Source organism: Bufo bufo, chromosome 9 (genome assembly GCF_905171765.1).
Source record: "Bufo bufo chromosome 9, aBufBuf1.1, whole genome shotgun sequence".
In the NCBI taxonomy this organism is placed as follows: Eukaryota; Metazoa; Chordata; class Amphibia; order Anura; family Bufonidae; genus Bufo; species Bufo bufo.
Genome location: NC_053397.1, coordinates 195,786,759 through 195,847,706, shown reverse-complemented (window position 1 = coordinate 195,847,706; position 60,948 = coordinate 195,786,759). Strand labels below are relative to the sequence as shown.

At 44.6% G+C, this 60,948-nt stretch overlaps 2 protein-coding genes, 2 long non-coding RNA genes and 5 other non-coding genes across 13 annotated transcripts in view; 7 read left to right on the top strand and 2 right to left on the bottom strand.

The window, feature by feature from the left end:
* Positions 1–2,670: 2,670 nt before the first annotated feature.
* Positions 2,671–25,900, bottom strand: LOC120978534. The gene is made up of 3 exons (XR_005774112.1): positions 22,573–25,900; positions 21,397–21,398; positions 2,671–2,682 (listed from the first exon to the last, which is right to left on the bottom strand). It is a non-coding gene; the product is annotated as an uncharacterized LOC120978534 (long non-coding RNA).
* On the top strand, positions 12,586–22,209 carry SERPINC1 (serpin family C member 1). 4 transcript variants are annotated; one of them, XM_040406731.1, is made up of 7 exons: positions 12,586–12,606; positions 17,073–17,449; positions 19,336–19,551; positions 19,656–19,793; positions 20,265–20,661; positions 21,292–21,356; positions 21,904–22,209. In XM_040406731.1, exons 2-7 carry the CDS (start codon positions 17,075–17,077, stop codon positions 22,078–22,080), a joined length of 1,368 nt encoding a protein of 455 aa, XP_040262665.1. In that variant the 5' UTR covers positions 12,586–12,606; positions 17,073–17,074; the 3' UTR covers positions 22,081–22,209. The 4 variants fall into 4 exon arrangements, with proteins under 4 accessions (XP_040262665.1, XP_040262663.1, XP_040262664.1 ...); XM_040406729.1 differs by lacking the exon at positions 12,586–12,606 and adding an exon at positions 12,613–12,743 and having other exon boundaries at positions 17,071–17,449; XM_040406730.1 differs by lacking the exon at positions 12,586–12,606 and adding an exon at positions 12,613–12,754.
* An 11,488-nt stretch (positions 25,901–37,388) lies between the features above and the next one.
* ZBTB37 (zinc finger and BTB domain containing 37) lies at positions 37,389–51,210 on the bottom strand. The gene is made up of 4 exons (XM_040408256.1): positions 51,134–51,210; positions 42,393–43,348; positions 40,877–40,976; positions 37,389–39,654 (listed from the first exon to the last, which is right to left on the bottom strand). Exons 2-4 carry the CDS (start codon positions 43,319–43,321, stop codon positions 39,127–39,129), a joined length of 1,557 nt encoding a protein of 518 aa, XP_040264190.1. The 5' UTR covers positions 43,322–43,348; positions 51,134–51,210; the 3' UTR covers positions 37,389–39,126.
* A 304-nt stretch (positions 51,211–51,514) lies between these two features.
* Positions 51,515–60,948, top strand: part of LOC120979477 — a 12,023-nt gene continuing 2,589 nt past the window's right edge. For both annotated transcript variants that reach the window (XR_005774296.1, XR_005774295.1), the window contains exons 1-10: positions 51,515–51,603; positions 53,447–53,481; positions 54,744–54,766; positions 54,948–54,995; positions 56,051–56,085; positions 57,441–57,480; positions 57,875–57,956; positions 58,485–58,533; positions 59,727–59,755; positions 59,948–59,976. This is a non-coding gene — a long non-coding RNA (uncharacterized LOC120979477). The remainder of the gene's footprint in view (positions 51,604–53,446; positions 53,482–54,743; positions 54,767–54,947; positions 54,996–56,050; positions 56,086–57,440; positions 57,481–57,874; positions 57,957–58,484; positions 58,534–59,726; positions 59,756–59,947; positions 59,977–60,948) is intronic.
* Positions 51,834–51,915, top strand: LOC120979917. Its single transcript, XR_005774416.1, has one exon. It is a non-coding gene; the product is annotated as a small nucleolar RNA SNORD74 (small nucleolar RNA).
* Positions 54,804–54,883, top strand: LOC120979903. The gene has a single exon (XR_005774402.1). It is a non-coding gene; the product is annotated as a small nucleolar RNA SNORD79 (small nucleolar RNA).
* LOC120979921 lies at positions 55,904–55,984 on the top strand. The gene has a single exon (XR_005774421.1). It is a non-coding gene; the product is annotated as a small nucleolar RNA snR60/Z15/Z230/Z193/J17 (small nucleolar RNA).
* On the top strand, positions 57,515–57,590 carry LOC120979923. The gene has a single exon (XR_005774423.1). It is a non-coding gene; the product is annotated as a small nucleolar RNA snR60/Z15/Z230/Z193/J17 (small nucleolar RNA).
* LOC120979916 lies at positions 59,802–59,877 on the top strand. Its single transcript, XR_005774415.1, has one exon. It is a non-coding gene; the product is annotated as a small nucleolar RNA SNORD47 (small nucleolar RNA).

Below are 60,948 nucleotides of genomic sequence, written 5' to 3'. Positions count from 1 at the left end.
CAACAAATATACAAACTAATAAATTAAGATGTATACATCTATTAACTGCCCCATTGTGCTTACAGGCTACCACATAAATGTATTTCAGTCATTGACATACATAAAGATCGCTTTAAAGTACTTTTCGGACCAGCCCATCGCTAGGGAGGAGGAACAGCGTCACCCAGGGTCACATGATCGCTGTTCCGATCATGTGACCTATGATGCAGACTTGTTGCTAGGCGACGTGACTCTTCCAGGCCGGCGAGAGGAGAGGCTCGGCAATCGGAAAGGTCAGGCGTCACGCCGCCTCCATGGAGCAGTCTGCAGTGCTGTGGAAAGGTGCTTGAGATGCCATTCATCACTGGGAATGATCGGTCCACAGGGCATTGTATTATTTTAATTGAAAGAAAGGTGGGGGGGGGGGGAAACATATTCCCACATGTATCAGAAAGACTAAAAGATATATTGATAATGAAATAAATAAATATAAAAATAAATTAATAAAAAGTAAATGAATGGGTAATAAAATCCAGAATATATAATTATAAATATACATACACTGCTCAAAAAAATAAAGGGAACACAAAAATAACACATCCTAGATCTGAATTAATTAAATATTCTTCTGAAATACTTTGTTCTTTACATAGTTGAATGTGCTGACAACAAAATCACACAAAAATTTAAAAATGGAAATCAAATTTTTCAAGCCATGGAGGTCTGGATTTGGAGTCACACTCAAAATTAAAGTGGAAAAACACACTACAGGCTGATCCAACTTTGATGTAATGTCCTTAAAACAAGTCAAAATGAGGCTCAGTAGTGTGTGTGGCCTCCACGTGCCTGTATGACCTCCCTACAACGCCTGTGCATGCTCCTGATGAGGTGGCGGACGGTCTCCTGAGGGATCTCCTCCCAGACCTGGACTAAAGCATCTGCCAACTCCTGGACAGTCTGTGGTGCAACGTGACGTTGGTGGATAGAGCGAGACATGATATCCCAGGTGTGCTCAATTGGATTCAGGTCTGGGGAACGGGCGGGCCAGTCCATAGCATCAATGCCTTCGTCTTGCAGGAACTGCTGACACACTCCAGCCACATGAGGTCTAGCATTGTCTTGCATTAGGAGGAACCCAGGGCCAACCGCACCAGCATATGGTCTCACAAGGGGTCTGAGGATCTCATCTCTGTACCTAATGGCGAGCACATGGAGGGCTGTGCGGCCCTCCAAAGAAATGCCACCCCACACCATTACTGACCCAATGCCAAACCGGTCATGCTGGAGGATATTGCAGGCAGCAGAACGTTCTCCACGGCGTCTCAAGACTCTGTCACGTCTGTCACATGTGCTCAGTGTGAACCTGCTTTCATCTGTGAAGAGCACAGGGCGCCAGTGGCGAATTTGCCAATATTGGTGTTCTCTGGCAAATGCCAAACGTCCTGCACGGTGTTGGGCTGTAAGCACAACCCCCACCTGTGGACGTGGGGCCCTCATATCACCCTCATGGAGTCTGTTTCTGACCGTTTGAGCAGACACATGCACATTTGTGGCCTGCTGGAGGTCATTTTGCAGGGCTCTGGCAGTGCTCCTCCTGTTCCTCCTTGCACAAAGGCGGAGGTAGCGGTCCTGCTGCTGGGTTGTTGCCCTCCTACGGCCTCCTCCACGTCTCCTGATGTACTGGCCTGTCTCCTGGTAGCGCCTCCATGCTCTGGACACTACGCTGACAGACACTGCAAACCTTCTTGCCACAGCTCGCATTGATGTGCCATCCTGGATAAGCTGCACTACCTGAGACACTTGTGTGGGTTGTAGACTCCGTCTCATGCTACCACTAGAGTGAAAGCACCGCCAGCATTCAAAAGTGACCAAAACATCAGCCAGGAAGCATAGGAACTGAGAAGTGGTCTGTTGTCACCACCTGCAGAGCCACTCCTTTATTGGGGGTGTCTTGCTAATTGCCTATAATTTCCACCTGTTGTCTATCCCATTTGCACAACAGCATGTGAAATTGATTGTCACTCAGTGTTGCTTCCTAAGTGGACAGTTTGATTTCACAGAAGTGTGATTGACTTGGAGTTACATTGTGTTGTTTAAGTGTTCCCTTTATTTTTTTGAGCAGTGTATAATTAATTGCAAAAAAATGCACATTACAAGAAAAAGAAAAATCATGTTCTGTACAGCTGCTGCTGCCTCCATCATGCCACTGCTGCAGCCTGCCGACCATCATGTTCTGTAAAGCTTCTGCTGCCTCCATCATGCCACTGCTGCCGTCTGTCTACTATCATCTTCCGTAAGGCTGCTGCCTGCCAATATGTACTATATGGCTGCTGCCACCGGCTTAGCTGCTGCTCCTCGCTGCTAATCCTCTACTGCCACTGCTATTAACGCTATGGAACTACTACTAACATCACTACTACCATTACTGCTATTACTACTACTACTACCCATAGACAGCCAATCTACTGCCTTGTATGTTCCATGCTATGCTGCTTCTGCTGCCACTACTATTGTGGTCATGTGCCTCTTATTACCCTGCCACATCCACACTTTGCTGCTGCTCCCAATTAAAAGGGAGGATTTTTCTAGGATAGTTCACAACAAACCACTTTTTCTTCTGACAATGAACACTTCTGTGAGTCATACAGGCAGGCATTCTGACCGCCAGGGTATCATTAATAAATAAGGGACAGTTTTTGAAAGCTTTGGAATATGAAAAAGCATAACACATGCCACAGCACAGTGTTTTAACCTTTTTGCTACTAGTGCCGTACATGTATGTCGCTAGAGCGATGGGTAAACATGGCGCGCGCGTGCAGTGGGCGCCATGGCAGACGGGTGTCTGCTGTTTCAAATAGCAGAGACCCGCGGCTAAGAACCGCGACTAGCAACAATGTCGATTGCGGTCATTACAGCCTTTAAGTGCCATGATCAAGTGCGTTCTTCTGGGTTTCTTAACAGCATCGTCTGCACTCTATAAGGATGCCGGTAATTGAATTCAATACGCTGGGTCTCTCTGAGCAGACCCAGGGTATTGGAGCTGTGATTCTTATTTTGACCAGCAGGTGGCAGGCCAACATAAGAAATTAGCAATTCTGCTCTCATTAGGAATCTTTATGAAAAATGATGGTACAGAATAAAAAAAAGTCTTGTAGCCTCAAACACAAGCTACAAAACCATTTTAAAAAGTAAAAAAAATAGATAATTAAAAAAAATATTAACATTTTAATAGAATGAAAAAAGAAATAAAAAATATAAACATCATGGGCATCACTGCATCTGAAACCGCCCATACTATTAAAATATAAAAATATTTTTCTAATACGACGAATGGCAGAATGTGAAAACCGGGTCAAAATGGCCGATTCGCCATTTTTTTATTGCTTCTCTTACCTTAAAAAATGTAATAAAATGTAATAGAAAATGTCACAGCCAGCTCTCTGAGAAGGTCTGGCAGACGTTCTTCTGTACCTCTTGCTTAATGTTCTTTGTTTTGGTTTCACTTTGTCATCTCCTTTCCTTCTCCCAGCTGTCACCTACTTACTCTAATTGCCTCCCTTTATATTCCCTCCCATACTGCCTCACTTTGCGGTTTATACTACTTCCTGGATTTAAGTCTTCACTGCTGGAGACTTCTGTTACTGCTTGTTCAGATAAGTCCTTTCATGTATTGTGTTTCCTTGCTGGCTTGATTCTAGGTGACCCTGACTCCCTCCGTATTAAGTGCAGGGAGCCGGTGGTCGTGTCCCCTCACTATTATAGGGTTTTCAGGTGTCACACAGTCTAGGTACGAGGGCATGCAATCGTCTACCTCTGAGACCCTTGTATGTGCTTAGCAGTCAGGGTGAGCTCTTAGGGTTTTATAGGGGTCACCTTTATGCTCCTTAGTTTGGGATCAAGCCAGTCGGATGTTTATCCATAATTTCCAGCTATCTGCAACATCATCCGTGACATTATAAACCGCCATTACCGTCTTAAGCATGGATCCCGTTTCAGCCTTGATTGACCGCATGCAGGGTCTTTCACTGGAGGTAGCAGATCTCCGTAAATCTGTGTCTCAGTTTCAGGTGACCGGTTCTGCTTGCGTTCATGGAGTTTGTTCCGAGCCTAAGATCTCGCTTCTGGATACGTTCTCCGGGGGTAGTGAGAATTTTGTTCTCTTTAAAGAGGCTTGCAAACTCAATTTTCGCCTACTTCTCCATTCCTCTGGTGATAAGGAGCAGAGGGTGGGGATCATCATCTCGCTGCTCAGGGATAACGCTCAGTCTTGGGCCTTTTCAGTGCCGGTGGGGGCACGGCCCCTCCGATTGGATGGATGAATCTTTTGTAGCCCTGGGGCAGATATATGATGACCCGGATCGTATTGCTCTGGCTGAATCTAAACTGCGTCTTTTATGCCAGGGTAAACAGTCCGCAGAGATATACTGTTCTGAATTTCGGAGATGGGCAGCTGATACTGGTGGGAATGATGCTGCACTCCGAAGTCAATTTTGCCATGGTCTTTCGGAGGGATTGAAAGATGCATTTGCTTTTCATGAGTGACCTGTCTTGTTGGAGTCTGCCATGTCTCTAGCTGTTCGTATTGACAGGCGTCTTAGAGAGAGAGGAGACTACTCCTTCCTGTCATATTCAATCCAAGGACAGTGGGGCGGTCTCATTCAGTGCGCAGGGGCCTCAGTCTCTCTCAATCCCCTCTGAGCAGGAGGCCATGCAGCTGGGTTTGCTTGCCTCTGATAGTAGAGGATTCAGCTCTCAGAGGAGGGTTTGTTTCTGTTGTGGGGGTATAAATCATTTGTCTAATGTTTGCCCCTCTAGGAGATTCAGGGAGTTTTCTGAGGGTAATAAAGAAACAAAAAGAAAAAAAACCTCTAAAAACTTTCCATTTGCTACTATTGGCAAGGTTGATGCGGAAATTGAAGGTTTGCCGTTTGCTTGTACTTCCCGTTTTGTCCTACCTGCCAGGGTGGCGCTAGATAGCAAGAACATTGTGAGATTTTTGTAGATAGTGGAGCAGCTGTCAATCTCATTGATAATCAATTTGCTATAACACATGGTTTCCAGGTATGCACTTTGGAAAAGGATATACCTGTTTTTGCTATCGATTCTGCTCCACTTTCTAAAAAATCGTTAAAGGGCATAGTTCACAATATCCGTTTGACTGTGGGTGATACTCATGTTGAGGATATGTCATGTTTCGTCCTAAGCGGATTACCTACTCCTCTAGTGTTGGGGCTACCCTGGCTCACTAAACATAACCCCACCATTGATTGGCAAGCAAGGCAAATAAATGGTTGGAGTGACTTTTGCAGATAGAATTGCCTCACGGCATCTCTTTCAGAGGTTTCTACCAAGACTGTACCATCTTTTCTCTCTGAATTTTCGGATGTGTTTTCCGAGAGTGGTGTCCAGGAGCTGCCCCCTCACCGGGAGTATGATTGCCCTATTAATCTCATCCCAGACGCCAAGCTGCCAAAATCACGTTTATACAATCTCTCCCAACCTGAAAGAGTCGCTATGCGTACTGAGAAAGGGACACATCCGAACCTCGAAGTCACCTGTTGCCGCTGTTTTTTTTTTTTTGTTAAGAAAAAAGATGGTTCTTTAAGACCTTGTCTGGATTTCAGGGAGCTGAACAGTATCACGATTCGTGACCCATATCCGCTTCCTCTGATCCCGGACCTGTTTAACCAGATTGTTGGGGCTAAAGTTTTTTCTAAGTTGGATTTAAGAGGGGCATGCAACCTAGTCAGGGTCAGGGAAGGGGACGAATGGAAGACGGCCTTCAATACCCCGGAGGGTCATTTCGAGAATTTGGTTATGCCCTTTGGTTTGATGAATGCTCCGGCCGTCTTCCAACATTTTGTGAACAGCATTTTTTATCATTTAATGGGGAAATTTGTACTGGTGTATCTAGATGACATTTTGATTTTTTCTCCTGATTTCAAAACTCATAGGGACCACCTACGTCAGGTCTTGCTCATTCTGCGGGAGAATAAATTGTACGCTAAACTGGAAAAATGTGTGTTTGCGGTTCCGGAGATTCAATTTCTTGGTTTTCTTCTCTCCGCTTCTAGTTTTAGCATGGACCCTGAGAAGGTCCGCGCTGTGCTTGATTGGGAGCTTCCTGAGAATCAGAAGGCGCTGATGCGGTTTTTGGGTTTTGCCAATTATTACAGAAAGTTTATTTTGAATTATTCCTCTGTTGTTAAGCCACTCACTGATATGACTAAAAAGGGGATAGATTTTTCCTCGTGGTCGGTAGATGCGCTTAAGGCCTTTTCTAGTATTAAAGAGAGTTTTGCTTCCGCTCCCATTTTGGTACAACCTGATGTCTCTTTACCTTTTATTGTTGAGGTGGACGCTTCTGAGGTATGTGTGGGTGCGGTCTTATCTCAGGGTCCCTCTCCTGTCAAATGGCGACCATGTGCCTCTTTCTCAAGGAAACTCTCCTCCACAGAGAGAAATTACGATGTGGGAGATAGGGAGTTGTTGGCCATCAAATTAGCTTTTGAGGAATGGCACCATTGGCTAGAGGGAGCCAGACACCCTATTACCGTGTTTACCGACCATAAGAATCTGGCCTACTTGGAATCAGCCAAGCGTCTGAACCCGAGACAGGCCAGATGGTCTTTATTCTTTTCTAGGTTTAATTTTGTTGTCACGTTCCGCCCTTGGGTTAAAAATGTGAAGGCTGATGCCCTGTCACGTTGTTTTCCGGGAGGGGGGAAGGGGTGGTGCTGGTCTCTGCTCTTTATCCTGATTTGGAGGCAGAGGTTCAGGTAGCCCAGGCAGAGGCTCCTGATCTTTGTCCTCCTGGGAGGTTGTTTGTGCCTCTTTCTTTACGACACAAGGTTTTTAAGGAGCACCACGATACTGTCCTTGCTGGGCACCCGGGGAGTAGAGCCACAGTGGATCTCATTGCTCGGAGATTCTGGTGGAATTACGGACCTGCCTCGTTCCTCGGGGAAGACTGTGATTCTGGTAGTAGTGGACCGTTTTAGCAAAATGGCGCATTTCATTCCCTTTCCTGGGTTACCCAATGCTAAGGTGCTGGCGCAAGCATTTGTTGATCACATTGTCAAATTGCATGGCATTCCTTCAGACATCGTTTCTGATAGGGGCACGCAATTTGTTTCCAGATTTTGGAAGGCCTTCTGTTCTCGCTTGGGGGTTCGGTTGTCGTTCTCTTCTGCTTTTCACCCGCAGTCGAATGGTCAGATCGAACGCGTCAATCAGAATCTGGAGACGTATCTGCGCTGTTTTGTGGCAGAGAATTAGGAGGATTGGTGTTCTTTTTTGTCCCTTGCTGAGTTTGCTTTAAATAACCGTCGCCAGGAGTCCTCGGATAAGTCGCCATTTTTTGGTGCATATGGGTTTCATCCGCAGTTTGGGACATTCTCTGGAGAGGGGTCTTCTGGTTTACCTGATGAGGAGAGATTTTCCTCGTCTTTGTCATTTATTTGGCAAAAGATTCAGGGTAATCTGAAGAGGATGAGTGAGAGATATAAGCATGTGGCGGATAAGAGACATGTGCCTGGTCCGGACCTGAATGTGGGTGATCTGGTGTGGTTGTCTACAAAGAATATCAAACTGAAGGTTCCCTCCTGGAAGTTGGGTCCTAAGTTTATTGGGCCTTACAAGATCTTGTCCGTCATCAATCCCGTTGCCTTCCGTCTTGATCTTCCTCAGACTTGGAAGATCCATAATGTTTTTCACAGGTCCCTATTAAAACCTTATGTCCAACCCATTGTACCCTCCTCTTTGCCTCCTCCTCCGATTGTTGTTGATGGTAATCTTGAATTTCAGGTCTCTAGGATTGTGGATTCTCGCATTATCCGCAGTTCTCTCCAGTACCTCGTTCATTGGGAGGATTATGGTCCTGAGGAGAGGATGTGGGTCCCAGTGGCGGACATTAAGGCCACTCGTCTCATCAGGGCTTTCCATAGGTCCCATCCTGAGAAGGTGGGCTCTGAGAGTCCGGAGTCCACCCGTAGAGGGAGGGGTACTGTCACCGCCAGCTCTCTGAGAAGGTCTGGCAGACGTTCTTCTGTACCTCTTGCATGATGTTCTTTGTTTTGGTTTCACTTTGTCATCTCCTTTCCTTCTCCCAGCTGTCACCTATTTACTCTAATTGCCTCCCTTTATATTCCCTCCCATACTGCCTCACTTTGTGGTTTATACTACTTCCTGGATTTAAATCTTCACTGCTGGAGACTTCTGTTACTGCTTGTTCAGATAAGTCCTTTCATGTATTGTGTTTCCTTGCTGGCTTGATTCTAGGTGACCCTGACTCCTTCCGTATTAAGTGCAGGGAGCCGGTGGTCGTGTCCCCTCACTATTATAGGGTTTTCAGGTGTCACACAGTCTAGGTACGAGGGCATGCAATCGTCTACCTCTGAGACCCTTGTATGTGCTTAGCAGTCAGGGTGAGCTCTTAGGGTTTTATAGGGGTCACCTTTATGCTCCTTAGTTTGGAATCAAGCCAGTCGGATGTTTATCCATAATTTCCAGCTATCTGCAACATCATCCGTGACAGAAAATCACTTAGACTCCAAAATGCTATCAATAAAAACTACAGATCGTCCCGCAAAAAATGAGCCCTCACACACCTCAGTAGATATAACTATAAAAAAAATATGGGGGTCAGAATATGGTGATGTAAGAAAAAAATATTTTTCAAAGTTTTAATATATTTTTACACTATTTAGAGATTTAAAAAAACTATACACATGTAGTATCGTTGCAATTGTACTGACCCAGAGAATGAAGGGCATTTTTAGCCGTGAAGGGAACGCCATAGGGACAAAACCTGTAAGGAATTGCATATTTCTTTCCAATTCCACCCCATTTAGAATTTTTTTCCCACTTCCCACTACATATGGTGGCATTAAAAAGTACAACTTGTCCTGCAAAAAATAAGCCCTCATGGATATGTGAACAGAAAAATAAAAAAAGTTATGACTCAAGGAAGAAAACACTGTCAAAGGTGCGTTTACCCATAGCTATGTATGTCAATGTCACCCAGACATCATTCACTATTGCTGTCATTGCGTTCAAGAGCTTGGGGAGAGAAAAATTGTCAGAGACTAGAGGGTGTTAAATACCAATTTTCTGGGTAATTGGAGCCACTTTGGTTTGACCAGAATTAATTCGGGTCCGAATCGAACTTTGTGATAAGTTTGTCAAAACCTGACCCGAATCTCGTCAGGTTTGCTCATCCTTAGTTTGAATATATGAAAATACTTGAACATGTTGCCCTATGTTGAAAAAAAAAAAAAGCCCTTGAAATTTTTGCCCTGTTCACATTGTCTATGATGAGTGCAATCCATCTTGCCAAAAAGTGTTATCCCAATTCTGCAAAAAAAAACAAAAAAAAAACCTTTGCTCCAAATTATTGTCTTATCAGCTCTTGTTGATGCAGCATACGAGCTAGCAGCAAAGTCTATTGCAGAACCTGTAGGTCATTCATGCGGATTTGCCGCGGTTTCTCACTTTGCCACGCAAATATATAATCCTGCCTCTTCAACTAGACGAGGTTTACAACACAACCAGATATTGATTCACCAGAACCTTATCTGATCTTGATTCCGATAAGTGAACCTGGCCGTCCTAACTTCTTCCCTTTATATTCAGTAGATTATCAATTAGTTTTTTTTAAGCCCCCTCGATGCCATCTATTTTTACCAGTGTTTGCAATGAAAAACTGGGCGGTCTGTTTTCGAGCACAAACCTTTTACCCCTTTTGCAGTTCTGTTTGGCACCAGCTTTGTGTGACTTAATAGCGTCTTCTTCACCGCTTAGCATTTATTACATGAGAAGCATTGAAGAGCAGAGCCTATTGTGTGGCTGCTGTGCAACATGAAGTGGAGACGTACGGTTTGGACTATGTTCACACTAGAGTAAAGAGTGCTACTTATTACTATTGGTCCTGCTTCTTATAAGGCTGGATTCCCACGTGCATATGTTTTTTTGAGTGAAAGCCAGAAGTGAATCCAGCGGGAAGTAAGTCGCCCAGACAAAAACAATTGAATGCAATGCTTTTTGTCCCATTTTTGCAAGCGACCAGATCACCACTGAGCCCCATTGTAGTCAATGGGGCTCCGGTGGTGAACTGTAGACTCCGTCAATACCAGATCTGGCAGGCTGCTCTCCATTCTGAAACAGTCTGCCAGATCCACTGCTGCATATGCGACCATACCCTTAGGGCTGTTTCACATGAGCGAGTCCATTGCGGGAATCGCGCTCTGTGAGTGACGGTGATCCTGCTTTCTGTACTTGCAGGAGCGCAGGGCATTATACTGATTTATAATGCTGTTTGTCTCTGCTTGACCGGACTGCTACAGGATCATACAGACAGCTTTATGTCACTATGATCCTGTAACAGTAAGGTTAAGCAGAGGCACACAGCATTATAAATCAGTATAATGCCCGTGCGCTTCTGCAAGTGCAGAACGCACGATCACTCTCACATGGAGCATAATTTCCAGACTGCACATGCTCCTGTGAAACAGCCCTTAAAGGGGTTGTTCATTTCCAGGCTCCCTTTGGGCACTGCCCCCCTCCCACGTGGCTGGATCTGCAGTGGGAAGCATACTTGGATGTCCCTCGCCACTGGGTTTCGACTGCTTCACCCCCTATCTGCAAAAACAGTTGATAACACATTAAGAAAAGTTCTGTTGTGTGTCCTAAACCCTGTTGATCAGAGCAGAGTTGACTTTGTGTTTCTCTGTTTACTAGCTAACCTCTGTCACTGAGTAACCAGGCCTCACCATGGAGTTATTTACACTGTCAGTGTCCGATGGGACGTGGTAATTACTGTTAAGCAAGCTTGTGAGCACGTCTCTCACTCCTGCAAGTCATAACAGACAAGTCAATGTAAGAGCACGTTCACACACAGATTTCTATTGCATTGCAAAAAATATAAAAAATTGTATTTACCTGCTTTTTTTTTGCAATTGAAGTTTTTAATATGACTAGTTGGAGGTGCAGTGTAATTACAGCTTCCTCTCTGATTCAAGCAAAGCATCTTTTCATATAACTCTGTGTTGGGCAATTCCTCTATTAATACTTCTAGAAGAAATTGCCAGCACTAATAAAGGGCTGTCTGGGGGTTACCAGTTGGGGGTGTGTGTCCCTGCACAGTATGCTGCTGGCAGCACTGATTGGATAGTGTCAGACTGTGCAGGTACACACCCTCAACTGGTACCACCCATCTGAACCTTCATTGCAAACTGCTAGTTATTCATTCATAAACTTCTAGAAAGAATAATAGAGGAATGGCACAACATAGAGTTATATGAAAAGATGTTCTGGAATTATTATTACATGGGGAATGCAAGTAGTTATTAAACCGACATGTCAGGAGAAGGCAGCGGTCCCTCTTTAACCACTCTGTACAGGATGGTCAGTATAAGGTCTCATCCAGACATTGAATACAGATTTTGTCTTATTTTTATCTATATTACTTTATATATACAGTACAGACCAAAAGTTTGGACACACCTTCTCATTCAAAGAGTTTTCTTTATTTTCATGACTGAAAATTGTAGATTCACACTGAAGGCATCAAAACTATGAATTAACACATGTGGAATTATATACATAACAAACAGGTGTGAAACAACTGAAAATATGTCATATTCTAGGTTCTTCAAAGTAGCCACCTTTTGCTTTGATTACTGCTTTGCACACTCTTGGCATTCTCTTGATGAGCTTCAAGAGGTAGTCACCTGAAATGGTTTTCACGTCACAGGTGTGCCCTGTCAGGTTTAATCAGTGGGATTTCTTGCCTTATAAATGGGATTGGGTCCATCAGTGGTGTTGAGGAGAAGTCAGGTGGATACACAGCTGATAGTCCTACTGAATAGACTGTTAGAATTTGTATTATGGCAATAAAAAAGCAGCTAAGTAAAGAAAAACGAGTGGCCATCATTACTTTAAGAAATTAAGGTCAGTCAGTCAGCCGAAAAATTGGGAGAACTTTGAAAGTAAGGGCTATTTGACCATGAAGGAGAGTGATGGGGTGTTGCGCCACATGACCTGGCCTCCACAGTCACCGGACCTGAACCCAATCGAGATGGTTTGGGGTGAGCTGGACCGCAGAGTGAAGGCAAAAGGGCCAACAAGTGCTAAGCATCTCTGGGAACTCCTTCAAGACTGTTGGAAGACCATTTCAGGGGACTACCTCTTGAAGCTCATCAAGAGAATGCCAAGAGTGTGCAAAGCAGTAATCAAAGCAAAAGGTGGCTACTTTGAAGAACCTAGAATATGACATATTTTCAGTTGTTTCACACTTGTTTGTTATGTATATAATTCCACATGTGTTAATTCATAGTATTGATGCCTTCATAGTCATGAAAATAAAGAAAACTCTTTGAATGAGAAGGTGTGTCCAAACTTTTGGTCTGTACTGTATATATATATTAGTCATATAACCTCATGTGAACGAGGCCAACAAATGTATAAATAACAGCCATTATTTCCTGTGCACTTTAGAGACTGTCAATGGGAAGCAGCCCATTACTGTTTGTGGAGCAGTTCCCTGGGGTTTTAGAATATCCTATCCCTACATGATCCTGCAATAAAAGAGTTAAAAACTCCCACCCAAAGCAAAGAGTAAAACACAAGGTAAGATTTCAACAGGCTGGTCATGCACCTTTCACCTGGCGTCCCTGACCCTGGGGGAATTGGACATTCAGTACTTTGACTGCGGTGGCCATTGGGTGTTTTGCCTTCCACAGCACAAAGGAGATCACTGAAGGAGCAGAAGGAGCAGGTAAGGCTGTCCTTATTTATTTTACAGAGCTGTTAGGTTTTCCCTATTACATTTAAAGGACTCATGAGGTTAATCCCTAATTACATTCTATGATGAATATGACTGGTTGGGTTCCTCATTCTCAAAGACATTCAATGTTCTTTAGATCTTGTGTTTTCTGAAGTTCCAGGACTGTTTTAGTCCTAGTTGGATGTAAATCCAACACAAAAAGGCAAAAAATAACAATAGTAGAACATACATTTGCAAAATTTGCACAAATTTGTTTCAGAATGTTGCACATGGCATTGTAAATTTGGTACAATGTGCCAGAAATACACCACTTCCATCGGTTCCACTGACCTGAACATAGGTCGCTTAATTTCAGGAGAAACGGTGGGAGTTCAGGTTTTGTGCCAGTAATACCGACGCCAATATACAGTAGAGAAATCCCATGAATATACAGTTGTCATGATCTGTATACATAACTTGGTCGTATAGTTCTATCACTCAACAAGTATCTGAGGAGAAACCTGAGGAATAAGACCAAATACCCAGAATTGCTTCAGATATTTAGAAGATAAATGGGGCTGTACAATTGGCCAAGATGGAAAAATAAGAAAATGTCTAAGTATTTATGCCTAGAGGCTTTTTGTCTATGTTCCAAAAATGAAGCAGCTGTCCGAAATATGGTGAAATATTGGAAGTGGACAATTTATTCACCCATCAGGCCAGGAGACTTTTGTTTGAAACTTTTGGAACAATTTTCACCAAAAGAATACATATAGTCAATCATACCTTGCGTCACTTTGAAGAGCATCCTAAATCCATTCTCGTAGGAAGCCAACTGTATATTTTTTGGATATTAGCCCACATTTACTAATGTGGGTGCTCCTAAGTCTTGGCTTAAATTGCAGCAAAGGGTGGCAGAATTTGGCGCATCTAGGTTTAGAGAAAGTTTCTGCGCCTAGTTAAAAAGAAAGGGCTGTGGCTTAAAGGGGTTTTCCTAGACTTTTATACTGAAGATGAGATATCCCCTGGATTAGGTCATCAGTATCTGATCAGTGGGGGTCCGACACCCGGACCCCCTCTGATCAGCTGTTTGAGAAGGCATCAGTGCTCACAGTAGCGTCACAGTCTATTCGCAGCTCACCAAGCACAGTCTGTACATTGTATAGCGGTTGTGTTTGGTATCACAGCTCAGCCCCGTCCAATTCTATGGGGCTGGGTTGCGCTTTGGCCGTGTTATCGATAAACGTGATGTCACATGGTCTAGGAAAAGCTGGAGAAGGCAGCGGCGCTACTGTGAGCTCCGGTGCCTTCTCAAACAGCTGATCTTCAGGGATCTCGTATGTCAGTTTCCCACCGATCCAGAGGATAGATAGGTCATCGGTAACAAGATTTATGAAAACCCCTTTAATGGAAAAGTGGTGGGGCCTAAAATACACCAAATTGCCCCACAATTCTGCCATAAGATTCTCAAGCCACCCAGTAGTTGGTATAGAGTCAGAGAAAAGAGTCTGTCCTTGCACCAGTTTTCTCATTTAACATGAGTCCCTGTGATGAATCTGGTGCAGATCTAGGCAGCCTGTCCAAGCTTACACCATCTATAGGGTCAGAACATCTGCTCCACTGAGTGGACACTGGAGGCCTATAGAAACACAGACATGAGAAACGTTAGCTTATTTGTAGATGTGGAGTCAGGACTGTTTGTTCTTCGGTCGCTAGTACAAATAGAAAACATTTTATCTCTAGTGGACTTCAGACCTTTGGAGAAGACTTGTTTGAGCTCAATAAAGGAATGCATTTCCCATCTGTATCATTCTACTGGTCACTTCTGGTATCACAGCGTAGAAAGTGTTGGAAGAAACAGAACTGTCCACTTAAGGGTCCTTTACACAGGCCGAGAATCCGCCAGATAATTGCTAACTAGCGTTTACAGGAACACTGGTTAGTGATTATCTGGCGGTGTAAAGGTGCCACCGATTACCCGATAAACGAGCAAAATGCTAGTTTGTGGGATAACATGCTGGTTTGTGTTGACACCTAAATCGTCGTTTTTGACGGCAGTAGATCATGTTTTGTAAACAGCCTCTGCTGCTGGCAAACAACGAGTCTGTAAGTGGATGAGTGTTGGCATTATCGATCGCTCCTCATCATACTGTGGAGGAGATCGCTGCATGTAAATGTAGCTGTCTCCACTCGTAAGCAGGAGCTTGTCAGGATGGAATGTTTCCTTCCCGACAATCGCCTGCAAAATTGGCCACTTTAGATAGTGAATTACTTTGTGTTAAGTGGTTGCAGATAACTAACTCATCAGTCATTCATATCAGATGTTATTGGTAAATGCTGGATTTACACTCTCCAACTAGACACCAATTATCGGGAAGGAACTGTTCCTTCCTGAGAATTGGCTGCTCATTAGTGGAGGTGAGAGTGGCATTTACATGCAGCAATCACCTCCATAGTATAATGACTAGTGGCTACTGCTTATCCTCATACAGCTGCATGGTTTCTGGGCAGCAGAATGCTGTTTAGACAGTATGATCTGCCACCCACCAACAATAATTCACTTGTCTGCATCAACAACCGTTTTTTTCGTTCATCGGGTGATCTCCATTACCTATAGACAGGCAGATTATCGAGAACAAGTGTTCCTAGGAATATTTGTCCCCAATAATCTGCCATACAATCGGGCTGCGTAAACCCGTCTTTATAGTTCCAGCATTTAATTTACACATGGGATAATGTACTGTAGATATTTGTGTGTGTTTTGGGTAGGTTCACATCTGCCCTAAAAGTAATCCGGTAGTCTGTTCCAGCGGCAGTATTTGCCTGACAGCCGTCTGATGACATCATAGTGAATGGGAATCCAGCTATACCGTATATGGTAACTCCGTTAGTCTGTTCCGGCAGTGGTATTTGTCCGGCCGGTGTACTGCGGTATCTACATAGGCTGGATATAGTAATCTGTTCCTTTGCCAGAACAGACTCCTGGATAACTTTTAGCGAAGATGTGAAGGTAGTCTTATCCGTCCTGATGAGTATTCAGATTTAAAAATTACAGTTTGAGCGTTGTTCATTTTGTGTCCACTAAAGGGGTTGTCCCAAGTAACACATGCATCCCCTATCCATAATATAGGGGGAGATAAGGGTTTAATCAGGGGGACCCGACCGCTGGGACCTCTGCCGATCATGAGAACGGGGGTTTGTGTTCCCCTGTTGGAAAGGCGTGCCAGTTGCCCATGTCCGCTGCCGCTCAACTTTTTGGGACTTCCACGTATAGCTGAACAGTGGCCTGCCACCCCATTCATATGGGAGAAAATGGGATCCCTGATAGGGGATAAGTGTTTGTAATGGGACACCCTCTTTGCTAGCCTATGACAATGCATATAGGTGCAGTAAACACCGTTACTTTAGACTAGAGCTCTGCATTCAATGGATTGATCCTTTCTTCATGATCAGGCATAACATTTAAAATTCCTTTAGCTGCCCATACATATAAAAATTGGCTGAAATGACAGATTTTTGCAACCATACTTTGGGAAGATCTCAAACATGGTTGGATGAAACTACATGTATTCAGCAACTGGTTGATCGTTTGCTACTTTGTGCAAACCCACTCTGTATTATTTTTTTTACTTGGTTCGTGATCGACCAGCTTTGTTTGTCATGTTGTTGGTAAGATTGCTCTCATTAACGATCCCCATGGACGATACCACCAGATTTAGTCTAGAGAAACATGTTCAATGTGTGTGGGCCGGATAAAATGGAAGATGTTCAGAGGTGAAACACATTCTGCTATCTAAAGTTATGTGTACGAGGAAAAGCAGACGCCAGTGAATTAAAAGTGTGTTCTTGACTCCTGGTATTTCTGACATCCTCAGGATAGGTCATTAATATCTGATCGGTGAGGATTGAACACTCCACCCCCCCCCCCCCCATGACCTTGTTACCCTGTCAGGGTAACAATTAGTCTTCGGTGGGTGGTGCCCTAGGCACGTGCCCTCTAGTGCCTAATTGCAAGTACGGCCCTGAGTGAAGCACAAAATACTGCCGCTCGTGCCACAGTATGAAACTGTATCCTAGTCCTGAGGACAGCAATACATTTGAATTCAGGAGGGCATCTGTGGCTGCTGGCCAGGTGCATACGTGCTTGATGCTCCTACATTAAGTAATGCTGAGAGCATCAGATCTTTATGTACCTGCCTGGAAAATTCACCGTAGGGTCTATGGCCAATCCACCCATGTACAGATGACTGCTGGGGTCCCATTTAAAAAAAGAAATTATATAAAGTGGTTGATCATGTTTTCATGCCCCATCTTCTTACATCTGTTGTAGGTATGCATCTCCTTCCAGTACTACTCTTAAGCCTTGTAGGCTTGGTTTCATCCCACACCCAATATCCTGACATTTGCATTGCTAAACCCAAAGACATTCCTCTGAACCCCATGTGCATCTATCGAAAAGAAGTGGTAGAAGTGGAGGAACAAGAGGCGCAGGAGGCTGCTCCTCCAGAGAAGATCCCAGAGAACACCAATCCAAGGGTCTGGGAACTCTCAAAGGCCAATTCCATGTTTGCTATGGACTTGTTCAAAATTGTAGCTGACTCTAAGACCGAATCGGAGAACCTCTTTATGTCACCACTTAGCATCTCCCAGGCCTTCACCATGGCAAAGCTTGGGGCGTGTGATAACACTTTAAAACAGCTTATGGAGGTGAGTAAAAAAATGGTAATGTAAGTGTAGATCTGGAGATTTGTAGGTCCTATCAGTATCTTGCAGGCATTCGTGTTTTTTTCTTTAAGTGTCATGTGTATTTCATGTCTTTATGAAAGTGAAAGTCTATGCTTATTTTTTCAATGTTACTATTTTTGTTTCTTTTCAAAAAGTTCCCTAGGGGCGGCCATATTAGAGGCAAACACATGCTTCCTGTATTATCTGAATAGCGAGAGAAGCAAGGTGCTTTATAGCTGCTGCAATGATTGGGAATTAATGGTCAGAAAATTGTCAATAAAATAAACTAACAGAAACTCTAGGAAGAAAAGGAATACAGCCTCCTCCTGCCAATACTAGGGAGTTGCATATAAAGCCTTATCTGTAGATTATCCTGTGTTATCTAGGCCTGCAACAGTATTATAAAGTTATCATCTGGCCTCTAATAATAATAATAATAATGAGTGATCCCATTCTCTACTGATATTATGATGACTCTGCTGACTGTGTCCCCGTCTACACAGGACAGGTGAAAAGAAAACAGGATACCAGCATATTGTATGTTTTACATTAGTGAAAAACTTAAATACTTTCAGATAGTCATAAAAAATAAAAATAAGGGAATTTGAGTCTGTTTTCTCTAACCCTTGGATTTTAGTGGATTAAAAAAAAGCTTGAAGTTTTATGCCGGAGTGATGGATCTTTTTATTTACGGTAGTTATCTGTGGAACTTAGAGTGTGTATCATCAGGGGAATTTTTGATGCCATTCTTGCATGTATTTTTCACTCTCTGATGCAAAATGTGCCAAATGCATTACACATTTTGCAAAAATGTAATAATCTTGGTGCACTTTGCCATGACAAGGGAAAAGTATACATGCCAAAAAAATGGAACAAAAATTGGTTCTTATGCAGGGGCGGACTGGGAACTTGCAGTGGCCCCAAGTTGTAGGCAAATCCAAATTGACAGAAGGTGGGGCAACACAGGTAGGCAGGGCCAACACAATCCACAATTAGGCAGGGACAACAGAGGTTTTATGCCAGCAATACTGCAGTACAGCACAAAATATCAACCAAGCAAAACAAAAATACAACACTGTAGCATAATATACTGCCTTATCACCATGCAGAGGACGATAATACAGTTGAATTTAGGAGGGTGGCTGCTGACCAGCTGCATAAGGACCTGATGCGTCTAGCATTAATTAATGCTGAGAGCATCAGATCATTATGTAGCTGGCCAGTGGCTGTGAGGAGGGCTGGGCGGCCCCCTGAGCATTGGCCCACCTGAAAATTTCCCTGTAGGTTATATGGCCATTCCGCCTCACTCTTATGATATGCCTGCCATTTATGTTTATACCAAACACCAGATTTAATTAAAGCATGCATTCCCTTTAATGATTTCATTTCTCCAGGTAACTTCTACCTCTCCAGTTGAATTAAAAAAACATAGCTAAATTAAAATCAATCTGTTTCATATATACAATGTAGACCAGATGTTCTCAAACTTTTCCCGTTTTCTCACTTGCGGACACTCAGGCTTCACCATTATGAAAACACTCCAAATTACATCACTTCCAAGCAGTGTTGAGTTGGGTGTCCATGGGCCCACCAGAGGAAATGAGATCTAATATGTAATAAATAGACTCTAGTGGCAAGTAATTGACTCCAAACTCACGTCCAAATGGGGTTGTCTTCTGGTGGACCTTTAGGCCTATTGTGATGTCAGAAAGTATGCCAACTGGAGGATTTTCAAGGTATTCCTGCTGGGCAGTCTAAGCCTGCTTCTGATGGACCACTTATAGATGTCTAAGTAGCAGGGATGTTGTATATTACTATCAGTGGAACGCTGCTGCCAATAATTTCTATACCATTACTCCCTATAATAGGTTTTCCACTTTGACCAAGTTTCTGAAAAGGCTTCTGACCAAATCCATTTCTTCTTTGCCAAACTGAACTGTCGACTATACCGAAAAGCCAACAAGTCATCAGAACTGGTTTCAACCAACCGTCTTTTTGGAGAAAAATCTTTGACCTTCAATCAGACATATCAAGACATCAGCGAAGCAGTTTACGGAGCTAAATTATGGCCTCTCAACTTCAAGGTGCGTGGAGTTAATACGCAAAATCAAAACGTATTTCTCTAAGTTTCAATATAATTGTCTTTGTGATTTTATAATATCCTTTTATTCAATGATTACCTTTTTAGGAGAAAGCTGAACTTTCTCGTGAAATCATCAATAATTGGGTGGCCAATAAAACAGAAAAGAAAATCACTGATGTGATCCCAGAAGGTGCCATCACAGAAGATACCATCCTGATCTTGGTTAATGTCATCTACTTCAAGGTGTGAAAATTTATCTCCACTCTTCAAGTATTCGCACTGCCTGTGACATGCAGGCTGCTGCACAGGACACGGTCTGAAACCTCTCCTGTGCCTTAGACCTGCATTTGTGGTTCGCCATCATGTTGCTCACAGTATGGAGTGATCTACACAATATGATGACTCTCCTAACCGTGGTGGAAGGATATCTTAGATATAATCTGGATTTACTTACTTTTTGTGCAATAATCTCCACCTTTGTGTTGTAACTTGTAGCTTCCAAGCCCAGTACAAAATAAGTAACAGGTCCCCACCAACCATGTTGCATTTATAATACTGGTGTCTGGCAGAGGGACCTTTGAGCATCCCTAAGGCACTGCTACACCCCTGCCATACAGCATCCCAACTACTATTGCACATTTGTTTTCTTCTTTGTCATGCTACATTACAAGTAAAATTGATGCCATTTCATTTAACTCTTCTCATCATGTTTAGGGCTTGTGGAAGTCAAAGTTTGAATCTATCAATACAGATCATGCAGAATTTCATGTCCCAGGCAGACGTGAGCCCTGTGAAGTCCCAACCATGTACCAGGAGAGCAAATTCCTCTACGGTGCCTACAAGGATGATTCAGTCCAGGTTCTTCAATTGCCTTACAAAGGTGATGATATCTCAATGGTGTTGGTTTTGCCATCGGAAGGTACACCACTCGAAAAAGTGGAGCAGATGCTGTCCTTGGAGAAGTTCTCAGACTGGTTGAACAAAGCTCAAGAAGTCCAGTTATCTGTCCATCTTCCCCGCTTCAGGATTGAAGACAGTTTCAGTGTTAAAGAGAAATTAGAGAAGTTGGGTCTGGTGGACCTGTTTGACCCACATACGGCACGGCTGCCAGGTAACTTGTGTGCTGGTGCTCATGTGACCTCTAATGTACCCCTTAGGCTACCAATACGTAAAATATCTGCTATATATTGGGCTTGACTAGCAATTGTCTTTATTATATGAATTTTTAGGAGTAGTTTACGTTCATGTCTCTCTTGCTGAATGGATAATATACCTCCCAGCATTTGAACCCCAACTCTGAATGCCCACAAAACCTCCCAGAGATGCCCATTTTGAGGCTCATTTGCCTAAGATTTGTTTCATAGGACAATCTGCCAAAATAGGCTGATTGGGAGGTACCTGTAGCTGGCAGGACAAGTGATTTTGCACGGCTGCGTTTTGAAGCGAGCGCTGGCTCGGCAATTTCCAGCAGTCTCATAGCAGTGAATGGAGAGCGCTCTTTATTCACTGCTACGCGTCTGCTTGGCTATTTTCAGAACTTGCATAGCAGTGAATGGAGAGCATCTGTGCATGCGCTGTGCGCTCTCCTTCACTTCTTGGACCTCATGAGGTGGGACCAGCCCCTATCTGACTTTGATGGCATTTACACTACTGATTAGAGTCTGAGATGCGCCATCCCCTTTAATATTTTTTCTTGTAAATTACAGTACCATTTTTAAGTTATCTTTTTTTTTTTTTATAGGAATAGTTTCTGGTGGAAGATCAGACTTGTACGTGTCAGAAGCATTTCACAAAGCATTTTTAGAGGTAAGATAATAGGTGAAGAAAAAAAGAATGACACTTGAACAACTCTATTATGGCTTCAGCAGATAAATATTTACCCAATGAAAATGTGTAGTATTTTCCAATATATAGCTATCTAGCAAAGGTGAAAAGTGTTCTTCAGACAGGACGGGTCAACATACAGTGACTTTCCTCATTGTCCTCAGGCAGCACAGAGCGGTATGTATGTGCTGCCTTCGGACTCGAGGAAAGCAAAAGTACAGGTAAGACAAATTTTCTTTTGGCAAGTGAAAAAAACCATGGAGTATTTCGAGCTTTTATTTTAATGTGGATAGTCATGTGAAAATACACCCCAAAACATGTTCATAATAAAAGAGAACCTGATTTAAACATAATTTTCTGATAATGCATTCCTTCTAAATTCTCTGAGTAGAAGGTAGTGTTTGGAAGCAATAAACAGGATTCCCTATACTGTAAATTAATAGTAGGTCAAAAGAGTCCCACAAGACGTTCACAAGCTGCGTGCTCCAAAGGAATTAGTAAAGCAATAATAAAATGTCTTATTTTTCAGGTCAATGAAGAGGGCAGTGAGGCTGCAGCAGCCAGTGCCGTTTTGGTGGCTGGGCGCTCGTTTAGCCCAAGGAGGATCACATTTAGAGCCAACAGACCCTTCCTGGTCGTCATTCGAGAAGTACAAATCAATTCTATTATATTCATGGGCCGTGTTTCCAATCCTGGATGTAATTAAGATTGTATGAGGACCATTGTGCAAATAACTTCCACAATTCTGCCTTCTTATAGGGACGCTATCCCTTGTTTTCACTTGTTAACCTAACGGAAATAATATTTCACATTATAATAAAAGTCATCATAGGCCGGTCTGTGGTTTCTTTATGCATTTTGAAGGGGAAAGGATCTACTAAAAAGGGAGAAATGCAATACCATAAGTTTTGTTACTGCTCTGGATAGGTCATCAAAAGGGTTGAGCGAATCTGATTAGGATTGTTTTATCTGAACCAGATTCTTTTAAAAACTACCTTAATAATATGGGCTCCGTCTTACTGTAAAATGTATGTCCTTCACAGAAGTCTTTCTGAAGGTTCTGCAAATGTCGTGAGACTTACTTCGTCTCACTTCTATCACGTCAGTTGGATTATTGGCATAAATTATTGTCTCAAAATACGAAGTACGACGCCGAGTTCAGCTTAGTGTTTTGATACAGCAATTTATGCCAATAAACGAACTAACGTGATAGAGGCGAGACGAAGTAAGTCTCGCAATATTTGCAGAAACTTCAGAAAGACCCCAATACATTTTACACTAAGACGGAGCCCATATCATTAATGAAGTTTTAAACTAATCAGGTTCGGATACAGCCATCCGAACCCGATTCGTTTAACCCTAGTCATCAATGTCACAATCGGATATTAAAGGCCCAGCTACAGGATAGGTTACGGATATGTAAAGAATGGATAACTGCTTTAAGAAACCTGAGGATATAGTATAAAATAAAGTAGCCACTTCTGCCTCGTGTTCCCTGGTACATAAGGTACATTATTAATTTCGTTGCTGCAGTTAACGACTGGCCTCTGTGGTCAACTAAGTTGTTATTGACCTGAGGAAGGGACTGGTGCAGTCCCAAAACGCATTGTTTTGCGCAGGTAAAAACTTCATTACTATCTCCAGTTTGGGGCCCATGACTACAATGACGCCGCTACAAAGTCTTTTTTCAGCATACTCCTTTGATCACATTCCGGCCCTAATTCAGGAGGATGCCGAGGAGCATGCAGCAGTCTGTTGACCCCTCTCTTAGCCGTCGTTCACATTTTTGCGTCTGTTTGACATCCATGAAAAAAATTAATCTGTCTGTTTCAACCGGAATCTGTGTTTGGTCCTCTTTTTTGCGCACCGCGTGTCATCCGTGTTACACGGACACTGCTCAGCTAAAATCTGAAGAAGTCTTCGGGTCCGTAAAAATCATGGATACAACACAGATACATCGGTGTTTGATTTGTGTAAGATTTTCACTGATAAGAGATGCTTATCAGTGAAAATCTAACCTGGATCAGACACCAATGTATCTGTGTTGCATCCGTAATTTCTGGAAGAAAGCAGCCATGTTTTAGCAGTCATTCGGTAGAAATGAAGTCTGTGTAATTCAATAAAATCAAACAAGACAAGAAAAGTTGCACTCACATATCTTTTATTCCATTTTTCTTTTGTGCCAATATTAAAACCCCTTGTGAGACGCCTGGATACAGAGCTCCAAAATAAATGTTAGGGGCAATGACGGTACAGTCTTATCCCCCCCATTCCAAAGACATCGCCCCCTCCGACAAGTCCAGTATCCTAATGTGTGGAGTTATTTTTATTTATTTATTTTTTTTACAAGAAAAGCATACATTTTCACAGTCGTAGAAGAGTTTGAGTCCAATAAAAACCGTGTTCATTATAAATAAGTGATAAATGGATGTCAGGTTCTTACAAAACATACTCTGTACTCGAACACAAAAGCATCAGTCAGGTAAATAAAAAATAAAATAAAAAAAGAAGAGGATTTCACTTTTTCGTATGCGGCAATATATAACGTCCTGAATAAATTATTCTTGCTTCTCAGACTTTAGCATGCAAATGTCAATAAAAATAATAAAAAGGTTATTCACTAAAATGACAGTACCGGTTATATGGGACCAGAAGAAATATACTAGAGCTAAAGGAAGAAGAGTTAGAGAATGGATGACCTGATTCTAACAAATACATGACTATATTCCAGCTTACTGTAGTGGATATGCAAATAAAAGTGAAAATAGACCATCCCCCTTATTGACCCAGCCCATGAGGTTCTCTTCTGTGATTCCCCCCCCCCCTCTGTGTCATGGATCATATATATATATATATTCCATCAAATTACAACTGCCCTGACTGCTATGTGTCAGCACTCAAGTCCACTTTCATAACCATGGGCCTACCAATCTAACATCTAAAGCAGTTTTCACACAACCCTGATATAGCCGTCATGGTTCTAAACAACCGATTCCTGGATCAGTATAAGATTCGACTGTGATCGGTCTACTTTGGTAGAACCCGTGGTAGTTCTGCTGCAGCCCATAAAAAGGTTGCCAAATTGCAGCTGTATTATGGATGTGCTAAATTGGCCTCATGCCTATGACCAGGAAACCTCCATACTGTTTAGTATCCGCCTTAGGCCCCATTCACAGTTACGTTTGAAATCCAGATACGACAGTGTACCACTGGATTCCCATGGATTATAATGGGATCTGCCGGTCACCATGCTGCTTTTCCGGCATAAATGCCAGTTTTTGGCCCAACAGATAACCCTGCATGCAGCGGTTTTCGTCTGACCAACAGATCAGCCCATCTGATCACGCTACGGGATTCACAACACTACTGTGAACGTGGCCTTATCTTCCCCCCTGCTCCAGATTATTCCCCTCTAGTATTAAGAACCCCACTTGTGTAAACTAAGGAGCACTGGTGCAGCAGTAGAGCGATATTGACCATTTAGGTACACAGCCATACCAGAATGCTATATTAATTTACCTAATGAATTACTCCATCCACCATTAAACTGTAAGTTCCAAAAACATCAAATCCCAGACTGAAAAGTCAAGAAGTTTCCTCAACTTGCAAACGACTTGCAGACTTGTCTTACATGCTAGATCCACCAAAAATAAGAGATTTCAAAAAACAGACTTACAATTCCTTTCCAATGGGTAACATTACAGAGGATTGAGGGGCATCAAGTTCAGTCTGCTCACTGACTCCAAAATATATTATGTTCTGGACCAGTTAAGTTACATTATGGTGCCATACATACACAAGTGTCCCAAAAAGTATTCACAGACACGAATTAAGAAAAATCCACTTTTTGGAACCAGCTGTTTACCAAGCCTATTAAGTATATGGCCACCTCTAAGGGGTTCTGATTAAAGAGACCCAACTGGTATGACGTGTTACAGGCAACGCTTCCTGGGAAAAATTATGCAAATGATCTCTCCACCAGAGGGAAGTGAACAGTCTTTCTAGTGTCTTTTCCTTTTGGAGGAGACTTTGGCTTGGCTAAATCCCTAGTCATGTTCCACGGCTCTTCTATGGTCAGACATTGACTTAGGCAGTAGTTACCTCCAGTGTCAGTTCATAGAAATACAGACCGTTTTCTTCCTTACCGAGGAGAGCTGCTTTGCATAACATACATGGCCAAAAAAAAAAATCCATAACCCAATGTTCATTATATTATCCAGCAATTGTCAGACAAAGCTTACCTGTGTAAAAATCTGTCTGAATTGTTAGAAGTAGGAATGTCACACATAGGGTTAAAACAATCTAGAAACATAAAAAAGTACAGTAATACCAGATTATGTAATGTTTTCTCGATTAAAAGCCCCTGTGTGTGGCCTGTGCAGTAAAATCCCATCCTCAGTGATTTCGACCGGAATGAGGATGCTTGTAATGTGAATATTGATTTGTATACTATTAGCATTCGGATAATTTACAGATTTACAAAAAATTTAATAAAAATAAAATACCCTAAAGCAGGGATGCTCAACCTGCGGGCCTCCGGCTGTTGCAAAACTACAGCTCCCAGCATACCTGGACAGCCTACAGCTATTAGGGCATGGTGGGAGTTGTAGTTTTGCAACAGTTGGAGGGCCGCAGGTTGAGCGTCCCTGCCCTAACGCATCAATACAGGCAGTGTGAGGTCCAGATTACCAGTATGTGTCAATCCCTCATTCAAACGCGCTGAATTTCCTCTAAATCTAGGTTCACATGGGTCTAGTCTGGTCCTTGGAAGGTTGAGGGTCACACAGTGATTGGTGAACTACCAACTGTGTGTCAATGATAGCGCCATTTTCGTGACCTTACTGCACCCATAAGACGCTATGGAAATCCTAACTGCTCTGGCCAAATGCCAGTCTAGCAACACTTCCACTACCATCTACAGAACTGCACTCTTCACACAATCCAAGCCGCAAAACACGACAATTCGTCTCCGTAGCCAAAGTGATCGGCAACTCCACTCGTTCATTTTCCTGATCTTGTTTCCTTGACACTATCCACTAAAACCAATATATTAATGGGATTTTCCAAGATTAGGAAATTAGGTCAGTTTATGGGATGTGTCTGTTATTGCAGTTGAATAAGGCTGAACTGCAATACCAGATATAACCCATGGACAAGGGTGGCGTTGTCTCCGGAGAAAATACCAAAAATAAAATAAAAGACCACTTTTTCCAATCTCCGACAAGTCCTAATCTATACACGGCAGTGAACACCCATCAATGGCTCTCTAGGTGCCGAAAAAGTACAGATCCCAGCATTTGTCTACCAGGTCGTGCTGTGAGACAAATTAAGACTAGCGTTATAGGTGTCAGTTCTCCTTTTTCCAGAAAATATCTCCTTTCGTTGCAGCCCATTCTCATAACTGGTGGGAAAAAAAGTAGAGGGGAATGGTTCCCTATGACTAGCGTATCATCCCAAAAATATTTTGGACTGGCAATGAACCCCTCTGTCAGACCCTTGCACAGAAAATAGTCTCCTAGCTTATTCCTCCTGCCAAGACCATAAGACTCGGTGATCAGAAATAAAACTGTACAAACGTGAGAGGTGAAATGGGAACTGGATCCAGTGTATTCTGGCAGGAGCGGCGTTCCCTTCCACTCCCGTACTAAAATATATCTGGATTACTAAATGTCACAGTGGCTAAATTCACAGATGAGGCATGCTACAAGATTTGCAAATAAACTAGGACACAGCAAAAATTCATACTGTTTCCCATATGACACCTTCTCCTTAATTCTAGCTTTCATGCACAATCCTATACAATCCTAGAAATGATGTGCTAGAGGGCAGCTCCCCGTGTACATGGTATGGCATCACCTGGCCATCTAACCATAGCTTCTCTTTCATTATAGTGTGAAATATGCACCATTCCAAGAGGAGTCTGTAGCTGCAAAGTTACTATACCTGGTGAACAGTGCCGGCCGGTATGGTACTGCTGTAAAGCTGGAGTGAAACTAGGAGTCTCAGTTTGGCAGCAGACAGTTTGACAGCAGTAGACGGGCTGAAGACTAAACTTCAGTGCTGAAATCCCATCAAAAGGGCAGGTTTTAAAGGGGTTGTAGGCTCAATCTTTTCCTGTTAAAAGTTTGCCTTCATAATAGGCTGATTGCAAAGTGTCCCCCATGCTGGGAGACTCTAAGAGATCAGAAGTAATCCGCAATGAAATCTGGGAGTAAGTGTATGGCTAACACGGCTTGCAACGTGCAGAAAAGTCACGCAATACAAAAATATTCTAGATTTTAGAACTGTGATTTGGCTGTGAAAACATAGTTAAGTTACAGATGAATCACACTTCCATTAAAGCAAGTGCTAGAAAACTTGTGCGAGACCTGCAACACAAAATCCAACATGTCCGGATTTTTTGCATAGCCACAGCATGTCGCACTGCAATGCCATTAACAAACGTTACATGAAACGTTGTGCAACATGTCGTGGCTGTACCCTTAGGGCTGTTTCACACGGGAATCATGCTCCGTGTGTGAGTGTTAATCCTCCGCTCTGGACTTGCAGGAGCGCACGGCCTTATCAGGATTTATAATGCTATGTGTCTCTGCATGGCCTTTTTTCCACAGAATCATAGTGACATAAAGCGGTCAGTATGATTCTGTAGAAATAAGGTCAACAGATCTCAGTAGAAAAAGGCAAAGGTTTAAGAATGATTTTTCCTTGTTCCCTATTCTAGGACCCATTCCTATTTTTGGTTATAAAGCACAGAAAAGTGGTGTATATCTTAATGTTAGTACCTCCAGTGATCCACATGTTAGATTATGCAGTGTGTTAATTGAGTACTCTATACTGTGTATTATCTTCATTCACTTGCAGGCTGCAAACTCCTTTATTTTCAATATGAGGAGACTTGAATTACTGTAGTCCTTTACTTCCTCCCTGCTGATGTCAGCTAGAGGAGAACACCAATAGACAGATGGAAGTGTAGATAAAATAACTTTAATATCTTATCTAAGTTGCTTGTGGTGTCTATAGCAGGTACTAGGTAACAAGGTTCTGTAATTACTGCAGCATGGGCAGTAAATCAGCAAGCAGTCTCCTTCTTTGCTCTGCGAAAGCAGTGTGAATACAGGAGTGTACAAATGGGGAGAGAAATGGCAAGTGTAATGTGAGCTTAGGTGTTTTTGTACACAAACTGACTGGCCTGCAGGTCCACTAAAGAGGTAAAATAGAGCAAGCAGTCTCTTTCTTTGCTCCGTCAAAGCAATGTGACTACAGGAGTGTATAAACAGGGAAGAGTAGTGGCGGCAAGTGAATTGTGAGCTTCAGAGTTTTTGTAGGAACAGTGATCGATGCCTGTGCTGCAGCTCTACTGTAGCTGTAATATAGCAAACAATAACTTTCTGCTTAGTGAATTAGGATGAAGTGAGAAGTCTTCAGCACACAGAGATAAGCTTTGAAATGTTGTATGCCACGTATCTTTCACTGGAGGTACTCATTAAGCTGGTTTGGTTAAAACAGGCACAAAACAGAGTCCTATAATAAAAATGCTTGTGCCATCTTATTTTTGGGTGTCTTAATCTTTACTCAGCCCTTACTTTGAAAATTCTGCAGAGATATAAATCTCTCCCTTTGGCCTATTGAAATGATAAAAAAAAACTACTAATGGAAAACATGATGACTTAATACTTTATATCAGGCATGCTCAACCTGTGGCCCTCCAACTGTTGCAAAACTACAACTCCCAGCATTCCCAGACAGTCTACAGCAGGGCATGGTTGGAGTTGTAGTTTTACAACAGCTGGAGGGCCACAGGTTGAGCATCCCTACTTTATATAGTCAATGTCAAATGTGTCCATGATGAGATTCATAGCAACATCTCTATGCTATGATCAGGGGGGCACCTAGCCTTTCTGCTGCCTGAGGCAAAAACTGAAACGGCGCCCCAACCCACCAATGCCAATTTCTTAACCTAACCCCTTCCCTCTAGCCTTACTGGTAAAGACATACTTGGAAAACATTACATACAGAGCTACAAAACATACAGGGTAATACAGCACCACATACTGTGCCCACTGTGCTCCCCAATACTATACTGCCGAAACAGATAATCCCCCTTCTGTTGCCCCCATCTTTCCCCTGCAATCGCCTCACCTCGCCTCATTGGTGGTGCACCCCTGGCTATGATGGAGCTCAATTTACATAAAACCGGGAGACCAGTGTACAGTGTTATGGCCCCCCATAATGCTATCACTTAGGGTCCTATTACATGGGCTGATGTCGGGGCAACAACAAGTGTTTTATGATGACATACAAATCGATCACAGCTAGTTTAAAATGCCTTTTTGATGACCCGGGAGGGGATCGTTATTGCGATAGTTTGCCTCCCATTCACTTTGCATGATGTCGACAGCACATCCCTGCTGGCGCAGGGCGATGTACTGCTGACAAGCGATCATTTTTAGGTGCATAAAAGTCCAATCATCAGAAACAAGCATTTGCATTAATAATCGCTCCCCATAACTGACCCCCTACTCGGCTGATATAGAGGCGGGTTAAAACACCAACGCCAGCAGGATGCAGACAACCTACAACTTTATATGAGGGAAGGTTGTAAGGCTGGTTTCACACTAGCGAGTGTCAGGCTCCGGACTCGCAACACACCACCCGTCCTGAACTTCCAGCACTGCCGGGGTTGCATAGCATTATATTGATTTATACACTGACAGCATTAGGTCAGTGTTATCCAATACATTCCAGGACTGTAAGAGTTACATAGCATCATAAATCTAAATAATGCTATGCGACCACGGCAGCGCTGGAAGTTCAGGACGGGTGCTGCGCTGCGAGTCTGGAGTGTGACACTCGCTTGTGTGAAACCAGCCTAAAGAGTGCTAGATTGTGCCGGTATGGGTGTGACCAACAGGCTGTATTAAGAAGTCAAAAGAAGTGAACCTGGGTCCATATTAGCCATGTTGACACCTCTTGGCTATGCTGAATGGAAGAGATCTCTTGGGAAGGCTATGGGTGTGATCGCTCCCTGAGTGTTAATTCAGTATCTTCATTTGGGCTTTACCCACCCTCCATATACAGGGGCCTGCTACAGTGTCAGGTTCCCTTTAATATGCTTCACATTTTAAGCACCAGTGAATGCACAGCTGTTCTATCCGGCAGGAAGACTGGCATGTACGGTATATAAAAATCTCCTTCTCCATAACAGTACCTGCTTTGTATAAAGGGGTTCTCCAGGCATTTTAGGCAACCAGTCCTTTCTATTATCCTGTCGAAGAAAGAATGCCGTCTCCACTGCACTCATACAGGGGCTGCGGGCTTCTCCACCCGGATGTGTGCCCTTCTCTTCCTGTTTGGCTGCATAATAGTAAATGCAGATGAACAGGAAGAGAAGGGCACACATCCGGTTGGCATCCGGGCGGAAGAGCCCACAGCCTTTGTAAGTGCATCGAAGACGGCGCAAGGGATGGGTAGGTACCAACTAAACGCTTTTTCTTCCACAGGATAGTATGAAGGACTGATTACCTAAAATGCCCTGAGAACCCCTTAAGCATTTTGCATCTCAGGTTTAGCATTCACCTTTAATAAGTATCTTCCGCCGATATTAAACCAGGGAAATTGGTAGTCTCTGTCCATGACATGCAAAAAATAAGTAGGAAGCATTAATGAAGAATAAAACATACATAATAAACAGTGATAACGGAAACTACAGTAAGGGCCTTTTTACATGGGCCGACGACCATCAACGTTCCTGATCATTGCCCCGCGTAATCAGGGAAACGATTGTCCCACAAGCATGCAAATGTCTGTCTGTGCTGCGATCTAATCTTTTATGCAAGCCCTGAATGCTCACTGGTTAGCAGCAAATCTGCCTGTGTTAGGTTCACATATAAGGAAAGAACTCCAGTAACCAGAGTTTACCGGATACCGCCGAACACCACTGGATCTCGACTATAATTGAATCCGATGGGAATCTGGCTGCTATCCAGCATAAATGCCGTCTTTATGCCGGAAAGTGGCTGCATCCCCATCAGATCCCATTATAGTCAGAGGATTCGGATTTGCACGGCAGTATCCAGCTGTGCCAGACACGGTAAACTCCAGGAGTTGAGTTTGTGCTGCACATGTGAACGTGCCCTAAGCAGGACATGTGCTGCCCACAATATGAAAACTGAATGTGCATGAGAAATCCCTCTTTCAGTTTGCATTGGGCCATCTAAGAGGTCCTCAATCAGCCCTGATCCAAGTTACACATCTAAAAGGGCACGAGATGAAACCCTTGTACAGAGGAAACTGTTTTCTAAGGGCTCATGCACACGACCGTGGTTTTGGTCTGCATCTGATCCACACTTTTTGCGGACCCATTCATTTTAATGGGACCACAGAAGATGCGGGCGGCACACCCGTATGCTGTCCTCATCCGTAAGTCGGTTCCGCAGCCCGGTAACAAAAATAGAACATGTCCTATTCCTGTCTATTTTGCAGAGAAGGATAGGACATTTCTGATATCGGTCAGTATCCGTGTTTTGAGGATCTGTGATTTGCGGACTGCAAAAGAGGCTACGGGCATGTGCATGACCCCTAAAGAGAATATAGAAATCTGCTCTCAACGACCTGACTCGGAAAGGTCTAGACTGAACTGCTCAATAAAATTAGAGGATATATATACACTTATTGACAAAAAAATATATACCGCACCAACAAGGAGTTGTTGGAATCGAGTAAAACTTTGTGTGAATGTAATCATGATAAATGTGCTTACAATTACAGATGAGTGAGATTCCGCTTATGAAATTCGTTCACACTTCGTTTGGTGGTAAAAGGTGAATTGTGTTATGGATTCCGTTACCACGGACGCTATTCATTATGTCATAATAGAAGTCTATGGGCTGCAAAACGGATCTGTCCCATTTCCGTTATGCAGGGGAGGACTCCGGTTCCGTATGGTATCCTGCGGAACACTCGTAGGCTGCCGAAACTGGCGCTCCAGCTTGTCCTATAAATACTCGATTGGTAAAAAAATCTGGCAACCGGGCAGGCGAGCATAATCCTGCTGAAAAAATGCCAGCTGGAAGCCCTGCCACGACACTGACATTCCTATCTGGCTTCATTATTTTTTGTCAATGAATGTACATTATAAAAAGCACAGGGAAAAACTAAATGAAAAAAAAAACTATCATGGATGGAGTGTTTATCCATTTCATTTTTCCCCTTTATAAAAAGACAGCATTAAGGTAGCCAGGGACAGATGGTTTGCTGACACTGACATAGGTGGTCACACAGCTGCCCACCCTTGGACCTCCTGAGTGGTGAACACCAACCTTCCGCTTTCCATAGGAAAAGTAAAGTAGGGTGTTCATTGCGTAGAGACTGTTCATGATAGTTGGAAGTCCTTGATATTACACCTTTAAAAGTCTAAGGGCAGATTTTTGGGAGGAGGTTTTAAAGGGCAGATTTTCCTGTAGGTTTTTCAACCAAAGCCAGACTTGAATAGGAAATATAAAGGGAGGACTTACACTCCTTCCAAAAACTCAGTGCGAGCCTACCCCAATTCTCTGGTGACCCTTTTATTGAGTCATATATTTCATTAGTATATGGTTTGTTTTAGTCAACAGCTCACCATTACCCAACCTACGACACAACAACATGGCATCTGTATCTCTCTGACGGAGAACTGTATAACTTTCCTCTCCAATCTTGATCCCTTCTAATGGCCTCCTTGGTTCTTTTGCTTGGACTAATATTTAGCAGTGAATGGATCAGTGTTGCTTGCACATTGGACAGAAAGCCTCCCTAGGGTTGAATTAATGGGAAGGAATATGGGGCACATGCACTGGGGCCTCCACCACTATCCCTTTCTTATGGCATTTGGTGATCCTCTAGAGTGGGAATGGGAGGGAGAACTGGCCACCAGTGGGTAGCTGTCTTTTTTGAAGTCTAATGGAGTTGTTGGCTATCCGCATAACACTAAAGGAAAGAGCCATGGGCATGCATGGCTGTGACAGGGAGGGAGGGTGAAGTTCGGGTCTTAGTGGTCGGATAGGTGGCGTCCACCAACCTTACGCTGGTTCTGTGCATGCTTAAAAGGAGTTTTCCAGGATTTAGATATTAGTAACATAGTACATAAGGCCGAAAAAAGACATCTGTCCATCCAGTTCGGCCTGTCATCCTGCAAGTTGATCCAGAGGAAGGCAAAAAAAATATTGATGGCCTATCGTTAGGAAGATAGGTCTTCAATATCTGTAGCCTGGAAAACCCCTTTAATAGCATTAGGATTGCTATCTTACTGTATGGACTGTCCCACCACCTCTCGACATCCTAGGAAATGGGGAAAAACCTGAGGTATAAAAACCTAAAAACATTTAAAAATAATAATTTTCCATGTGTCTTACGCTATATACATCCCTTACAACCTCAGGTAACATCAGATTGAGGGCTAAGGGGTTATACCCATCTCAGACACTGATGGCACATGGCTAGGATATACCACCAATGTCAGATAGGTGCGAGTCTCAACTCTGGGACGCACTCCAATCTCCAGAACGGGGGCCCCTGAAGTGAAGGAGAGAGCACCATGCATGTGCAGCACCATAGCGGTGGATGGCGCACATGCACAGCCATCTCTATATTCACCACTAGGGGACTGTCGGGAATAGCCGAGCGCTATTTGGCTATTTCTGGACCCCCCCCCCCCCCATAGTGGTGAATGGAGGGTGGCTGTGCTTGCGTGGTGCACTCTCCTTCACTTTGGGGGGCCCGTTTTGGAGATAGGAATAAGTTCGTAAGGTGGTACCCACAACTGTCCGACACTGATGGTACATCCTAGCGATATGCCGTCAATGCCTGAGATGGGACCATTTTAAATGCCTCTCCAATACAACTGTGGTGTCAATCTGGAATAGATTCCTTGAGCCTACACTGAAATGTCATAGGACTAGCGTTCTAGGTCTATTTTCCACATATGCCTGGCTATTTCTGCAGCGATTACATAACTACAATGATCCGACACCTGAACCTATAGCTTGTATTGGAGTCAAATTTTTACCTTAAAAAGCAAGGCTACTTTCCATTTAAAGTGCTTTTTACAAACTGATATTAAAAAGGTTTTCGCATCATTACAAGGAATTGTTCTTAAAATATAATTAGGAACCGTGTTTTACATTTATTTTGCTCTCTGCATTGGGCTGGGGTTGTCACCATGCTCTCCCCCCCCTCCCCCCTCCTAACACGACGAGACCCATTTATAAGCCCAGAAATGTGAACACCTCCTCGCTATCCCAGACCCCGCAATGTAAAGTGTAACTAGAAGAGAGGCCCTTTATTGTATTCTATCTAGAAGCCTTAAAACTGAAATATCCATGCAGCAGAGCCCTCGAGCTTCTGTTTCTCATTGCACATTACTAAAACCTAAGGCTGGGAGGAACGTGGTAAATAAAAGGAGTCCAAACCCCGAGCTTCGTTAGGACTAGGGTCTTGGTTTTTGGATACTACCAGTTCATATACACTCTTCACATACGTCTATATAAAGCCATAGCGTCCGCGCTTATGCTTGGTCGTATCGTCAAACAAAAGGCAGACGTAATAGAGAAATAAAGCAATTCACCTCTAAGAATAAAAAAAAATTAAAAATAAAATGACAGCAGAGAAAAGCCATTTCTCACCAGACCGGTTGCTTTTATATGAAAACATAATTACTGCATACTTTGACAGAACCCATAGTGTGCATCCCCTACATGCCGCCATTCTGAAAGCGTAAGCCGCTATACATTACAGGGTATAGCTTCACATCACACTGGAAACCAGTGACGTCATTCAGTGGTGTGAGGTCACTTCTCCTGGAACTAAAGTATATATTAGTGAGTTAACTAAAGGGGGTTTTTGGTTGATCGGCTCATAACAGTGATCGGCTGCAATCTGTGCACAGTTACTACTGATACTAGTAGGCTGTCTGGGAAATGCATGGGCATCCCAGGTCCTCCAGAAAAAACAGACGCTCCTAATACTGGCTTACGAGTTATGAACCCAGGACACCCCTATGCTCTTTTCCAGACTATAGCTCATTAGATAGATGTCGGCCAAATCTGAAGTGCCTGGAGTCTCCCGACTATAACCCGAAGGGAGAATTTCAACTGCCCTATCCATTTGTTCTGTCTGGCTTTGGCTTTCTCCCTTCTCTCCGTTCAGGACACATGCATGCTTGGCTAGGTCGATCTTGCTTGTCTATGGACAGGTCAGGAGAAAAGGTTAGGGGCCATGTGTATACCAGCCTAAGGCCTCATGCACACGAGCAGTGGCCCTCAAACAGCGGGTCCGCAATATGGGGGTACCGGCCGTGTGCTCATCGCATCACGGATGTGGACCCATTCACTTGAAAAAATGTAAAAAATATAGAACTTTTTTTTTGCGGTACAGACGGATCACTGACCCATTCAAGTTGAATAGGTCTGGATCCGTCGCTGCATCTGAACGGATGGTGCCGAACAGCCATGTGCAAGAGGCCTTAGTGTGAGCCTCACAACAGATCATCCTGTATAAAGCTGGCCATACACAAGTCAAAAGCTGGTCGGAATGGCCGACTGTTGTTTGTCTGTCAACAATGTAATCAGCCACGATGGAAAATTTTGGCCATCACCAGCCGAAACTGCATACTTATGGCACGATCGGTCGAATTTGGCTGATCATTTGCCATTGTGATCAAAGACCAGGGAGTCAATGCTGTTTAAAAACCCACTCCCTAGTTGGCCAGTTTAGTCTGGCATGTTGCTGGTGGGATCGTTTGTACGAACGATCCTGCGGATGACCATTTTCTCAAGTGTAAGGCCAACTTATTATTAGGTATACAATGTTTAGCATTCGTGTAAGCTTCTCGGGGGATATGAATGACAACTTAAATGGGCTGTCCCATAAAAAAAATATTCTACAGTTTTCAAACCAGCACCTGGATCTGAATACTTTTGTAATTGCATGTAATTAAAAATGTAGTATAGCCACTGAGTTATTCAATAAACTGTATTTGTATAGCGCCACTTGCTGTTTTTTTTCTTATTTATTTGACCTGCTCACCGAGATGGCCGCACATGCTCAGTTTCATCCTTCAACTGCCTCCTGAGCTGTGATAGGGAGAGCTGAGACACGCCCCCTGAGATGTGATAGGGAGAGCTGAGACACGCCCCCTTAGCTGCAGCAGAAAAGACACTCCCCTTGAGCTGTCAGCTTGATATAAATCTAGCAGAGCAATGAATGGGGAGATCTCTGGTTCCATGTGAGGTACAGGGCTGGTTCTAGCTTTGTTAGAAAAAGATTCTCATGGGATAACCCTTTTAAGCCAATAGTAAGGAGTCAGAGGATCCCCTTCCCGTTCATGGGTTAGTTTTAGCAGACGACCCAATAAAGTTCTGTCAAAGTGCTGACTTTGTTGGTCTCGGAGTATTACAAAATCCTTTGCAGTATAAAAGCAACTTGCATTTTCATCAGTTCAGAAAATCAAAAATATAATAAAAACATATATATAAAAACTTATAACAGTACAAAACAACCTATATGCGGTTTAATAAACTGTGTGGTGTGTGTAATAATAATAATAATAATAATAAAAATAATAATAAAAAAAAGTAATAAATAAATGAAATACTGTCAATAACCTAACACATGCCGGGAGAGCTACAGACTAAGGCTACGTCTACACGATGACAATAAGTCGCGCGACAGATAGGGTACAACTACACTGCAACATTTGTAGCGCAACATTTTGTTGCACTAATGTCGCGCGACAATTTTTATAATGGCAGTCTATGGTGTCGCACTGCAACATGCTGCGACTGCGACACAACAGTCGCAGAAAAATCCATCTCGAATGGATTTTCTGCGCCTGTTGCGTCGCAGTATGTTGCAGTGCGACACCATAGACTGCCATTCTAAAAAATTTCACGCGACATTAGTGCAACAAAATGTCGCGCGACAAATGTCGTCGTGCAGACGTAGCCGTAATCTACGTGTCTACGGCATGCGAGAGGCGCAATGTATAGTGAAAAGAAAAAACGGCTGTGTTAAAGCATATTCACTCGTCTGTTCAAAAACAATGGTTGCAAGAAAGGAGTCATTTATAAATAAGCATCCAAAATGGGACCCTTCTGACAAAAAAACGGGTTCTGTCGGGTTTTGTACGTGGGAAAGCCTTCATTGTATGCCAAAAAAATAGCTTAGTGCACCCTAGTTTTTAATAGGCAAAGCTCTCTTAGGAAGCAGGCAGCTTGTAAGGCAATAGATGCCAGGAAAAAAAAAAAAAAGGCATCACATAAAAAAAAATTTAAAACCCAGAGTCAGGGCTGGATTTATCATAAGACACACAAGACCTAGTCTCATCCTAGTTATTTCTGGTCTTACCAGCAAGGAAATATCTAATGACGAGGCAAAATGCCCCCCGTTATCAGTGGGATTTTGATTAGCTGAGGAACACAATATTATAAAAAGGTATTAATTACCCTGTTAGCAAAAAATCCACCCGTTAAATTCGAAACATATCTTGGTAGGTGGTAAGAATGGTAAGGAGCTCTGTTTTTCTGATGCAAAGCTCCAAATTCCCTGCATTCCCTTCAATTTTGGATGCCTGCAGCCGCCAGTAGAGGTCCACACTAAACCAGTACGTGCTTCAGCTCCCCCTAGTGGTGGCTGCAAGCAGTTGGAATTTGATCATATCATTTCTATATTAAAAAAAATAAAAATAAAAGCTCTGCCTAAAGAGACATTAAGAAATAAATCAGCATTTGCTGGACCAAAAGTGACAAGGTGTTAAAAGGAGATTCAGCAATGAAAGTGGAAACAGTTTCCAATAATTCCCATCTGCAGAGGAACTTTTCCCAATGTACTGGTTAGAAAGGACCATTTGGTTTCCATAGAGGCAGACATGATTGGCACGGATGCTTGTTTTGGCTACATTAGGTGTGCCTCTATGGCATCCTTTCCAAGCTAAGGGTATATTGTGCTGGGTGGAAGGATTGGCAAAGCCTCAGCCCTTTAGTTATGGCTATTGGATGGGGGTTACCTAAAACATAAATCCAGCCCTGTGGTTTTAAAAACTTTAGAGACAGCTCCGATATCTAAAAGGTTACTTATTGCATCGCCACCTCCTAAACTCACATTTCTCAGCGTTACTTAACATTTCACACGCCTCTTACATGCACAGGAGAGTCTTTGACTCTGCTACAGAAGTATCTTTTAAGCACCTTACTAAGATTCCTAAGACAGCACCATCAAACTTCTTCGAAGGCCGCCAGGGGGCCAAACCGTCTGCCAAACATGATTCAGGAAATAAAAAATAAAAAAAGCTTCACCGATCTGTGCCACACCACCCCGAAATGCTCCTGGAGAGAGATGCATTTGTTGCAACGTGTCCACCATGATCTCCGATAGTCACTAACTGTACTTGTAAAAAGGAAAGGGCACATTCCCTTAAAAAAACAGAACAGTAGCTCATTTTCTTATCTGTTCATGTAACCGATGATCTATGAGGTCTAAAAGGAAAGGAGCGCAAAGGAAGTGGATACAATTTCTCTGAATTTGGCAATGAAATCTGCAAACTTCCCCAAAATTCGGCATTCTGCGGATACCCCAGGAGACAATCTCTTGAGAACTGGGAAAGAGAGAGGGACAGGAGGGATAGGATAAAAATGTTGTGAAGTTTTGCTGAGGTAAAAGGGAGGAGATTAGTCTACTTGTGTCCTCCTGTACATAGATATCATTTATTTTTCCCCCTCTCTTAGTCTGGTCCGGTAGTGGACACAGAGCCATGAGCCGTCTCCCCGCCATATGCCACCTCAGCTGTTGCTGAAGGTGTCACGCCACCAGCTTCCTCGTGAGGTGGAGACTCTTCCCCGGCTGGACCTCTAGAAGTGACAACTGTGGTGGTCTCAGGGGAAATGCTGTGAGGACCCTCAAGAGGAATACAGCCGGGGTGGTTCTTCCGAAAGTGCTGATTAAGGATGGCCTGGAAGGGGAAGCTTTTCCCACAGACGTGGCAATGGAAGGGTTTGTTGCCTGTATGCTTCCGTATATGATACTCCAGCTGATCCTTGCGGGTGTACTTCTTACCACACATTCGACACACAAAAGGAGTGATGCCCATGTGAAGCCGCATGTGGCGGTCCAGGCTGCCCTTCTGGTTGAAAGACTTGGCGCAGTAGATACAGGTCAATCGTGGGTTGTAGCGAAACCATCGCTCAGACACCTCCTGCTCACGAAGGTATTCTACGTAACTGCTGACTCCAATCACCCCCCCTTCATCTCCCTATATGAGAAAGAGGACAGAAAGAAACAAGGGGAATAAAATATTTAAATGTCTCGGAGCCCAGAAACACGTGCTGTGGTGAATAAAACTAGACGGTATGTACAGACATAATCACAAATGCCACCATTAGAGAGGAGCGAAGTTTAAAAATAAATATATTCGGCTGCTTTGCCGAATTTAAAAAAAAAAAATTGCTTTGTGACGAATTACTTCGCCATGAAGTGCATTTCTTTGTAAGTAGTGGGTGCAATGACCCCGTCCTTGTACCCTCAGATGCCACGTTCATAGTCGATTGCAGCATCTGATAGTTTAACACAGTGTAAAATTAAAAGGAAAAAAAAATTATATCATACTTCCCTCATCTATTTGCTCGTGATGGGCTGCCCGCCGCCATCTTGACTGAAGTTCCAGCGCGAAATCTCGCGCAGCCTGTGGTCACCGCACACAGGATTTCGTGCAAGATCTTCAATCAAGATGCTGGCGGCAAGCCCGTCGCGAGCAAATGGATGAAGCAAGTATGTTTGTTTTTTTTACACTATTTCAGGAAAAATGAATTCGCTACCAAAAAGCACAAAGAAATTCGGCTTTGCGGCTAATCGAAATTCGGATCGAAGTCCACTTTGTGCCATCATTTTTCAGGTCTGGAATTTAAAGGTTGCTCCAGTGCCGGAAGTCAGCGCAAGTAATACACAGCTCTGTCCATTGTCTGATAGATGGAGCTGGTTACAGCAGTGCTGTCCCACTGAAGTGAATGAGAGCAGCGCTGCAGTAACCAGCTCTGTCCACTACACGAGGGATGTCGCCAGAGCCGATAGGGTGGGGATGCACAGTGTCGGACCCCTGCCGATCAGATACTGAAAAAATCCCAGAATACCCCTGAGGAAGTACTAGGGTCATTTAACATACCAGAGCCATTAATTCTTGCACTATTGTCCTTCAAATACCAAGCTGTCCCGTTTTGTCCGACTCCTCGACGTGTTTTTTTATTTATTTATATAGAATACTGGTAATACACGTTGCATTAATATTTTAATGTGTACTTCCACGTGGCAGGACACTGGTAACTTTTTGCATATTTGATTTGCCTAAGAAGAAGACAAGAATGTAGGGCGGCTCAAATGGGTCTCTAATTCCTATTTCCATCCCTTCTGGAGGAACGTCACACGATACGAACATACGACACACACTTGACTTTCAAGACTCTCAGGTGGCAAACACTGACCTGGTTGCCATGTTGCTTTGGTTCCTCCAACCTCCGGGGAGACTCACTCTTTGCTCTGTGTCTTTCTGGCATGGTGCCCACGCTACCAGAGGGGCTGAATCTTAGATAAAAAGGTAAAAAAAAAAAAAAAAAAGCCTCTTGGAATTAGTTATGATGATTTACAAAACAGACATTTCTGACATTGTGAAGCTAACAATTGTTGGAGCCCAGTTTAACATTTTTTTGTAATCAGTTATTTTAATTTTGACATTTTTTTTTTTAACAAAGGTACTGTGGTAGCATAAAAGCGGTGCCGTGATTTCCTCATGATGCAGTTGTCATAGTTTAAATACGGATAGCATGCATCACCGAACCATGGTTCCTTTATGCTTTGTACTGGGAGCTCTTTAGCACTCCATGGTCAGTATAGAGCCGTGCTACATAAAACTCCTTTATGACAGAAGCCAAATAGCAAGGCTCCAAACTGCATACTGAAGTCCAGCAAACTCTGCCGGTGGCTACGTCTCCTGCTGCAATATTTGAACTAAATTCCCAGCAAGAAGCATTAAAGTTGAGATTTTGTGCTAGCCAACAGCTATTCCTCCCGACCCCTCCAATACACATGGTTTGTCAAACCTGCACGTGTTCTCAATAGGAATAGGTGAAAAATGCTGCATTTACATGACGATTGTCGGGAAGAAAGCATTCATTCCTGACAATTGGCTGCTCGTTAGTGGAGGTGACGTGCTCCAGTTACATGCAGTGATCACCTCCACAGTATGAGGATGAGCGATGGCTACTGCTATCATTCGTCCTCATACAGCTGCATGGTTTCTGGGCAGCAGACTTCTGTTTAGACATCACCGTCTGCTGCCCAGAAATTATAATTTAGGTGTCCCCCCTGAATGACTGTCTCACCCGATAAAAAAGCGCTTTGCATCACCTTTAGGGTCCATTCAGACGTCCGTAGTGCATTGCGGATCCGCAATACACCCGGCCGGGACCCCCATAGAACTGCCTATTCTTGTCCGCAATTGCAGACAAAAATAGGACATTTTCTATTTTTTCCGGAGCCGCGGACCGGAAGATCAGGGCTGCGCTCCGGAAATGCGGAGAGCAAATAGTGTGCTCTCCGTATCCATTCCGTCCCCATAGAGAATGAATGGGTCCGCACCCATTCCACAGAATTGCGGATACATTCACGGACGTGTGAATGGACCCTTAGACAGGCAGATTATCGGGAACGAGCAGTCGTAGGAACAGCTTCCTCTACAATCGAGCAGTGTAAACCCGCCTTACGTCTCTGCCAGAGACGTCTGGAGGCAGGTTATCACCTTTGAGACTAAGGATCAGGTATACTAAAATCCAACATGTCTGATACTTCTTCTCTCCTCCCTGACATCTGTCTTCGGAGGAGGGTCAGAACACCCCCATATACATTAGATGGACTGCAGGCCCTGCCCAAATCAGCTGGTTCCACCTACAATCATCTAACACATATGGCCACATGTGACTAAGTGCATGCAGTTTCACTTACCTGTCCACCTCACTGCTTGTGGGCCTGGACACTTTGGTGTTCGATGACCCCAAATTGTAGCTTTCTTGTGTGGCAGCACTGTGCCCTGTTGTATCAATCACCATAGCGGTCACCTCTTCAGCGCTGCTTCCGTCTTCTCCGGAAGGTTGGTTCTCTGGACCCAGCCACTCATCCAGGTTCTCCGTCTTGATACGAAGGGCCCCCATCACCCGGACATCATCATCACTCCGTTCCCCTCGGTCTGCTGACCCCGTCTCCACGTACCACTGTCCAGCCCGGTTGATTCGAAGAATGGGCTCTCTGCCCTCCACGTCTGAACCCTGCTCCACCATCTGAGGACTTGTGGACTCCTCTGCTGGACTCAAATCTCTAATGTCCAGTACAGTGCTTACCTGACCCCTCCGATTACCTGAGGGTCTTGGAGTGCTGTGCCGGGGGCTTAAAGAACGAGTCAAACTCTGGCTGACACGGTGAGAATCCTGGACTCTTTCTTGATGTTTGGGCCTGCTCTGACTCAGCTCTTCTTCAGATTCGGGTGAACTAATTTTTAAATGGATGCCTTCGAGGATCTGCGTGCACTTGTCAATAATGTGCTGCATCTGCAAAAAGCTTGCAGCCGTCAGGTAGCTTATGATGTCAGCGAGCTGCAAGCAAATGCGGCCTGTATAGCAAAAAGAAAGCAGCTGTTCAAACACCCCGGGGTTTTTGATGACGGATAACGACACCGCGCTCATCTCGTTTAAGGACATGTGGTCTCGGAAGTAGGGCGAGCTGGCTGCCAGGACCACTTTGTGTGCTCGGAAAGACTGGCCTTGTACATTGACCACGATATCGCAGAGACGCCCTTGCATCCGCAGCTGGTTGAGGTGGCTCAGGACTGAGTTACTGTACTCAGGAATCTCCAGCTGAAAATTGCCTCCTTTCTCCATGGCTGCCCCTCTCGTAAGCACTCAACCCTACGGGAGGCAACGGAAAATAATTTACTTTAACAGTATTTTTAAAGGGAACCTGTCATCAACTTTATGCTGATCTCACTGAGGGCAGTATAAAGTAGTGACAGAAATGCTGATCTCAGCGGTGTGTGACTCATGAGCTAATAGTAAGTGGTTGCTGAGAACCAGCATCATAATCATTGCAGCCCAGGCCTTGAAAAGAGTCAAATCTACCTGAGAAGAGTCCTGGTTATTCATAATCTCCTGCTCTCGTCCATCTGCTGATGATTGGCAGTTCTCTCCTAGAGAGAAAGGGAGAAAACTCGGTATTAGACGGTCAGTCATCAGCAGGAGAGCAGGAAGTCATGAATAACCAGGACTCTTCCCAGGTGGCCGTGACTCTTCTCCAGGCCCGGTCTGCAATGATTGTGATGTTGGTTCTCGGCAACCACTTACTTTTAACTTATAAATGACAGACCGCTGAAATCATCTCACCTGTCTCTGCTATATTCTGCCGTTAGTATGGATAGCATAACGTTGATGACTGGTTCCCTTTAAAGGGATTCTGTTACCAGGTTTTAGGTTATAGAGCTGCGGACATGACGGCTTGATCGCCGCTAGCATGTCCGCAATATACCTGTCCTATAGGGCTGTGTGGTTTTATTTTCTTAAAAAAAAGATTTTAGAGATATGTAAATTAGTCTTGTAAGGTGACCAAGGGGCTGTACGAACCTTCCTGGATCCCAGCCACGCCCGGCTGTGAAGGAGCCCAGCACCGCCTATGTCTTTCGAATCTCCTCCTTTCGTCACCGTTAGATAGGCGTAATCTCGCGATGCTCGAGCTCGTGCATGCGCAATGCTGGTATAGTGTTCCTTCCCTGTGCTGGCATCAGCCTCAATAAAGGAACTGCGCATGCGCAAGCTCGCGCATCGCGAGATTACGGCTATCTATCGATGGCGAAAGGAGGAGATTCGGAGGACATAGGCAGTGCTGGGCTCCTTCACAGGCGGGCGTGGCTGGGCACCAGGAAGGTACGTACAGCCCCTTGGTCACCTTACAAGACTAGTTTACATATCTCTAAAAAAAATAATTTTGCTAGCGGCGATCTAGCCGTGCATGTCCGCAGCTCTATAACCTAAAACTTGGTGACAGAATCCCTTTAAGGAAAGTGTGAAGAAAACAATGCATTTGAGCTTAGCAGGAAACCATAGGGAACACATTCATGTTTAGTGACCCATCATGAAATAAGTATATAAAGCATGTGATGGCGTTCATTCACAGTTTGATTAGCTGTTAATTAACCATAAACTCTTAGGTCCCTTTCACACGAGTGTGGCGGATTGGCTCCGGATGCATTTAGTGAAACTCGCACCATTTCGCAAGCAAGTTCAGTCAGTTTTATCTGCACTTGCATTCAATGTTTCAGTTTTTTCAGAGTGGGTGCAATCAGTTTTGTTACACAATTCATGCGCATGAAAAAATCCTGAAGGTTTCAAACAACATTTCCTAGCAGCCGTCAGTGAAAAACGCACTGCATCCGGATTCAATGCGCTTTTCACTGAAGCCCCATTCACTTCTATGGGGCCAGGGCTGCGTGAAAAACGCAGAATATAGAACATGCTGCGATTCTCACGCAACGCAGAACTGATGCGTTAAAAAAAAAAATGCTCATGTACACAGCCCCACTGAAATGAATGGGTCAGAATTCAGTGCGGGTGCTATGCGTTCAGCTCACACATTGCACCCACGCGGAAAACTCGCTTGTGTGAAAAGGGCCTTAGAATTTAATTGCAACTATTTCCATTGGGTGTTTGTACACTAACATCGGACAATTGCAATCTTGGCTGACAAATAGATATATTTAAAAGGGCTTCCAAGTATTACATTGCTTCTTTATTAAATCCTTCTTAAACATCCCATCTAAGAAAAGCAAAGGAAAAAGTCCACATGTGTGGATCTGGCCCCAAGTGTTCCGGAAAAACAGATCCGCAGACCTTTAAAAAAAATGTGAAAAAGATAAATACCGGATCCGTTTTTCCGGATGACAACCGGAGAGATGGATCCGGTATTGCAATGCATTTGTGAGACGGATCTGCATCCGGATCCGTCTACAAATGGTATCCGTTTCCATACAGATTCGGCACTGCCTGCTGGAATCCAACAACACAAGTGTGACAGTAGCCTTAACTGCTCGTGAGCTGTGATGGGGTGAGAGCTGCAGTAAAATGGACACGTCCCCTTACCCCCAACAAAAAAGGACACTCCCCTTGAGCTACCAGCTCAATATAAATCTAGAAGAGCAATGAATGTGGAGATCTCTGGAGCCATATGAGGTACAGGGCTGGATGTATTGATTTTCATTTTTTTACATTATCAATGGGATAACCCCTCTAAAGAGGTTGTCTCATCATAGGCAATGGGGCAGATCGCTAGGATATACCCCCATTGTCTTATAGGTGCGGGTCCCTATATCGGGAACGGAGCCCCACAAGGTGGTGGCTGGAGGACTCCGCACCGGCCACCACCAAGCCGGCTCCCCATAGAAGTGAATGGGAGCGCACCGCACATGACCAGCCACCGCTCCCATTCACTTCTATGGGCTCGACGGAGATGGCCGAGCCAGCGCTTGGCTATTTTCGCCGGTCCCATAGAAAATGAATGGAGAGCGCCTGCACATGCGCAGTGCGCCCTCCTTCACTTTCGGGGCTCCGCCCTCTATATAGGTGCGGGTCCCAGGGGTGGGACCCGCACCTATAAGACAATGGGGCCACATCCTAGCGATATGCCCCCATTGTCTATGATGACACAACCCCTTTAAGTAAAAAATGCCCTGCACCTGCTCCCTGATTCCAGCCCCGAGGCTCTGTTCCGCGATCCTTCCAGTCACCAACCTGAAAACTTGCGGATGGGGTCATGTGTGCTGCCACAGCCATTCAATGGCCTCATCGGTTCCCAGCAGCATTAATAGAGTGGGGAGTCCTCGTCTCTTGCTTTTGACCCGGGTGGAGAACATTTACCAAGAGAGTCTTTTCACTCTGTAGGATCTGCCCTGCATTATACAGACAGCTTATTGACGTGAATGGGTGCTGTGTAATACATAATTTCACCTGCGGTGGCGCTGCAGGAAAGCGAAGCACTTATTGCCAGGTTTCCCACAGAATTTACTGACCACTTGGGGACCCAGCAGGGCTGAGATTAGTTATTTACATCATGATACGTAGATTTCCATGGGGTTTCAGTTTAACCTCAGTGACACACCATAAAAGACATCTAGAAAACCCCTTTCCGCTGTATTAGAACACTAAATACACAAAAGAAATAGTTCAAGGGTTTTTCCGGGATTTTGATACTGATGGCCTCTCCTCGGGATAGGGTCATCAATGAGACTGGTGGGGGTCCGACACCTGGGACGCCCGACAATCAGCTGTACGAAGAGGTCGTGGCGCTCCTGTGAAGGCTGCCAGTGACGTCACAATCATCAGTCACATGACCTAGAAGCGGGTGAGTGAATAAGGCTGAGCTGTAATACCAAGCAGGGCCTCCTCGCAGGAGGAGCTCCGTGGTTTCCTCAAAAATCTGAATGACGGGGTGCCGGGAAATAGGACGCCCGCCGATCTCATATTGATGACCAACCTTGAGGAAAGGCCCTTTAAGTCACACACCTAACTCTGCTACATCTGTGCAGGCAGAATCAAGAAGTGTCATTAGAAATATGAAAGGCTGGCAGAAAATGGATGCGGCTTTCAGCGCCCAATAATTTTAGCTCAGAGACGTCACGACCGCCGTTATTCTTTTCCCGCAGGCTGTGCTCACAGACAATAATGCAGAATAATGCATAAGAATAGGATCTAGCTCACAGCGACTGTGCGCTTCTACATGGAGCAGACGCCGTTGAGCACGTCTTGTGGAAGGATCTGCTTGCATGCTTTTCTTAGAAATCAGCAGGTGAATAGGTGCACAGACATGTATACCCTGACATCCGGTGCACAGGCAGAGATATTGGGGCAGGAAGGGTCGCACAGAAATCCAACTTGGATGGATTTTTCTCTACAGTATTGTCGCAGTAGGTCACAGTGCGACACCATTGACTATCATGATGGTGACACGAATGTTGCACGACACATGTCGCCGTGTAGCCTTAGCCTTTGGCATTACATGGCCAAATGATATTGCACGGGAAGCACGTAATTCTTCATTTCAACTGTGATGGCGCTGTAGGGAAAACGATCGCTTTTTACCATGTATCACAAAGTGATGTGGGAGGGAAGGGAAAAGGAACTAGGCCTCAATGCTAGGGAAAGGGAAACGGTCACCACCTATGGAAACCCTAATCCTAGCCCTGACTCCTATCCGTATGAACGGACCTTGAGGGTAGGAATGTTCATACACTGGAACCTGAGACCCTGGAAACCCTGAATAGCCCTGGAGTAGTGTCTGGGCCTGAGACGACTTGTTCCTTCCAATATGAAAGAACCAGCGTCTCCCTGAGGCCTAGTAGCAAAAGACAGAGGGGAAACAACAAAATATGAAAGGGAAGTAACACTTAAGGCTACTTTCACACTGGTGTTTCGGTTTCCGTTTGTGAGATCCGTTCAGGGCTCTCACAAGCGGTCCAAAACGGATCAGTTTTGCCCTAATGCATTCTGAATGGAAAAAGATCCGCTCAGAATGCATCAGTTTGCCTCCGTTCCGCTCTGGAGGCGGACACCAAAACACTGCTTGCAGCGTTTTAGTGTCCGCTTCACGAAACTGAGCCAAACGGATCCGTCCTGACACACAATGTAAGTCAATGTCGACGGATCCGTTTTCTCTGACACAATAGAAAACGGATCTGTCGCCCATCGACTTTCAATGGAGTTTATGACGGATCCGTCTTGGCTATGTTACAGATAATACAACCGGATCCGTTCATGACGGATGCATGCAATTGAATTATTGTAACGGATCCGTTTTTGCAGATCCATGACGGATCCGCCCAAAACGCGAGTGTGAAAGTAGCCCAACTTCTGAAGTAAATGGGCGAGCAGGAACTCAGGAGAGGACCACACACCAGCACTTCCAATACCAAACTGAAGCCATCAACCGCATAGCATGATGGGTGAAGCCAGACTAAATAGAAGCTCCACCTGAGACAAGAGTTGTGGCCATTACCAGCAACAACACTGAAAACAAGTGAAACCAGAGAGGCCGTCAGATCACATCATGTGCAGCCAGTCTCTTAGATCTTCTGACACCTGTCACGTGAGAGACCGCGACACCAGGTTCCCCCACAGATTACAGTGGATTCCCAGAGGGTCCCAGCAGCAGGACCCGTAAGCAACATTTTTATTTTTTTTTCTGTATGACCCATGTAACAAAAAGGGATGCTCTGAAGTGGGCAACCCCTTTAAGTTAAAACTATGAAAATGATGTGGAAGATTTAGGCTGGAGTTTGTTACAGAATCTTTATGTAATTGGCGATGGAGTCTGGTGACAAAATTAAAAGGGGCATGCCTCTAAATCAATTTGGCCATTCTCGGCAGGTCAGTGCGCCACAATCTAAAATCTATGCCTGCTAGGAGTTGAAGTAGCTTTCAGGCATTACTTTAGCAATGCGTCCGGCTGTTTAGGCCACGTCCTCTCCCGCCCATGACCTGCCAACTTTTAACAAAAGTGACGACAATGGCTTGAGCAAAAATGTGCAGCAATTGGGGCCGAGGGCTTGATAAATCTCTGTTCTTCTAAACATCATTCATCCTCATAAAGATTACTGCTCCAATTACCAAGAAAGTACCTGTATTTCTTACCACGCGTTTGTCACCAAAATATATTGATGTACTTTTGGCTTAAAAGGGTTTTCTGGGATTTTTTTTAACCAAAGACCTATCCTCTGGACAAGTCATCAGTATCTGACAGGTGGGGGTCTGGCACCGGTGCTCGCAGTAGCGCCACGGCCGACTTGCAGCTCTCCCTAGTCCATGTGACATCACGTTCACTGGTCACATGGTTTAGGCGCAGCTCAGCCCCATAGAAGCGATACCAAGCGGAGTCACTATACAATGGACGGCGCTGTGCTTGGTGAGCGAGGAGAAGGCTGCGGTGCTACTATGTGCACTGGGACCTTCTCAAATGTCAGACCACCACCGATCAGATACTGATGATGATCCAGAGGATAGGTCATCATTAAAAAGTCCTGGAAAAACCCTTTAAAGCAAAGGTTTAACATGGTCATTAGAAAAGAGTATTGTTGGGGCCAAATGAACTCAGACACCCCCTCCCCCCCCCGCATCACCAAATTAAAGGGGTATCCTGAGATGTACCTTTTTTTTTTTTTTTTAATGCCCCTCCTTCTAAAAGGAGGCACAGCAACGTGGGTCCCGGGTTGTCGTCACTGCCCTTCAGCCACCACATGTATTCTTCCAGCATGGATGGGGTCACGTGCACCGCTGCAGCCAATGACTGGCCTCAGCAGTGACGTCCCCAAGCTGCACCATTGAGGCCAGTCATTGGCTGCAGTGGTGCACGTGACCCCATCCATGCTGGAAGAATACATGTGGGGATCGAAGCACAGAGAGGACAGCAGAGGAGCTGGACAGGACAAAGGGGTGCAGGTACCGTGAGTGTGCTTCTTTTGACAGGTCCAGTTGGGGGATTTAAATGGGATTTCCCATCTCATACAATGGGGGGCATATCGCTAGGATTGTCTGATAGGTCTGGGACCCGCACCTACATTGAGAACAGATCCCTGAAAGTTGTGAAGGACGCACTGCGCATGCGCAGCCGCCCTCCATTCATTCATTTCTATGGGGCCGCCAAAAGGAGCAGCTCGGCTATTTCTGTCGGCCCCATAGAAATGAATGGCAGCGGTGGCCACGCTGGTGGCGGTGCGCTCTCATTCACTTTCATGGGGAGAGCACTTGGCGTGGCAGGTCCTCCAGCCACCACCTTCCCCACTCTGTTCTTGGTAGGGGTCCCAGAGGTGGGAGCCGCACCTATCCTAGCGATATGCCCCTATTGTCTGAAATGGGAATACCCCTTAAAAAAAAAAAAGGTCAATCCTGGACAACCCCTTTAAAGGGCCACATTAGAATCCAACAGAATGCCACGATAAATTATCCCCACGCGACGCAGACAGCGCCGTTTAGTCGGTCTACGTTGTTAATGGCCGCGCAGCACCCACAATACCGCACGGCCATTAACAATGCAGACCGACTAAATAGTACGGTCCTCGGTTTAATTAGCGCCCAGCGAATCTGCACCTGTGGGACGTGGATTTCATTGCGCCTTTCGCCCCATACATCGAAAGTGGTTAAATTCACAGTGAAAAGTCTACAGCACGCCCGTCTTTCGCACAGGTAACGCCCCAAACGTCACCCGCTTTTACCTAGGCCATTAATCCGCTGCGGATTTCACCTGTGCAGCGTGTTAATACATTCCTTACAGGAAAGGTTGTCCCATTGTGACAGCGCTGTGCAACTCGAAGGCTGTGGCGGAACTACAACTCCCAGCCTGGGCACGCTGGGGGTTGTAGTTTTACAACAGCCATAGAACAATTCCCCCTCAGGAGGCTATGGTGGCAGTTGTGGGTGGACCCCCTACACACCACAGACTGGAAGGGGGAGAAACCAGCGCTCAGAACAGCGCCATCCACAGGCGGCGGGCGCAGCTGTCACGAGCCTGAGGGTAGCCCCCCAGGGGCAGTATCCCGGCTGCTGAGGGAGGGCGGGCTGGATGTGGACTGGCCCCTCCCGGGAGAATGAGGTGTGCGGTCCTAGAGCCGCGCCCTATACTTCACCCTCTTCCCCTCCCTCCTAAATTCAGCCACCTACCTCCGGGGGCGCGGACGGGCCGGGACGGGGCCACCGCCGGAACACAGCGCTCCGGAAGTGCTATGTCAAAATACCTTCACTCTACTGCCTTCTTCACCCGGAAGTGAACCCTGCCTCCTCCGTCACGAGATGGAGGAGGGGGGAGTAATTGGGAACCATATTGGGTGGGGAGTAGGAGGTGCCGCGGAGCCATTTTAGTTGGGGAACTGAGAACCGTATCCTTCGTACATTTCACAAAATGAACAATTTTTTTTGTCAAATCCTTTCGTTCGTTGGTTCCCAAAGTTTATAAAAAAAAAAATTCTAACCAATAACATGGCGGCGGGCGACCATTCCAGTTAGAAAAGACTGCGCGCTCCGCCCACTAGAACGTCCTCCATCCCTGACGTCATATCCGGAATGCTGTCGCCTATATAAAGCGCTGCCACGGCTCTGAGCATTCCTTTTCGCCTGCGTCTCTCGGCAGATTGGTGAGTGGGGCTTTTGGCCTGCGGGTCTAAATGCGGCGCTGCAGCTTCATCTCGTTATCATTTCATTCCTCTCGTCTCTTTATAACGTCCCCGTCTCTCCTCCGCTGCGCCGCGCCTTCCCTCTGCCAGGATGGCACTGGATTAGGTTGGCCTCTTGCCCGCCGTGCTGGTTAACCCTTCCCCCGCTGGTCTGTTCTAGTTAGTGGCAGGAATCCAGGTTGCCCTCCTGTTTGGCCTGACTGTGATGAAAAATAATGTTGGTAGGGACATCTGAGAGAGAGTGATGAATGCCAACGTTTCTGAGCAGGCTGTAAGGACATCAGTGGGGTTCTGAAGGACTTTGGGTGGGTGACTACTTTATGCTGGTGGTCACCTGTATGTAGGCCTTGGGGGGACCTTTTGCGTTGGGTGAGAATTGGGATCCACCATCTCTGCACTTGCAGATTGTCCTTGGTAGACATTGGAGGTGCTGAGGACAGCTGGCAATGTTCTTGGTTTGAGAAGCAAACAACCTGAGCTCCTGTTTCCACCATGTGTGATCAGAGGGGTGCAGTTTAGTTGCTTATCATTTGTGGCTTCAGTTGCTGCAGGAAAGGCTTGTGGTTGCAGTTGCCACGGATTTGCTGGCACCAGTGCTGTGCCTTTAGATGGTTGGAGTTTGGTGATGACACCTTGGTATCCTGGCCTTAGTGGACCTCTTTGAAGGAATTATACAGAGTTAGAAAAACAAGTCTGTCTGCTTCCAAAAACCAGCACCAACCACTCCCTGCCCATGTCTTGGCTGGTATTGCAGCTCAGCTTTTCTGCAGTTAATGCGCTGAGCTGCAATACCGCAAATGCTCTATGGGTGGGGCTGTGCCATGGTTTTTCTAATCCTGGACAACACCCACCCTTAATGAGCACTGATTGTTAGGCTACTTTCACACTTGCGGCAGAGAGATCCGGCAAGCAGTTCCGTCGCCGGAACTGCCTGCCGGATCAGGCAAAATGTATGCTAACTGATGGCATTAGTAAGACTGATCAGGATCCTGATCAGTCTTAAAAATGCCTGATCAGTCGAAAAAATGCATTGAAATGCCGGATCAGTCTTTCCGGTGTCATCCGGCAAAAACGGATCCGGCATTTATTTTTTCACCTTTTTTTCAGTCTGCGCATGCGCATACTGGAAGGACGGATCCGGCATTCAGGCAAGTCTTCAGTCTTTTTAGCCGGAGATAAAACCATAGCATGCTACGGTTTTCTCTTTTGCCTGATCAGTCAAAACGACTGAACTGAAGACATCCTGATGCATCCTGAACGGATTACTCTCCATTCAGAATGCATGGGGACATACCTGATCAGTTCTTTTTCGGTATAGAGCCCCTGTGACGGAACTCTATGCCGGAAAAGAACAACGCAAGTGTGAAAGTAGCCTTAAGCTGTTATTTTACACATAGGGGTTGTCCAGTTTCCGGGGTAAATGGGGACAATTCCCTGGGTTCCTCCTGATAGAACAGTAAGTGCTTACAGACCTGGGCTGTGTTTATCCAGCGACTCATGTTGACCATACGTGACTGTGCAGCCGATTGCCGGCCTTGGCGGTGCACCTGACAAGGCTAGTGATTGGCTGCAGCAGTCATGTGTTGTGGACATGTCACTACTGCACCAATGACATTTCAGGAGCATCTTGGTGGTCCGGCTTACTCTTGAAACGAGACAACCCCCATGTTCAGGGGGTATACTTGCACATGTAAAGGGCCCTCAGGCTTTCTATATCTTCAGTGTCTGTCACTGCTTCTAGGATGCAATGTATTGGCCTGGATAAAGACTTGAGTATTTAATTTTTTATTTTATTTTTTTGCAGACACCACTGAAGATGGCATGGACCTGCTTATCAGTGTAAGTCCCAAGTCCTGTCCTGCTTCTCTGCATCTGAGTCCTGGGATAGCTTGTACAGTCCTGCAGCCGGTTTACTTAGCAGATCCCTTATATACAGTGGGCCTCATGAGGATGCCCCTGCCCATATGCATGTCAAGGGAGGGCGCCCTGACCTTGTAGCAGCCAGAATAAAGTTGAGTCAGTGTGGACTTCAATTGCTTGAAGTTCCATCTTCCATTTAACTTAATTAGGGAGATATGCAGTACTGCCGTCATGCTGCCACCTACAAGTTCCAGTCATGTCTGCGACCACCTCTGTGAGGTGGATAGAAATAAGACCAAACAGCAGGTGGTGCTACAGATACAGTATTGAATAGTTTAGTAGCTATGCTAAAAAAAATAATCACATGAAATTACAAAAATATTCAGATCCAGGTGTTGGCTTAAAAATGTAAAAAAAAAAAATTGTGCTGCAGCCTTTTCAGGCCTCCATTGGGCACATAACTCCCTATGGATATAATGTATACATGGCCGCTGCCCATATGCTTTTATAGGACATTTTGTCGGATGTACCAGTCAGACCCCTTTAAATGCAAAACTTGTTTTGAGCAGGTGCCACCATTTTGGCAAGTTTTGCGATACTGTGGCTCGTCTGTAGTGTCTCTGGGTACGAGCACAGGACTTGGTCATGTACCAATGCTAATGTACGAGCCACAGGGGGTTCTTATTAAAGGATTAGGACCGCGCCGTGTAGCCGGCCTACATCATTGACATTTGTGCCATGCATACCTTTAGGGGGTTTTATCAAATTTCCATCCCCTGCAATCCTGGAGGATGCTCTTCATTTGTGATGAGCTGTTATCTGAGCGTTAAATCCACTCCTGGACTGAAGTAGGTTTCAATCGCCATTTACGCTGGTAGGATTGAATGCTGGGGCTTATTGTCCTGCCTCTGTCACGCACACACCCCGCCACCTCTCGGTGTTGTATGGGCTTAAATTTAGGTGCACCAGCATTTAAAAAGTAGAACTGTGCAGTGTGACTTTTACACCAGAAACTGGGGTAGGGAGTCATAAGTGACCCCCTTAGTGTTTGGGAACAGTCCATCTGCAGTGACATAAACCAGGCCGCTCTAATGCCGCTGATGACGCCTATTTGCTACTCTTGACTGTCAGGATGACGAGAGAGCTTACCACCAATACTTATTCTGAGGCATTAGACGCTCGTCACTTTGTGTCTATGGACAGATATTTCTCCTTTGTGACACTTGGTTCTTCTCTTCCAGGTCTGGTGATGTCAGGCATGTGGGTAAGTTTGTTTCTTGTAATATACGGACTTCTTATGACGCTGTGTATGATGACTTGATTTAATCAATGGGAATCTCTCTGAAAAAGAATGAGGGACAGTTCTTGTGCTGATGCAGTGTAGGTAAATGCTGTGGAGGACTTGGGCGTGGGCCGTGCTTATTCATCATGTTTTTCATTTTTAGCTCAAGAATGGCTGCTTAAACCCAAGATGGCGGAGTCAGCGCTTGAAGGTTAGTGTCTGTAACTTACCGCAATCATTTATTAAAGAACTGCATTGTTATGGTTATGGTAAGACTTCAGTTGCTTGAATTTTGAGTTGTGAAATGGGCGTCTGTAGGAATAGTGACCAGCAACACTTGTGCTGAAGATCAGGGAAGGTGCTGTTGTCTTGCTGAGTCCCGGGTGGTGTATGGAGTCTCACATGCAGTGTTCTCTGGCAAAGTGATGCAGAAGGGCTTTCCGTCAGAAGAGAAAACGGACATCCTACCTATAGGGGGTACAACAACCTGATCCATGAGATCCTTCAGTTGACTAGATGACAGCCAAACCAGGTACTTCCATTAGTTGACTTCATAGTTCTTGCTGCTCATCCATACAGTGCAGGCTTCTAGTTGGCTTGTTGACATGCCTTTGAAGCAGCACGTGGATGGTACTGTTCCTCTAAATGTTCTCCACCAGGAGAACAAGTGCCTTTCAAGAGCTCCTTCAAAGGTCTCTCGGCCAACCCGATCATTACTCTGTACTAATGAGGAACAGTGCAGTCTGCAAAGGACTGTCTCTGGTTTGGCTGACACTTCCAGTCATGTTTTGGGCTTCTAACCATGCCGGCAGCAATTTTGGAAGCCACCATCTTGGAACCAAGTCAATATATTCTCAAATGGGAATGGGTGGATGTGCCATATGTATCTGAGAAATCCAAATCTGTGACTTGCCTTTATTTCAAGATGATGGCTTTCAAAATGGCCAGAGTTGGACTAAGCCTCACAAATGTCCCCCCTTTTAGCCACACGATGGCATTTCCTATCTTTTCCATTTCAGGTGTCTCCATACTTCTGGGCCACCATGTAGACTATCCCTGGCTTTCACAACTTGGCCACAGACCCTCTTAACTACAGTCTGTTCTTTGTTAAATTTCCTCAAGACACAATGATGATCACATAGTTCAGCTGATGGAACAGTGATGAATACGCTTGTCTTTCGCTCCTATCTGATGTGTCGCTGCTCTGTGTGTGATTAAATCATTGGCTGCAGGATTTGTTGTAATCGTGCAATAAACCTTTTGCAGGTCTCGCAGCAAGTTGAGGACTTGAAGCTTCTGTGGTAAGTGTTGTCTCAGAACTGTATTACTGTAGGTTAGTGACGGGACCTAATGTAAGGTCTGGTGTACATGGCAGCAAGCTCTTCTGGTTATAAAATGACTAGCGATGGCGGTCTATAAACCAGGTTGAGAACCTACTGTGGAAGTGGTGTTCTAGTTACAAAACTATCCCCAGCAGTAGGACCCCCACTGATGACAAGAATGGGGGCCCCAAACCCTGTGGAGCTCTCCCTGAAATGGTTTGAGCACCTGGTCGGAATGCATGCTGCTGCTCCACTGATTCCTATGGGAGCATCAGATGGCTGAGGACAGCCGCTCCATTCTTGTGATCAGTGAAGGTCCCAGTAGTGGGGCCCCTGCAGATTTAGTAGTTATCCTCTGTCCTGTGGATAGGGGCTAACTTCTTGTAACCAGAATATGCCATTAATTGCAGAAAAAGGAAATGGTTGCATTGTGGTCTGCAAAATACGGAGTCATTTTTTTTTTATACCCGCATTGACTTCAGTGGATCTGTGGACTGCGTTTAGCGGCCAAGAATAGAATGTGTTCTGTATTTTGCGGAACTGACATGGAAAATCGGCGTGCTTTCCACATGTCAGATCTGTGGGATTGATAGAACATCTCCTATACTTGGCTGCAAATTGTGGCCCATGGACCCATTAAAGTCAGTGGGTTTGCAAAAAATGGACGTGTAATCCATGTTTTGCTGACCACAGAATCCATGCAGTTGTGTGCATGAGGCCTTACAGTGGGTGAGGTGACAAAACTGAGATTAGTTTGGCCGTGTGCACTAGCTTTTTCCCTGCTGCACACTAATGGGATTTTGCAACGTTCAGGACAAAAACCCAACATGATGATGCTGTTACAAACTTGACTTTCCCATGGAGGTTTGTTTATTAGCTCTATCTGACTTGGAAGCTGTTTCTTTTGAATGCAAAATTCTGGTTAGATGAAGTTCTTTCCTATCCATAAGATAGGGGGTGACTATTAGATCAGTGGGGGTCTGACCAATGGTAACTGTAGTCGTAAGAACTGGGCCCCATAACTTTGCTGGCGCTCAAAACAAATGTACCAGCAGGTGAAGCGTGCACGCTGCAGATCTATTTCTAGAAGACTGCTGTAGATGGCTGTGCGTTTGTACTTTCAGAATTGTGACCCCCCCAGTTCTTGTGGATGGGGGGGGGGGGGGGTCCCAGCAGTCAGACCCCACTGATCTAATAGTAATCCTTTATACTGGGATGGTGAATAGGGATTAAACTTCATCTTACTAGAACACCTCTGATACCATTCATCTGTTCCTTTGAGTTTACACTTTATGGTATTTATATAAAATAAAAATTTTATTTTTCCTCTCCAGACTTGTCGTTTACTTGAAGGCACAGGGCTTGGACGTTCCGGTATGTATAACTTCAGCACTCTGCCTTAGTTGTCAGGATGTCTATGATGAAAACATAGTTCAGCTGATCTTCTGTGAAGAACAGTCTTTCGCTCCTATCTGAGTCATCCTAAGGCCTCTTGCCCACAACTATGTATTTTGTGGTCCGCAAAAAAAAAGGTGACGTCCGTGTTTTGTGGAACGGAACAGCTGGCCCTTCATAGAACAGTACTATCCTTGTCCGTAATGCGGGCAACAATGGGGCAAGTTCTAGCTTTTAGTGGTACGGAAACGGAATGCACACGGAGTACCTTCTGCAAAAACTGAAATAAAATACGTTTGTGTGCAAGAGGCCTAAGACTGTATAAGCCTCTTGCAGCCTTATTGCTGTAGCTAATCATTGACTATTTCTTTAGGCAACCTAACCGTTTGTGAAGTGGAATGTGTCATATGTAGCCTGCCCTGCAACCCAACGGACGTCACTGGAGACCTCCCGGAGTAAGTATCTGGCCCTTATTGCTATATAATGGCAGCTATTAGAGGACCTTGTGATTGATACTTCACAGTAGTGTGCAGGTTATATAGTGCCATAACTTGGATAGGACAGTTTCCGTAGCCTATATGGCAGGGTTTGGCAACCTCTAGCTGTTCTGAAACTACAACTCCCAGAATCCCTTTCATGCATGCTGGGAGCTATAGTTTCAGAGCAGCTGAAGGATGCTGATCGCTGCTGTATGTAATTTATTACAGCAAACAGATGAGGTGCCCATTTGGTTCTGTGCCAAGTTTAGCTGCCAGCCTGGCATTGCTTACAAGTTCATGCCCACTATCAGTGCTAGACACATGGTAAAAGTAACTGAAAGTGAAGTGGTCTGTAAATGATGACTGATGACTATGAATCAGGTCTCCAATTGTTTGTGCGGATAATTTAACACTGAAGCAGACCGCTTAATCTTGTATTTTAGTATTTGCTGTCATGGTGTTTAAACCCTGCGTAACTTACTGTGTGATCTTACTTGGTTTTAGTGCTGCGATTTTCAAGGGCCTGCGGAGAAGATCCTGGTGAAAGGGCACGGTAGGTTGTCTTCTGTTCACTGTGTAATAAGGTTGCAGCAACTAGCGGTATGACATTTGCAAACAATGGTGGCGATGGTCTGCCGGGGTTTGATTTCAGCTGATTTGTGGGTAGCAATGTGACCATGAAGTGTGGCTCTTAGTAGTATGATATTTAAAGTATCAGTAGTATAGTGTGTACATGAGGAGTAACACGATTTCTGGCCATTATATTACTTGTATCTGGCTTTTGTTAGCAGTTTCCTCTGCTTGCTGAATGTCTAGTTTGCAGTTCTCCCAGATGTGGTGGGTAGAGACTAGCTCATAGAAAATGCTGCACTACAGTGGTAAATGCAATTGACAATATATGGCTAAACCTCACACTGATATTAAAATGAGACTTTTGCCAATATATTAATTTTATATTGGCTTTGAGTATTTTCACACGTTATTCTGTTCTGGGTAGAGACTAGCTGCCATCCACTGCACACACAAAGTAGAGGAGAATCTCCTTCCTAACTGTCATTCATAAGCAGCCCCAGGATAATAGAGAAGTACTGACCTGTATGTGAATGAAGCACTTGTGCTGAGATTTAAACTTCCTATGTAGTCTGAGTTAATGCAGTCTATGGGGAGGGGTAGGAGTGAGCATGGACATGTGAAACGTGGTCCTCCTGCAGAAATGATCAGTCATGGTGCACATAAGGCATTTTTCAAAGTTGAAAGCAATTATGGGGGGCTTCTTACACAGCTTTGCATAAAATCAGTAGTAGAAGTTGGTGACCATTTAAGTAGTCACTCCACTAAGTCTCCCAAGTGTCCCTAGCCTTGAATTTGCATTCAGCTATAATTGAAACCTGATGTCTAGTTGGGATTGTTTGAGACTTGCTGCCAGTTTGGAAGCCATAGTCTTGTCTAGGTGCTAAGAACTGGGCTCTGTAGCTTCCCTGCATGTTGGCAATGTGTAGTAGCGGTTACCGAGGGCAGGAGCTGTGCGTATTGTGCCTTCATGCTATTATCTCCGTTACCTGCATGTAAAATGCCACAGCCACTAATCTGTAACATGGCCTAACCTTGGGGTTACTCATGATGCTGTAAATGTCTGACCTGAATCTGTGTGTGTGGACTATCAAGTACTGACCTGACCCCAAACCTTATTCCTACCTTGGTGTTACTTGCAGCACTTGCCCCATTAACCACCTTCTCCATTTCTAGGTGCTCGGGGCACTGCTTGGCTAAACCTGGTAAGTAACATGCTTTTCATTAAAACTGCTATTGGTTAGTCTTGGTTTACAGTGATGAAACTGATTCTGCCATATGATGAAGGATGATTATATCTTCAACCGTTCCACTTTTTTCTGAGAACCTGCCAGATTAAGGCACGAGCTAGACTTCTCCATGAACTGAACTCTAATCCTCCATCTCAAATCTTGCAGGTCAGAACATCTTTTGGGCGCTGAAGCAGGTAAGAATGCAAGTCTGTTAGTCAAAAGCAAAACCTTATGTAACAACAATGTGAATGTTGCATGCTTCAAGGGTTAAGTCTTTACTTGCTGCCTATCCTCAAGGTGTAGGCCATTAGCTGATCAGTGAGGGTCTGATGCTGAAAGTTGGTGCTGGAACTTCACAGCATTGTCAGCCTTGTAGTGGAGGGAGCTCCTTACTCCAGCGCTGCTTCAATTGACTTCAATGGGAACAGCTGTTGTAATGGGCTCTCCTACAAGGTTGATGGCTCGGTTGTTCCAGTGCTGACACTGAACTGATCAGTGGTGTGTTGGCCTCCTGCCAGTCAGCTAGTGATGACTAAGGGTCCATGTAGACTTCTGAAAGTTTTGCAGGACCAGCCATGTGCAGTCTATCATAGCAATGCCTATTGTCTGACTGCAAGCAAGAATAGGAAATTCTCTTGTGGGGTGGCACACTGTGCTGTCCACATCTTTTGTGGCCCCATTAAAATGAATGCAGAACAGGGATGGACCCAAAATTGCAGAACTGATGTGGACCAAGAACTACTGATGTGTGAATAGACCCTTATGGTTCTGCAAAAAAAGAATGCACTCTGTATGCATTAATGGGGACCTGTCATGTGGATATTTGATTATAATCTAATTATATACAATCTAACTACTAAAAAGTGCCTTAGATGTATTCACTTACTGGTGTGACAGATGGTTACCTCATAATATACACACAAAGATGCCGCATGCTAATGAGCTGATTTGAGTCCAGCGTTTTTTTTATTCAGAGCTATAGCCACTCCCCTGCCCATCTGCTGCTGATTCATATGGAAAATAACTGTCAATCAGCAGCAGGTAGGCGGGGAGAGTCAGGAGCTCATGAATATTCAGGACTCATCATTATCAGCTGGAGCTTTTCAATACAAGATGTTGGCAGATTGACTGCGTCAATTAAAGAAAGTGACCCAGCATTGTGCTAA

Excerpts from the sequence above, each read along its gene's own strand:
- SERPINC1 (XM_040406728.1), top strand. Across the intron at positions 19,552-19,655 it reads TATGGCCTCTCAACTTCAAG|GAGAAAGCTGAACTTTCTCG; the intron begins GTGCGTGGAGTT and ends TTACCTTTTTAG. Across the intron at positions 20,662-21,291 it reads ACATACGGCACGGCTGCCAG|GAATAGTTTCTGGTGGAAGA; the intron begins GTAACTTGTGTG and ends TTTTTTTTATAG.
- ZBTB37 (XM_040408256.1), bottom strand. The coding sequence starts at position 43,321 with ATGGAGAAAGGAGGCAATTTTCAGCTGGAGATTCCTGAGTACAGTAAC. Across the intron at positions 40,977-42,392 it reads ACAAGCAGTGAGGTGGACAG|ATTCAGCCCCTCTGGTAGCG; the intron begins GTAAGTGAAACT and ends TTTTTATCTAAG. Across the intron at positions 39,655-40,876 it reads CAAAGCAACATGGCAACCAG|GGAGATGAAGGGGGGGTGAT; the intron begins GTCAGTGTTTGC and ends TTTCTCATATAG.